This window comes from Barbus barbus, assembly GCF_936440315.1.
Source record: "Barbus barbus genome assembly, chromosome: 9".
In the NCBI taxonomy this organism is placed as follows: domain Eukaryota; kingdom Metazoa; phylum Chordata; class Actinopteri; order Cypriniformes; family Cyprinidae; genus Barbus; species Barbus barbus.
The window spans coordinates 14,511,961-14,572,040 of NC_136737.1; the positions used below are offsets into that span (position 1 = coordinate 14,511,961).

General features: G+C 37.2%; 2 protein-coding genes and 1 pseudogene across 3 annotated transcripts; 1 reads left to right on the forward strand and 2 right to left on the reverse strand.

Annotated features, from left to right (window-relative positions):
- Positions 1-228: 228 nt before the first annotated feature.
- Positions 229-12,287, forward strand: atp8b3 (ATPase phospholipid transporting 8B3; the record flags this gene model as incomplete). The annotated part of the gene is made up of 20 exons (XM_079425726.1): positions 229-336; positions 1,946-2,044; positions 2,197-2,258; positions 2,381-2,453; positions 2,694-2,764; positions 3,098-3,161; positions 4,238-4,431; positions 4,530-4,708; positions 4,817-4,839; positions 4,925-5,081; positions 5,917-6,105; positions 6,569-6,681; positions 7,029-7,193; positions 7,303-7,414; positions 7,506-7,581; positions 7,994-8,114; positions 8,579-8,765; positions 8,885-9,108; positions 9,410-9,634; positions 12,051-12,287. The coding sequence occupies 20 exons, from the start codon at positions 229-231 to the stop codon at positions 12,285-12,287; spliced, it is 2,679 nt and encodes an 892-aa protein (XP_079281852.1).
- Positions 12,288-18,497: 6,210 nt separating this feature from the next.
- Positions 18,498-30,116, reverse strand: LOC306874708 (hepatocyte nuclear factor 6-like; the record flags this gene model as incomplete). The annotated part of the gene is made up of 2 exons (XM_079424917.1): positions 18,498-18,802; positions 29,063-30,116. The coding sequence occupies 2 exons, from the start codon at positions 30,114-30,116 to the stop codon at positions 18,498-18,500; spliced, it is 1,359 nt and encodes a 452-aa protein (XP_079281043.1).
- A 20,784-nt stretch (positions 30,117-50,900) lies between these two features.
- On the reverse strand, positions 50,901-52,199 carry LOC306875242 (forkhead box protein C2-like; annotated as a pseudogene). The gene is made up of 2 exons: positions 51,816-52,199; positions 50,901-51,252 (listed from the first exon to the last, which is right to left on the reverse strand). The product of its transcript is annotated as a forkhead box protein C2-like (transcript).
- Positions 52,200-60,080: the final 7,881 nt, after the last annotated feature.

Here is a 60,080-nt window from a genome sequence, read left to right on the forward strand (position 1 = left end):
GTTTTCATCAATCCTGTCGCCGCAGATCTTTCTTTTGTTTCCGCTGGGGGCGTTATGCTGTATGTGAGATACATTTTTGATGCATATTGTCTGGAGAGAAGTAGTTAAGGAAGCATTAAACAACTTTTGATACATTTGGGCTGCCACACATATGTTGATGTTTCCAGTGGTGTGACAGTTTTATTCATTGCTTAACACTTTCCTAATGGGTTTTGTTTCCAGGACAATATGGTGCGGAGCTACAAATACACCCCTTTGACCTTTTTGCCCCTTAACCTGTATGAACAGTTCCAGCGAGCAGCGAATCTCTTCTTCCTACTTATTGTGGTCTTGCAGGTTTGTGGGTTTTATTTCCCATTTCTGTGACAGAAAGATTCACGATGCACATTGAAATGCCAAACCCAGTTATTTGACTAGCACATTTTTCCTATGAATACTGAACTCAAGTGGCCACCTTGAACTCATGATGAATGAAACATGCTCTTTTGCAAATAGTGAGTCAGAAACCCTGAGTCAGCAACAGTTTGCTGTTGAAAAAGACTTTTACATAGACATGGCTAAAAATGTTAGATATAACAATAAATACAATAAATTAGATAAATGAGAATTCATAAAAACATCAGTTAGATTGTATAGGGTAAATATGTGAGTTTCGATTCATAAGTCTTGGAGTACTTAACTTAATATTGGCAATGCAATGGTTTATTCTTAACCCAATTTGAGTCTATACTGGAACTGGCTTAATAAATTGGCTCTATAGTACACGTTATATCTTAAATTTTCCAGTATAATCAGCCCATATTGTGTAAATGTGCTCATATTTTTATGTTTACAAATATGCAAATGCCTGTAGGGTATAAAGTATATTTTATAAAGACCTTTGTAAGCTAAGTGATCATATATGAAAAGATCCACAGTTCTTCAATGAGTTGATTGGAAATGGTGCAGAATGTTAATTTTTTTTTTTTTTTTTTTTTTTATAATTTAGTTTCTTTGTTTTAAAGTTTTCAAACTATTTACCCAATATTTTGTTGGTGATTTCCAACTTGATATAAATAATAAATAGTAATTAATATTTATTATTTATAATAATCCAGTATACGTGTATTAAATTACATATAATTTATTAATAATAATATTTTGAAGTAAATGTGTGAATATTCCTTATATATACACACACACACACATAAATACATACATGCATACACGCGCACACATACATAAAATGAACATTCTCACATTTATTTCAGAATATATATATATATATATATATATATATATATATATATATATATATATATATATATATATATATTAGCACATTATACACACACACACACACAGTACATTTAATTCTATACATTTATTAAAAGTGTAGGTTTCATATTGTAGGTCAATATTTTGTATGTGTAGATTTTGTGTGTGCACATTTGTGTGTGTGTATATACTATATGGACAAAAGCATTGGGACACCCCCTTCTAATGAACAGGTTTGACTACGATGATATGATATTCTAGGGAATTGTGTGCTTCTAATTTTATAACAACAGTTTGGGCAGGATCATTTTCTATTCTAACATAAAAATGCCTGACAAGGTTCAAAAAGAAATGATTGCTTTAGTCAGTGTGGAAGAACTTGACTGGTCTGCAGAAAGCCAAGTCCTAATGCCAGTTGAACACCTCTGGTGTGACTTTATATGCAGATCTTGAGCCAAAAACTCATCACCAAACACCAATGACTTGTACATATGGGTACAGTCATTTTAGACACTTCTAAACCTGTTACAACAGAGATGGAAATACAAGGTCTGCATTTAAAGTCACACCAGAGGTGTTCACCTGGGATTAGGACTTGGCTTTATACAGACCATTTACTTTTTATTTATATATATTTTTAATCATATAGGTGGGAATTTATGCTGTTTTGTGTGTCTTTCATTTACAGTCTATTCCTGTAATTGCAACCATCCCTTGGTACAGCACTATGCTTCCTTTGCTGTTTGTTCTGCTTGTGCGTGGGTGTAAAGATCTAGCCACAGACTTGGTGAGTCTGTCATTCTTGTCAGTCTCTCAATTGATGCTTTTAAACTACTTTCACTTACATAGAAGTTTAAAGACCAGGCATATCTCAGTTTTCAGCCATTTTCCCCTCACTCCCACTGTCTATTATGCTCCCTCTACTCCCACGTCTCACAGGGCCGACGACGTAGTGATGCACAAATTAACCGGCGCCCATGTGACATTCTCGCTCCTGAGGGGTGAGTAATGCTGTCAGGGGCCTGGAAAGCTCAGAAACAAAACAAACACTTCATCAAACGAATTTAGATTTACAGAGAATCTCTCACTTAAAAAGTCTTCCTGTTAAATATCTCCCTTGCAGCTTCAAAACTGTTAAGTGGAAAGATGTACGTGTTGGTGACATTCTCCAGGTTCATAAGGACCAGATCATACCTGTGAGTGTGTGTGTATTTGTGTTTCTAACCCAGCAGCCAAAAATGTATTTGGACACACAAGTCACACTTTTAAATATGGATTTCATTGCATTAGATACCAATACCAAACTTCCTGATCTCATTTTTGGTCTCCAAGTGACTTTTAGTGGAGCTATGATGTTATTTTCCCATTTAAGATTAACTGCAAACAAGTTTAGCTAATGCTAACAACCCTAAAGTTTGTTCTGTTGTTTATCCCAGGCAGATTTGCTCCTCCTGTGCAGCACTGAGCCACACAGCCTTTGCTACGTAGAAACAGCAGACATCGATGGGTAAGAGCAAAGATGGAAACAATTTGAAACTTTAAATGTATAGACACTTTTAAGAAAGAAACTGACCTGTTAAGAGTGTGTTGATAGTCTGTGTAGTTAGATGAGGTGGCTTCGACAGTTACAGATTTGAAAAACACAAAGGTGGGAATAAAGAACCTTAAACTATTTCAACAATAACAAAAAAAGGATTCTTCAGGCTCATATGGTTCTAAATAGAACTGTTACTATGTCTAAAGAAATTTAAAGAACCATACCATGTTGTGGAAAATTAGCTCCAGTGCTAATGTAGCATGTTTGCATTGTTCTTACATTGTATTATTCTGCTGTTTGCAGAGAAACCAACTTGAAGTTTCGTCAGGCTCTGAGTGTAACTCATACTGAGCTGAATGGAGATTCAGTTAAGCAAAGCCTGGCAGCTTTTGATGGTTTGTATGGACTTGCAAACATTGGAGTCATTCATTTGTAGTGGCCAGAAGATAAGCTTTCTATTCATTTCTTTGACTCTCTCTCTCTCTCTCTCTCTCTCTCTCTCTCTCTCTCTCTCTCTCTCTCTCTACCTTAGGTATTGTGTTGTGCGAAGAACCAAACGGTAACTTGCATTCCTTCAAAGGTGAGTTACATTGGAAAGGAGAGCGCCACCTTCTGGACACAGACCATCTGCTCCTCCGAGGAACTGTGCTGCGAAACACGGACATAGCTTATGGATTAGCTATATACACGGGTAAATAAAATCTGTGCTATTTGTATCCTAAACTCTACCAGTCCTGTGCAGAACTATTGTTTCAAATGGCCTTAGTTGACAGATGAAAAATTAAATGTTTTTCTTGGACAATTACAGGCTCAGATAGTAAAATTCTGCAAAACTGTGGAAAACTAAAACTGAAGAAAACTCAAGTGGAAGTACTACTAAACAAAACTGTGTTGGTGGTAAGAGAGAGAAAGAAAGTGTATAACTTTGCATCAACTATTATCTTAAAATTCAAAATATTAACTTAAAATTGACATGAATAGCCTGAATAGTAACTTTTTTAAGTGCACTGAATGTGTAATCACTCGCTGACCTTCTTAGCTGTATATAACAATTAAAATCATATGCAAATATCATATTTAATTGGTTAGTGATCTTACTATTTGATTAATTGTAGTAAGAAATACTTTATTTTTACTAATTAAAAGCTTATTTTAACTATCAAAAATATAATTGTGAAGACAAGTAAATAACCTCCATTCCTTTTTTTTTATTTTGGCTAATTTTGTTGTGACTTATGTGTATGTATTATAAATATATTCTTTATTTAGAAGTGATTTTATTTAAAAACTGTATTTATACTATTTTAATTATATTTATATATTTTAATTTGTTTTATTTATTTAAGGTTTTCTTTATGTATTAACACACTTGTCTATATGAATGTTTCTTAAGAATCTGTCTGAAAATGTTACCCATCTAATTCAGTATTTATCATGTTTCAGATTCTGCTGTTCATGCTAACAACAGCCCTTCTCCTGGCTGTGGGTGCTGGGCTTTTTGAGCACAAGTTTTCCCCTCAGTACGACGTTGTCTCTGTCTTGCAGCGTGATTCGTCTCCTGCCTACCTGGGCTTCCTCACCTTCTGGGGCTACATCATTTTGCTTAGTCCTTCGATGCCCATGTCTCTCTATATAACGTAACACCAGCTCTCCATGTTCTCATTATGCCTTTTTTTAACATTTAGTTTATATTATCTTTTAATATTTCGCTCACCGTTTCATTGTCTTGCACCAGATTTGAAGTGATCCACATGGTGCATTGTCTCCTGATTGGTTGGGATGTTGAGATGTACTGGGAGGACAATAACAGCCCTGCTCAGGCCCGGACAACCACCCTGAATGAGGAATTAGGTCAGGTGGGCCACCTGCTCAGCGACAAGACCGGCACTCTAACGCAAAACCGCCTACTTTTTCGTCAGTGCTTCATCGCTGGACACATTTATGGTCTGTTAATTTCTTTGACGCTCTTTTCAGCCTTCTGCACTTTATAATGTCACTAATGACGAGTGTCTGTTTGTTCAGGTGACATGTCAAAGGAACTCAAGGTAAGAAGTAATACATTCATTTATTACTGTTCTAATGTACAGACCTAGTCAAAGTTGATACATTTAATTTCTTGATTTCAACAAGCCGCTAGACTTAAGCTGGAACCGGTTTTCCTGTGGTGGACTGAAGTTTTCTGACCAGCGGTTGGTGGACAATCTGCGTGAACTGAGCAGCCCTGAGTGCCAAGAGTTCTTCACGGCTCTGGCCCTTTGCCACACTGTCATGAGCGAGTGGAGGGATGGTTAGTAGAAATGATATTTATTCTGGCATTATTGTAATTGTTAGGAGATAAGGAAGGGGAATGATGAAAATATAGCTGCAAAATGCAATTACAGGGCCATAAATTATAGCATTTACAACTTTTGACTAGCAGCTTTGGGGCCCTCAGGACATTGGTCCCAATGTAAAAGCATCACACATTCACAGCTTCATTTACAAAACTGTTTAAAAGTTGTCAACAAAAACCTACACTACCATTCAAAGGTTTTGGGTCAGGACAAGTGTTTTTGAAAGATGTTTCTAATGCTCACCAAGGCTCGATTTATTAAAGGGAAAATACAATAAAAACAGTAATATTGTGAAATGTTATTACAGTTTCAAATAACTGTTTTCTATTTAAAAAAATTGTTAATGTAATTTATTCCTGTGATGCAAAGCTGAATTTCAGCATCATTACTCCAGTCTTCAGTGTCACATGATCCTTCATAACTCATTTTAATATGCTGATTTGCTGCTCAAGAAACTTCAACTTCAGACCTCAAACCTTTAACTGTAAATGCAACTTTTAAGCTCTTGGTAGTGCTAGAAGGCTTGAAAAGCTTTAAGAATTTTAATAAAATGGTCATAGTGAAGTTAGATCTTCCTTTTTAACACAAGCCAGAAGAAAAATAAGAAAAGTAAAAAAAAAAAGTCGTCCCTACAAATTTTTGATGGTTTACCCCTAAAGAACGGATGTCAGATGGAATACTGCTTCATAAAATGGAGAGCAGGCAAAGACCAGGCAAAATCATAGGAAAGTATAATATATATGTATATGTGTAATTTATTTTTTTTTTATTTTTTTTTTTTTAATACAGGTTTGCCTCATTACCAGGCTGCCTCTCCGGATGAGGAAGCTCTGGTGTGTGCAGCACGGGAGCTCGGTTGGGTGTTTCTCTCTCGTACACGAGAAACCCTCACCATCAGTGAGATGGGCCTCACGCGAAACTATCAGCTCCTGGCCCTCCTGGACTTCACCAGCAAGAGGAGATGCATGTCAGTACTGGGTGAGTTTCATCAACTGCTCCTAAAGAAATAGTTCACCCAAAAATGAAAATTCTGTCATTTACTCATGCCATTCCAAACTTCTTAGACTTCTTTTGAAACTTCTGTGAAACACAAAAGATGATATTTTGAAGAACGTTTTAGTCTATATAATGACTTGACCCAACTGACTTCCACTGTATTGGCAAATAACATCACTGTTACCTTTTGGGTTTGTTCTTTTCAAATTTCTAAAATGTTGTGATGTTGAAGCCCAAGGCATACTTCAATTCTGCTGTGAACACCTAAGATTTTGCGTATAGCCAAACACGTTTTAAAAGTTTATTAGCACAAAAAGGCACATATGTGAACTGAGTGAAATCAAGCCGTTCACATACAGCTTGTTGATGAAATTCATGCTGGGCAAGGTACATAGGATATGTGTAAACCATATTAACACATAGGTTACTGTATGGGTTTGTGTAGTGCGGGACTCTGGAGGAGAGTTGAAGCTGTACTGTAAAGGTGCAGATATTGTTGTTCTGGAAAGGCTTCAGAGGGACTGGCCACTTCAGGAGAGCACCGAGAGAGCTCTAGAGGTGAGGTGACTTTAAAGGCCCATAATCATTTAATCAGTTATAATCATTCTGAAATGCCAAAGTTCGTCATCAATATGATTCGGTTTAGAACGGTCTCACAAGATTAGTTTCCCAAACATCTTCTGCCTTCGAACGCAAGGTAACATGGCAGAGTTTGCTATTGCATTTTGTCGTTTTGTCTGAAACGTACAGGATGTTTTTTATAGTACAATGACCTCTTATATGTCTTATAATGTTATAAACAACATTATTGTTATCTTCATAGTTATCGTTCTTGGTGTGAAAGGAAAGTGGTTGTTTATGACATGGCATTTGTTGATGTCTTTGCATGTGTGTATGGTTGGCAGCTGTTCGCTCAGAGCTGTCTGAGGACTCTGTGTGTGGCGGTGCGCTCTGTTCCTGAAGCCCTGTGGACGGAGTGGAGCCGCACCCTCAGTCAGGCGGGCACATCGACGGGTAACCAGGAGACTGCGCTCGAAGAGATATATGATCAAATGGAAAAAGACTTAACGGTACTCAAAGGGAGTTATTATGAAACACTAATTGTCTCTGGAGTCAACTGTAGGACGGCAGATTATCGAAAGCATAGCATTCTGTTATAAAACAATCTTGTTTGTGTAGCTGTTGGGCGTGACTGCCATTGAGGATCGTCTCCAGGATGGTGTCCCCGAGACCATCGCCACCCTGCGAAGGGCGGGGGTGAAGGTGTGGGTGCTGACCGGAGACAAAACAGGTGCTGTTTCAGCATATGTATAAACTGGTTTTAAGAACCTAAAGCAATGAATTAAAACTCATTTATGCTGTTTTCTACTTCTTCCCAACAGAAACGGCTGTGAATGTGGGATATGCATGCAAACTGATGGATCCAGACACAACTCTGATTCAAGGGGAGGAGCTTAGGTCAGAAAATACAGGCATATCATTAACATTTCTATGAATTCAGACATGCTAGCCTTTTCTCACAGTTTTTTGCTGACTATGTAGTAGGGAAGCATGGGATTTTGGATGTAGCCTCAAACTGTATACCACCTCTCACCATTTGAAGCATATAGAAGTATGGTTGCTACTAGTTGGTCATTTTGCTTTGTTTCTATTATGTCACGCTAGATAGCCGCACCCACAATGACCTTTAATTGGTCCATGATCCTATCCATATAGCTGTCTGTTAAGCATCAAATGTGTTCTGATAGGTTGTGAATTTGTGAGAACAGAAAAATTACTTGACGCTGGAAATTTTTTTGCATCGCACAAATACTTATACAAATACACATTCACATGTAATATAACGCAAAATGACTGTCAACATCTCCAGGCAGCTTCTAGAGTCTCCTTCTCCAGATGTTCATGTCATGTCTAAAAAGCCAGAGGTTTGGATCACAGACAGGAGAGCAGTGAAGAGCAAAGCAGCACTAGTAATTTCGGGTCCTGAACTGGTGAGCATATAAAGCCAAAGGTTCATATTTTTAAATCTGAACATTTCAGAATATAATATATACAGTACAATAATAGAAAGTAACACTTTTATTCAGGAAGGATGCATTCAAGTGATCAAAAGTGACAGTCAAGACATTTATAATGTTACAGAAGATTTCTATTTCTAATAAATGTTATTCTTTTGAAAAAATGTTTACGTTTCCACAAAAATATTGAGCAGCACAACTGTTTTCAGCATTGATGATAATCAGAAATGTTTCTTGAGCAGCAAATCAGCATATTAGAATGATTTCTGAAGGGTTACGTGACACTGAAGACTGGAGTTATGCTGCTGAACATTGTTTTGCAACACAGGAATAAATTACATTTAAAAATATATTACAATAAAAAAACTTATTTTAAATTGCGATATTTTTTTCACAATAGTAATGATGTGCTACTGTTTATTTTCTGAACATAACAGGCAGAATTGACCAGAACGGCAGAATGGGGGGCAAAGTTTGTTGCTCTGTCTGATCAATGCCAGTCTGTATTGTGTTGTCGTGTGACACCAGCGCAAAAAGCGGAAGTGGTCGAGATGGTCAGGAAGCATTCGACTTCAATTACAATGGCGATAGGCGATGGAGCCAACGATGTCAACATGATCAAGAGTGAGATATTTACCGTTTGATCAAAACAGCAACTATTTAAATGCATTGTTTGTTATTTCTCTGGTAAACTAATCAAATTCTCACATCGCTAATCAACTAAACTCTCGTATTTTCACCAGCGGCACATATAGGCATTGGTCTTTGTGGTGTGGAGGGCAGTCAGGCGGTGCAGAATGCAGATTTTGCTCTGGCTCAGTTCAGCTTCCTTCGCAGGCTGCTGCTGGTACACGGGCACTGGTCATACTACCGCATCTGCATCCTTCTGCGCTATTTCCTCTACAAAACCACTGCTTTTGCGCTGGTGCACATTTGGTATAGTTTCTACAATGGCTTCAGCGCTCAGGTAGAGCAACTAGGTCATTTAATCCACTTTACACCCACCAACTCCAACCACACTGCAAAAATATGTCAATACAGTCAAAACAACATGCAGCGAGCAGCTTATTTTGGTGCATTTTGTCCCTCTTTTCCAGCCTATGTATGAGAGCTGGTTTATTAGTCTCTACACAACACTGTACACATCCCTGCCTATACAGTGCATGGGTTTTTTTGAACAGGTAAGCAAAATACCAACTGATCACAAGAAATCTAACATCTGATTGGTTCATCTGGAAGTCTAACTGGTTATATTAACTCCATGATAGGATGTGAGTGCCAAAAGTTGTCTGTGTTGGCCTGAGAGCTACTCGATTGGACAGAAGAAGCAGCTTTTCAATCCTTTAGTTCTGGCCATCACGCTCCTCTACTCGATCTACACCTCCATCATCCTGTTCTTTATCCCTATGGGAATATTGCAGTACTCTGCTCTCGATTATCAGACTTTAGCCGTAACAGTTCAAACATCTGTAGTGCTCACTATGACTGTTGAGGTAACTAGAAAACATCAACAAATATGATATTTAATGAAAGTATGATTAAATTAAAGTATCGTTTTGTTTCTGTCTGTCGGTTTTAGGTTATTCTACATACAAAATTCTGGACCAAGTACAGCGTTGCAGCTGTTGTTTTTAGTTTGGTGGCGTTCTTTCTGTCCATGCTGGCTCTCCATAGCACACGACTCTTCACTGCCTCACCTAAAGACTACTTTTTTCTGGGTATTCATGTCTGCAGATTAATCATTGTTCATGTAAATCACATATCCCTGAAAGAAGGGACAAATGCATTTAATCAAGTAGTAAACTTTCTATATCACCCTATCAGGGCTCCACTTTTATAGAAAATGCACTTGTAAAGAGTAATTTGAGGTGCTAGTTTTATTTATCTTTATTTTTGAAATATGTTTTTATGATTTGATTGGTTTCCTTGATTTATCTAATAATCGCAAATTACTTTTTATTTTTAAATAGTACACTGCAAAAAATGCCTAAAAATTCTTAAATCAAGGTTATTGTCTTGTTTTCAGAAAAAAACAAGTCAAACTTAAGTGAGTTTTTGCTTGAAACAAGCTAAATAATCTGCCAGAGGGGTAAGCAAAATAATCTTGTTTTCTGTTTGAAATAAGATTTTGTTTACCCCATTGGCAGTCAATAATTTTTTACTTGTCTAGAAAATCCTTCTTTCAGAATTTTTAGATCTTTTGGCTAGAAACAAGACAAAAAAAAAATCTATGATGCATCTTTTTTGCAGTGTATAGATTTTAGAAGTAATTTACTGATTTTTATAACTAAGAGTAAATGTTTAGAATTATATTTGTATTTAAATGTCAGACTTTTAAAAATAATATTAACTGATTAAATATTTGAACTAAAAATGAATGAATATTAGACAAATGATTAAAATTTAAAATAAATAATTAAGCTAAATTGGTAAATAGTTTTAAAATTTAGAATGAATATTAGAAAAATTAGTTTGGAGAAATTCATATAAATTTTTAGTTTTCTATATTTAACATTTTGTAGTATCTGCAAAATGTTAATTAATTTACCAAAATAAGAGGGATCATACAAAAGTGTTATTTTTTTATTTAGTACTGACCTGAATAAGCTAGACCTGAATAATCACATAAAAGATATTTCCATATAGTCCACAAGAGAAAATAATACTTGAATTTATAAAAATGATCCCGTTCAAAAGTTTACAATTGATTCTTAATACTGTGTTGTTACCTGAATGATCCACAGCTGTTTTTGTGTGTGTGTTTTGTTCATGAGTCCCTTGAGTCCTGAACAGTTAAACTGAGCACTGTTCTTCAGAAAAATCCTTCAGGTCCCACAGATTCTTTGGTTTTCCAGCATTTTTTTTTTTTTTTTTACGTATTTGAACCTTTTCCAACAGTGACTGTATGATTTTGAGATCCATCTTTTCACACAGCGCCAGAGGACAACTGAGGGACTCATATGCAACTATTACAGAAGGTTCAAACACTCACCGATGCTCCAGAAGGAAACATGATACATTAATAGCCTGGAGGTGAAAACGTTTTGAATTTGAAGATCAGGGTAAACTGAACTTATTTTGTCTTCTGGGAAACAACAACTATCTTCTGTAGCCTCTGAAGGGCAGTACTAAATATAATATTTAGGCAAAATAAGAAAAATGTACACATCTTCAACCTGTTCAAAAGTTTAAACCTCTGGCTCTTAATGCATCGTGTTTCCTTCTGGAGCATCAGTGAGCGTTTGAACCTTTTGTTATAGTTGCATATGAAAAGATGGATCTCAAAATCATACCGTCATTGTTGTAAAGTGTTTAAATACGCAAATGATGCTGAAACTAAATAACATGCATTTTGTATGAACCCACTTATTTTGGTTAAATAATATTTTGTAGATACTACAAAGTGTCAAATTTTATAATACTATTTTTAGATAGATAGATGGGAATAGAGGATTTTATAATTAGATATCTATGTGATATCTATTGCATGAGCATGTGAACCTTTCATGTTTTCACAATCTGAATTTGAGACTCTCTGTATTTATACACACCACCAGGAGGCAGTGTTAAAAGACTGTTTAGCTGTGAAATATAAGAATGTGGAAACTCTTTATATGGGATTTCAAGCAGATTCCCTTAATGTTGAAATGCTGTTGATTATCTGAAACTTGAATTTTCAGGAGCATCACCAAATGCTTACAGTACCCCTGAGGTTTGGCTGACCATATGTGTGACCACCTGTATTGCTGTCCTTCCCTCAATAACCATACGGGCCTTAGGTCTTGTGCTAACAAACTCCAACAAACATAAGGTTGATCTCTACTTTATCACAAATCCTTTTGTCACAATTAGCATATAAGACATGTTGTATTGTCTGTGCTCACCGTATTGTCCTTTTTATACATGCAGATCCACAGCTCGAATGAGCCTGTTGAGCTGAAGTCGTGGTTTCAGAGAGGAACCCTTCAGCGTCGTTCATCCTATGCGGTGTCCCAAGGGAAAGGTTTTGGAAAGTTAATCACCACAGGAGTTGGGCTTCCCTCTACGGCACACCCACAGGACAGGAGAGTTACAGCAGATAGTCTGAAGAAAGAATCTCCACAGGGTTCACGTATAGAAATGAATAGTGGTGATGTGGCATGCTAGCATCTTCAATGTGTTTTGTCATGCACTGAAAATGTGATACGAGTAGCAAATATTTTAACTAAAAACGTTTGTGGTCCATAATCCTAGGGTTTTGGTGCAATTCCAAAATGGAGGCCCGGAACACACCTAATTTAAATGATAGTGACCATTTTGCCAATACTTAATGTTATTTAAAATACAAAAAAGGTGCAAATCCCCGATTTGTCATAACATTATGAGCATCATAGGGCCAAATAGTTGATAAAATGTAAATCCCATCTCCTTTAGTTTGTAATATTAGATCTTTTAAATATACTTGTATTTTTGTATAAAATTTAACGAATAAATATTTAATTGGAAATATTTAATTTTTTCTTTATTGCTGTATAGTGAAATCCAGGCTAGATAAATGAACAGACAATAGCGTGAAAATGTTCAACAATGGTTTTATTTTATTTCAAAACACGCAATTTACCCATATCACCTTTTTTTTCTGTAACAGTTATTACTCCAATTTGTCTCCTCCTTGCACTGAATGAAAAGTGCTCCACAGGCTCTCTGGCTCCCCCTGTAGGACAGGAGGAGGAATGAAGCTCTCCATTATAACATGCCCTTTAACCTTTAACAGCTGCCTGAGAACAAGTTTGTGTGTGAATGTGAAGCTTCAATGAGATATTAAAACTGTCAAAATCTTGTGCAGAAGATTTTAAACAAGGACAGGTGTTTTCTTCTTATTTCCTGCACTAGGTCTTAACATTGAACTTAAATTCATGAAAGGGAAATCCTTACACCTGTCAAATATAGTCAGCCAGACATCTCAATAGCTTCAGAAACACACACTGATTGTTTTTTTGGATTGTCTTTACCCTTGGATCAATCTTTGGCTTGGGTAGATGTGCTCTAAGAAGAGTTTATGTGCATGAGTTTTTTACTTTGCAAACACTCCTCCATAGTGTTTCATAAAATAATCTGGGCTAATTTGCTACACTGAAATTCCCTGCTTAAATAAAACACTCAAGATGCACAAAACATTTATAAAAACCAACAGACCAGATTTGCTAACCACTGAAGTGAAGGCTAGTTGAATACAGTTTACTTGGCAGGTAACATTTCAGGTGTTTTAATCTATAATTGGTACAGGTATTCTTGAACAACATCCTAGTGACCAAAGTGGATTTTGAGGAACTGGAAAAAAGCCTGAACCAACCACATCAATTAAGATTGCGGTAAAGGCTTTTATTTTCTTTGTATTTTTGCATAGTTCTCTTTGTAAAGACAACCAGCCTCACCAGCTCTTTATTGGCTGGTTTGTGTTTATTAGAGAGCATTGTTACTGAAAATGTTAGCACTTGTCTGCTCTAGCTCTTTTCAATACACACTGCTGGACTTGAATCTTTTCAATTCAAGTCCAGCAGTGTGGGAATAGTTAAGCGAGACAAAATGTAGCTAGGTACTAAAGTGAACATTAGTTGTTAGCATCACGGATGGCATTAAAATGCTAAACTGTTACTTATTTTGTCTGTTTTTGGTGGGTAAAATTTTTGTGGGAGTTAAATCTTCTTGAAAAACTTAAGTTTTTGATGCATTACTATGCAATGCTACTTTAAGCTTATCAGGGAAGAGTGTTTGCAAAGTTAGCTAACGCTGCACACCTTAAGCACCACAGCAAGCTAAATAGGGCAGCGGTCACCTGCTTGCAACCGTGAGAGCCTCTTTCCTCTTTCCTTTCTGCCTTCTCCTCCTCCTCCTCTCAGCCTATCTTCTCTCTACCATTTTTTTCTCCTTGTTTTGAAACTGATTGTCTTCTACCATCACAAAGACACTTGGTTCTGATTGATTGACAGGTAACAGAAGAGGAAGAGCACAGTGTGATTGGGGGGTTGGATCTGCAGACAGACCCGGAGAGAAACATGATGTATGTGATGCTGTTTTACAGTCAATGACAGACCATTTCTGGTTGGAGGGGTCTGTTGCAAAAAAACTGGCCAGTAGCATTCCAGTTTTGTGTGAAATGGTGTGCTACCCAAATCGTGAAACACGCCACATGTAAAGAAATGCACACAAGATTACATTTCAGAAGAAGAGACGTGTACATAGGCGCCCATGACCAAGTTCAGTTGCCCAGAATACACGGTCATGCCCCATTATAAAGAGTTATATACATAAAAGAAATACAAGGAGGGCAGAGAGGGCTGCAACAATACATGCACACAACCAGTGAAAAACAACAGTGACAGAAAACTCTACAAAACAAAGACCCCTCCAACACTTTTACCACCCTTCCCACCCATGTCCAATTTCCCCCGGGGTCTATTAGTCCTAGTCGCTCCCACCAAAGTCAAGGTCGATCCAGCTTTACTCTATACAGTATACAATAGTCATGCAGAAAAAAGTGGCCCCACCTCTTCAAATGGGAGGAGTTTGTTTTTTCATTATTTTTTAAATTAATGCTAGGAGCACTTAACACAATTGAGCTTTAAATAAAGATAAAAGAAATGAACAGTTAAAGTCTGAATAATGCTGAAACAAATTATTAGAAACTTGATGCATATATTGGAAATTCAGCGTATTTGTGATTTCGCTCTTTTCTGTCGTCATATTTCAATTTTTTTTTTTTATATATATTTTTTGGCTTGCTTCCACTCTCAAATCCTTTTCCTTCATGGTGTGTCTAAACATTCAAATGTCTTTCTTTTATAAAGAATTATGTACTGTCATCGATCAAAATAATAACAACAATAATGATAATAATAAACAAGAAATTGGCAAATGAGTAAACCAAACAACAACACCAACAAAAACACAATTTAACAGTATAAAGCTTCAAGTCACAAGTTCAAAAACTAACTATTATTAGTCTTAGTAGTGTTAGTGTACTCATTGTAATTAGCATTAGTTTAATCTAAATTACGTAATCTTTACACAAAACATTTGAGGTATTTCAGAATCAATTGTCAACACCTTCCTGCCAAATCCGTGTGGTTTCCAATGGGAGAAATCAATGAGGGAACTGGTCCAGTGTGTCTCTTAAAATGGCCTCTTCTCCTGAATCACTTGCAGCTATTTAAATCTTTCATAATCAAATTGCCAAAAACAGGGTTTTATTCTAAACTTGTTCAGGACTAAAATGGTAGCTGTAGAGAATCAAATTGCTCAGATTAAAGTCCTGTCTGGTATTTTAGAGTTGATTTATGTTAGGCTATATCTTGATTTAAATTAGAAAGTGCTCCTGAAAATAGGCCATATGTGGGTACAGTACTGCTGCATACTGAATGAAATCAGGGTGCAAGTACACGATGCTAACATTGAAAGATATTTTGTGAATATCTGCCAGTTCACATAAAATAAACTGGCATCACTCCCAAGACAAGCTTAATGTGAAATAAACTAGGCCGTTTTAAAGAGCTCTTAGCCCAAATAATTGCAGTCAAGTGACACTGGAAAAATAAAGTTGGCATTATAAAGTGCTTAGACACCAGTTTATAACGTTAAAATCGCCTCCTGCTTCAATGTCTGTATGCCTGCATACTACTGTACAATTGCATGTTAGCGTGAGTGTGCAAGGTGCTGTTCACACAGAACGCGTTCTTTTGGTAAAAGACTCGAGACGCCGCGCTTAGCTCGGGGTCCCAGGCGCGTTTTTAAAATCAGATACGGCGCCTTTAAATCGCTGCGGTCCCGCGCGAAACGCTGAAAATGGCGCGGGACGCGGCTTAACGGTCGAAACACAAGTGTTGCGCATATTTACATTGAAATACGAAGAAAAACCAGCGCAATGGACCTCAAAAACGTGTTCCGTGTGTAAACCGTACAAGTGTGTGTGTGTGTGTGTGTGTGTGTGTGTGTGTGTGTGTGTTTCAGAGCAGTCCCACCCGTTGTTGAAGGAAAAAGGCACTCAACTCAATCTGCATAGCAGCCGCATCCCTCAGTGTGGTGCTATGCAGTCTGACTGCACTGTATGAGAATTTATATCACCTTTACATGAAAATTTATTTCTGTGTTTGTTTACATCTGTAACAGCTTTGGTTATGCTATTGGGCTTTAGGTATTTGGTGTGTATTCCTCCCTTTGGCAGCACAGGACTGGCAGGTCAAAGAATCTTTGGTATCAGTGGCTGTTTCACAAACCACCCAGCTCAGTGAGGTAGCCACACTGGTTCTCACTACAAACAAAATGTACATACAGATGCCTGCTCTCTTGATGCTCATAATCAGGCCCACACAGAATCTATGTATAAAATCCTGTGAAAGATTTCTGCAGATTTCCACAGTCTGTCACTTACAAAATTCTGCACATCTGCTGCTCCTTGAACGTCCATTTCTTAAATATTTTGGCTAATTTGATAATGCTTTCAGCTACACAGTGCACCATGTTTGAATTAATTCTGCTGATTTGTCTGCTGAAATTTTTGCAGATTCCATCTGGGCCTGCTTATAAATCAATGCTCAGAGCATCATTGCATTAACAGTGCCCACATTTATCTGTTCAGCAAGTCCTGCAACATTTACAGAAATGCTACTGTTGCATTCAAAGACACTAAAAAAAGACTCCTCTTCGATTTTGAACATCTCCCCACGGAGGTAAGGTTGTGCCCTTGTTTCACACCCATTTGGCAGGGTTTTTTGAGGATTTTGGGAGAATTTTCGGGTAGAATTCATGTGTTTTTTTTGTTTGTTTACTCTTCAACAGAGCCAAGAGAGAGCGATCTCTCTCTCTCTCTCTCTCTCTCTCTCTCTCTCTCTTTCACAGTCAGTGAAAGTTCCTTCCGTTATGACTTGTAGTAGTTCACATGCAATGCAGAGATGTCCAGCTGCAGTCCTCCCAAGTTTAGTTATTCTCATAAAGTCCTTTTTTTAATGATTTTCCAAATGATCAACAAGGTGCCTTACGTGTGCACAGATCACAAGTTTAATAAGAAATAGAAATATTTTGTACCAATTACCCGCTTTAATATTATGAAGAAAACACAATTGGGAGAGAGATCAAAAGAAAAATAGAGGTTTAGGGGTTAAAGAGAGAGAAAAACACTAAAAACTGTTTCTCTTCGTTTCTTTTGTGTTGCTGTAGAGATATTTCTACATTTTCAGATGGTTTTATTATAGACTAGCTGTACTGAATGATTTAAAGCACTGATTATTTTTATATTTTTGTTTTAAAAAAAGATTCTGATTCTTTTTAAAAGATGATTGTTGGTTGCTATGGCACATAATGCCAGTTTGGGAGTGGACTCTGGCTGAGAGTATGTGAACTTTTATATTATATTAAGGCAAACGTTATTGGCACTAGATTTAATGTAACATTTTGAATTGTGTTTACCCCTTGTCCACTTTACTGGATAAACAAAATATTTGATTTGTCAGTAAGATTTCAGTTGCATGTGGATGTAGCATTTTGTAACAAATATTTCCATATGTGTTTAAAATGTGCCTCGTTGTATTTGGCTGTACCTGTCTTGACATTTGGCCTATTGTCTACCTATACGGAATGAAAAATATTCTATTCATAGTTGAAATATCATAGGTCGCAGTCTGTCGAGATCAGCAAGGGTGCACCGTTTGCTAAAAATGGTCCAGTATTTTGTCCCCAGACTTGAAGACAGTTGTTGACTGGTTTGCTTGTTGCATTACGGACAGTTTGGATTATAAGAACGCATGTTAACCACAAGTGCCATGAAACATCTCAGTCTAGCCCTCCATTTCCATCTGTGCAAAATAAACCGTATGGAGAGCCATGCTGGGCGAACATGCGAGTCCTTGTTGTGGGAGCTCGTTCCATTTCACCTTCAGTAGAGGTCGACGTCCTTCGCTTTTCTGTCCGTATCGATTAGTCTCTCAATTCATTAGCTTAGCATATGATCTGAGAGCCTCAGTGAAACAACTGGCCATTAGGGAATTGTGCCGCCGTGGGCCCGAGAGTGATGATGCAGGTGGTGGCTTTCTTTGACAACCTTGCTTGAGTAACAAGCCTTCTGTGCTGTGAGCTGCGAAAGTGCTTGTTTGTCGCACAAACAGACCATTTCAGCTCACTTTGTTGTGGTTTATGTGAATATAATGTGGTGCTTTTCCACATGGAGATGTTTGGCTTGATTTCATAACAGTCCCAAAGTAAATGGTTGCATTTAACATGAAACATCGCCTTTTTTGGCAGCAGTGGGATTGATTGGCACGCAACGGATGACTGTGAGGTTGGACTGATCCAGTCTCAGCCGCCCAGGGGAAAAGGGATTTAGATTTAAGCCTTGGAGAAGGTGGTGGCCGAGGTACCTGGCTGGCTGGGACTGGCTACATGGCCGTGATGGTGTTCCTCATGCCAGCGGTCAACGCAGCGGCGACGTGCGTTCATGAAGAAGTTGCTGACAGTGCTGAGTTCCAGTCCCAGCTGCTGCGAGATGGTCAGCTGCATTTCCTTCGAGGGTCGCTTGTTCTCTTTGAAAATGGCGATGAGTGTGCGGCGCTGCAGGTCGGTGAAGACCAAGCGCTGCTTCTTGGGTGCCATATTGCGTTCTTTGTGCTGCTCCTGTTCCTTACGTTTGCAAGCTGTGGGGATCAGGAGGATGAACAAGAAAGATCAGGGGAAGGGAAGTGGACAAAGAAAACGGAGAAGAAAAAAATTAATTAGCCTCGTGTTTGCTCTACATACTGAAATGCCCTATTTCAGAGCAAATTCCACAGATGAACGGCTTCGCAGTGAGTCGAAATGTTCAGACTCTCCTGTCTGGCTGTGGATTAATAGTGATTTAAGACAAATCCATTCTATCTCCCCGGAGGTCAAAAATCATCCCTTTAAAGAGAGCAGACAGAGTAGGCCAGCGGTGAGCACCTCAGCCTGGTCGTTGGAGACACTGCTGTTTGATTCAATATTAATGCAGTTTGGGCTCACAGTAGGAGAGCGAGTGACTGGTATACAAAAGTAGGGGTCTTTGTGTGAGAGAGAAAGAAAGAAAAGTGAATGAGAGAGAGAAAAAAAAAAAGAAATAATAAAGGAAAGACGCAAGGGGGGTATTGACTCATCCTATTTTAGTGTGTATGTGTCTGTTTTTGGAGGTGGGTTCGTCCGCAGAGACTTCGGTCTGAACGCCCCTCCAGCAGGTCTGTAGTCTGCGACTTCAAACAGAGGCCACCGGAGGGCACCAGACCTAAGAGAGGCAGAGTATTTTCGAACTGCCTTTAACTCACACCACCACCTCCCTGTATACGTTTCTGTCCTGGCAATGCAGAGAGAGAGAGATTCTGGCTGCCTACTTGAGGGCAGTAAACACTGTGAGTGTTAAAGTGTTAGGAAACATGAGTATGCCAAGAAATGTTTTGGTTCGTTTACAGCTCACATAATTTTACTATGTGCAAAGGAAATCAAATGCATTTTACCAGATTATTTTAAACATTTTATATTTATTTCGACACTAGATGTTTTATTATTGGTTTGTTTTCCAATGCACTCACAGACCTTTTGCTTCTCTCAGCGTTTTTTGTGAATGGATCGTTCATTTCTTACCTCCGTCGCCTCGATAGCCTGTAAAAGCAGCAGCTCTTTGCGTCTTACTCGGTCTGGGTGCATTTATGCAGTGACTGGAGCCAAACTGTGGTGCCATGTATCTAATTACACTGAGCTGAGGCCCATTGATCACGTCACCTCTCGCAGTCAAATCTGTTTACTACAGGCGTCTAACTGCCTGGACCGCTCTATATCAGCCACTCTGCGTTTACACACGAGCGCATTGTATTAAATGCATTGTACACTTGAAGTGTACCGTTTAAATGTTGACGGTACTTTAACGTGCCTATAATTGTTTTTTATCTCCTGAATGATGAAGCTTTAAAGCTTTTTAAATTGTAATGAGTCGTCTGTGTTGCTCGACTGAAACAACTACGCCTAAAAACGCAAACCTCAGCGTATCTGACGCAGACGACCTTTCAGCAAGATTTACTGGAGGCTTTTGTTTTTGAATGTCATTTGATTTTTGTCAGTGGTTTTCAGTACTCCAACATTACAGATTTTTAATATTTATATCCAACAAACTTAGGCTGTGTTTGGTGTTAAAATCTACCAGCAGGAGTCGCTGGCGCTATTCCCTGGTGTACACGGTTTACAGGCGTAAGATTTTGTAATCAATATTGATCGATCGGTTGGGAAGGGGGCCCTGATTACTGAACCAAGCTCGGCGTAGAAAAGGAGAAAATCGATAGCTGCAGACTTTAGAGCTACAGTGAGCAGAGAGTGGGACAGAAGCAGAAATATATTGTACAGAAAGAAATAAGCCAATGAGTGACAGAGTGAATTGAAACATTCGGATGGGATTTTTGACAGACTCTCTTATTAGCACGTTTGATAAATTTAACATTTTAAATAAAACCAGACTGACTGTAGGGCTTCTCTCTCTCTCTCTCTCTCTCTCTCTCTCTCTCTCTCTCTCTCTCTCAGTAGCCTATGATATGATCTATAAAGATTCCATATGGTCTGTATGGAAGAGCTGACAGAGTCTTGTTCTGCTTTTTAGGACTATAGAACGTTATACAAACTTCATATTTACAGCTGTTATTTTTTGTCATTTTGTTATTTTAATTAATTAAGCAAAACTAAATATTGAAGGATTTTCACCTGGCACCTCTTCTGTTGCAGGTAGAGCATGTGTGCATTTTCGTTTTGAAAAGGTTTCTTTTTATATAAATTTATTTAAGATTTTCAATGCTGTCATACAAAGAAATGCCTTTAGGTTTTATTAAATTGCGTTGTGCCTTCTCAAGTTAAACGTAAAAATGTGTTGCAGTTTAGCATCTTTAAAAAAAAACATTTGACGGTAACAGGGTTTACAGTTCTAGTCTTGTACTCAAGGTCATGCCACTATAGAAAAATCATTTTAATATTATATTTCTTAATAACCATTTTTTTTTTAAATAATTATAGTTACCTGTACAATATAATGATAACAGAGTTACTGACAAGACAAAGTGATAAAACGAGAACTTGTGGATGTGTGGAATTGTGGAATTGAAAGAATGTGTGGAATTGTGGGCCCGACATTTAAAAAAGAAAAAAAGGTAATAGTAAGGAAGAATTCGCAAAATAATAATTTATTTATTTTTATTATTATTTATTTATTTTTGCGTATGATAACAGGCTAGCTAAAGTTAACATTACCTTTTGAACATGAAAGGGACCCCCTTTAAATAAAATGACTCTTAAGATGTTCATGTAGCCTATACGCAAATTTCTAAGTTGGTTAAACCCGACTCTGAATTTTTCTATGGCTGTTTCATGTTCTCTAGCAGGGCAGTTTCTGACTTGCCTTGCAACACACCAGTGATAGCGGGGTAGGCCTGTTGTGTTCAATACCGGTCGATAAATCCGTAAATAATTCGTTTTTGAAATTCATTTAATCTAATTAATTATAGTTCCATGAAAATTGTTCTGGTAATGAGCCAGAAACTTTGGTAGGCCTGCCTTGTACCAATGGGGCGCTTCGAAATAATACCAATTTAATAGCGCTGCGTGCTGTGCAGTGTGGGGAATGACAAATGAGGACACACTGCAGAGTCTGAATAATGACTAATAAACACAGCTACACGCGTCCAGAAAAGCTCATTTATGTATGGCCTATGATAATGTTAATTAGTCTCGACATTGGCCAACCGCAGGTATGTCTTTAAATTACTCCGTATTTACCGCAAATGTATGCCTAAATCTTATTTATTTTTAATAAATGAGGCTTAATCTATTCGGCTATGTAGAAGTGCGTTTTGTAATGAGAGCACTTAGATTTAAGTATAGGCTATTTCTTATCTTTCTTTTGTCATTTGATTTTTAAAATGCTTTTTTTTTATTATTGTATGGCCCAGGGGATTAGGCTATAATGTTCATTATGCTCATCAACTATGATTCGAACAAATGTATATACATTGTAGCCTACAAATTCAGTCTATAATAGGAAATAACTGACTCAAATAACGAGACTGTTTTAAATATGAAAACAAGACTTAGAAAATAACACATTATGCGTCCGTTTCTTTTCTTTTCTTCTTTTCTTTCTTTTTTTTGCCATATTTTTATCTCCTAGAATATTGTGTTAACTGGTATAAGCTGCTCTTGTAAACAACGTGCTCAAGGCTCTCTCTAAATACTCGACTAAATTTAGTGTAATGCAATAAGGAAAGATCAGTATGCTAATGTTGGTCATTTGAAATAACTCAACCTGTTAAGAAAGTCGGTTATTGAAGCCAACACATGATCGCAAATCATTAGCCATGAACTTACGTCAGAATCTTTGCGTTGACGAAGAGAATATTGAAGACATAAAAACAAGGAAAATATAAACAACATTGATAAAATGTTATAAACTAGGCTACAAAGTGAAGCGTATTGTGCAAGTATTTTCGGTGTGCGTGCGGATGATTTTTTGGAGGGATCAGGTTTTTTTTTTTTCTGTAGTTTAATATAAATCTTTCATGTCCGTAGGCCTGCTAATGATATACCGATTCGAATGAAAAGCGTTCGATCAGCGTTCTGTTGCTATGGTAAGTAACTTTTGTGGTGACTGGAAATTGAAAGGTATAGCCTATACATTTACATAAAAGAACAATAGACTTCTTGACCTTTGATACTTTAATGACCTTAACTCTTGCACCCTGAGTGCAGTGTATAATGACTAAATGAGCAAATTATGTTCTAGTTTCAGATTGTTATCAGTCTTGTATGTTCAAATCTTACTAATCCTTGTCATATGAATTATTGATATTGCTGGATACAGTGTGTGTCTTTGGAGGTACAGTGAAATGTAAGGGGTAAACTATAAATGTATACTAGCCATCAAAGGCAGTCATACATGTTTGAAGTATAGGAGTACATTTTGCTTTATAGGCCCATGACAGGTTCATGTCTTTTGAAGGTTAAAGTTGGGATCATCATCATGGCTAATTGGAACTATAATAACGGTTCAGTCCAAGGGTTCTCGACTTCACAAAGTCTAAATAAATAAATGGTGTCTCCTGTGAAAGCTGGAGGTGTATGTGCACTCTCTTGGATTTCAAGTGGGAGGACTGAGGGAGTGCAAGGATCGATGCCTGGCCGCGCCGCTCAGCCGACCAGTCTGCCTAGGATCAATGCATAGAGTGTGGCTGAGCTGAAGTTGGGAGCGGAGTGGCTCCCATAGAGGCCTATTCAGCATTGTTAAAAAGTCAGTGTGTCATGAAATTGCCCTTGTATGAATATGAATTGCTTTCATCAGCAACTGGGGTGCATTTTGCATGAGTATGCACGTGTACAGTCGAAATGTATTTAACATCAGTGCAATAATAGAGATAGAAATGTGGAAATCTGAATTCATAATGGATAATCTGTCTGGGTTTGGGTTGGGAAACACTACAGCTGATATGTGGGGTTAGTATGATGTGGGTGAGGCTTGTTGTCACTCTAGAACATTACTGAGGTTACACCTTTTTCTGCTTTTTTTCCAGTGGCCTGACTAAAAAAGCACGTGACATTAAAACGTCTCTCACCTTTAAAACAACCCACTGGTAGGCTACCATTTCTTTAGGATTTATGGATTGATTTTATCTTTCTCTCTGATTTGATTTATTGGATGTCCGCAGGTTTTATCGCGTGACTTGGTGCTAATCTCAAAGGTCGATGTTTTGACAGGCCAATTCTGCTGAGTTAGCCGTGAAGGCGGGTGGTGGGCGAGGTAAAGGGCCAAACCTGTAGGTTAACTACTGTACAAGTTAGTACTCAAAACATTTGTTTTAAGAACTAAGCATTTCTTACTCCTCTCATTAATGTTGACAGGATCAAAACACAGGACTGTTGTGGTGAGATCAATAATTGAACGGTCTAATAAAACTGTTGTTTAAGTTAAACATCCTCTCTATAGGCATATCGACACATTGGCATGTGTTTGGTTGTAAAGACTGCTTGACCTGCAATTACAGTGAAGTGAGTTTAAGAGGTCTGAAGGGTTGAGGGACCAAACACCCTCCACAAAGTCTTGAAAGAACATTTAAAACCTCTGAAAATACCACAGGATTGATCAATGGGTTTAATTTCTTGTGTGGACTCAAGCTGTCATTGAACATACTCAACTACAGAAAAAAATATTTTTATTAAACAATTTAAAAAAAAAAGATTCCAGTCAAAACCAAAACGTTTTTTTTTACACTACTTCAGTTGTACTGGTGATCTGATCTAGAGAACTCATGTTGTAACATCAAAAACAATATTTTTTTCATCTCTGAAGAACCATATACAGCAAAAATGGTTCTTGTATGGGCTTTCTAGGAAGGTTGTCCTTTCTGGAATCTGAAGAATCATTACGATCTTTATTTGTAAGACTGTAACTTCAAGGAATATTTCAAAATGTTGATCAACTAAAACTCTCAATGATGCTGTACCACTAAACAATGTTGGGCTCTGGGTATCACAGCTGTTACAAGTTGGTCTGATTGACTAATTTGGCATGTTGTGGGCTCAGTGCGTGTGTAAATGTTGTAATAGCACCAATAGAGTCACTACATTGTTAAATGGCCCTTGATGCCTCAAGATGACCAGTAACCAGCCAGTGTCTCAGCCTCTGGAGGGAACATGTGGTTTTGAATCTAACCACACTGGTCAGTTTTTTTATGCACTAGGGTTAGGTTTTGTTGTTGTTATTGTTTTTGCCAATTAAAGGTTGTGCATCCATATATTGCACACATATAAAAAAAAAAGGAATTTAAAAAAACTATTTTTGGAATTATGTTCTTATATATTTGCCATTATGAAAGACAGTTGACCTATTACATTGTCAAATTGTAAATGCAAATTAATTAAATAATTAAAATGATTTTGCACTAGAAAGATTTGCAGGTGTTCTTTAATATGATGCGACCAAATAGAATACCCTAACAGGCAATGTAAGAAAAATAACAATTTGTGTTTATAGCGGAACTAGATTTCAGGTCACTCTAGGATGCATCAGATAAAAGCATAAAGTAAAATATATTTACTACATGCCCAAGTGCTTTGTGCCGTGACTCAATCGAGTTGGAGGCGTTGTTCTGTAATATAGCTATGATAAAATTATTAAATCCCCCCCTGGTAAAATTTAGTAGTGACGCAATGCAATTTAACCCTTTGATGCTCTCCTCCTAGGCGGCACGGTCTCTTAGCAATTTGATTTAAAGGTCACTCTCTCCTATCGATCCATTTTGGCGGGCGAGCACAGAGATTGATCATGAAAATCTAAGCTCGCGGAGACAGTACTGCACGCATTATAGAGCAACAGTGTTAGATCTTATGGTGGCGTGTACATCTGTTCTTTAAAATAATTGAGGACTGAGTAACATGAGTAAGAAGCTAGTTTAAGATATTACATGAGATACTGCATGTTGTCTGTCATAACGGCATTTAGGCTACTGTTGCAAATAAGGTTAAAACATCACGATGTAAAGTAGAATAAACACATGCCATGTGGACATAAATCTAAATATGCAATGGCACCTACGTCTCAAACAAACTACATGCTCATATCCTCGTTGTTTGCGAATGATAAATTCTTATATTCGTATGTAGGCTATGTATTGTTTTATATAGGCTACAAGTAGCTACGCCTAGATTAGAATGATTTTTGAACAACCTTTAAGTAACAACAAGAATTGTGATAAATCGCTATTCACTAAACTGACGCCTACGAAGTGAAGTAGCGTTCGCTTACGAGGTTACCATAGCAACAGTTCTCTGATCGATTTTTTAGATTCCCACATAGACATCACCGTGTTAAGATTTAAAAGAAAAATTAAAAAAGGAGGGGCTCACGCAAAATGAACCTCGACAGAACATTGGATATGAAAAAATACATTTAAAAGTCGACTCCCTGTAAGTCATTAAATAATGAGCATAATGGAGAAACCCTATCTTTAAAATCAGAATAAGGCAGTAGGTCAAAGGGGGAGGGGACGAAAGTGAAGTTTCTCCCATTTGGTTCAACTCAAGCTATTGAAATAGCAAACCGAGCAATGGAAATCAATACAAATTCACTGCTTGTTATATAGACCCAAACTATGATGCGAGACTGTTTTAGTCGTTAGGGCATACACACTGGGGGTCTAAAGATGCAGGCGTAGTCATGGAATTTGCTTGAGAGTAGAAGATTCTCTTCGAACATTCTGAAATAATCATATTTTAAAAAAAAGGCTTCCATGCATTTGTTTACCAAGCAGGTGACCGCATCTTCGTTTTTCACTTCTGGCTCTATCAATTATTAAGGTCAACATCGATCATTTTCTTGGCCTGCCAAACCCCGTCTCCCCTGAAAATGCCTTGATTCGCTAATCCTAAATCAATTGCGTACATCCTAGTGGGCTGGGAACTGGAGGCGAGACTGGAAGTCATTTTGATGAGGAGGAGGATGATGATGATGTTGAGTGAAAAGAAAACACTCCAATACAAAGTGTGAATATATAACATGTAGTACCAATCCTAAATGGATTGATTGCGCTCAATTTCATGCGAGAGATTAATTCTTATCTGTGTAATTTAACAGAAACTGTCATGTGGTTTAAGAAAACAGAAGGGCAAGGTGGTGGGTAGAATTCCCATAAGGATGCTATGCAAGCAATTTAGAGAACAGGCCTTAAATTACATTTAGTTAAAATTTATATAAGAATATAAAAATTACCATCTCGTCGTGGTTTATTGCGTATATAAACACATTGTTTTATTGTGTAGCTTTTCTTTTCTCGCGCTAATGACTACAGAGGAGACTCGTATGATACACAGTAAAATCTGCATCCTTCCAGCTAAACGAAACAGTAGGTAAATCCAGAGTCCAATGGGAGAGAGTGCTGAGCCGGTATAATTGATAGATGTACTGGCTATCTTTATTGATCGCTTTATTGATCGGGCCAAATACATTGAGATGGAGTGTGGAATACAGCACAGATGCGGAGGCGAATTGTTTTTCATCGTTAATGCAATCTTTAAACATTGCACATTGCGCAGTATTTGAGGATTGCACTTTTTCTGTCATATTTACGCGTGACACCTCTGACATGCCATATATACGCTCCTCAATTTGTGGTTTTTTTATATTCTGAAATACTATTTGTGTTTGTTTTAACTAGCATTAGGCTACTGTATAAAAATAATAATAATAATAATAATAATAAAGGACGCTTAAAAAGGACCCTTCAGCGGCCCAGAAGAACACTAAATGATCGCACAGACACGGGCATTTTCACACTAGCCAAGCAGTGCCACGGCATTGATTTTTGTGACTGTGATGAATTTGGAATAGTAATTTGAATTTATTGATTGATGTAGTGAACGAGTATCCCCAGACTCTCAATGAAACACAACCCCCCAACTTCTACATGCGCGCAGTGCATAATGGCTCATTTAAATGCACTTGCTTTTGTTATTTGCATACCATAGTAATTCCTCACTGAGCTAAATTTACTATAGATCCGTACAAGGGCTTTTATTTATAAAAGGTATTATTTCATTCAAAGAATGCCGCGGTTTGTCACATTACAGTTTTAACAGTACTTAATGTACCTATAACAATAGCACGTCTACTAAAAGCTACTATGTAAGGCGTTTTAAAATAATTTATACATGTGAAGTTTATATATATATATCAGTATTTAAAGGGTCACATCATGCATCGTTAATATGGACTCATTGTAAAGTGTAAAAGCTAAGTTGGCCGAAAGACACAGAGTTACTATACATCTAAGTTACTACCTGTAGCAGTATAGAGTTTGTCTTCTGTTTAGGGCAACTTCCTTTTAATAAGGTGTGGAAGGAAAAAAATCTCGGTGCCCAATTAGCTTTAACAGCAACGGCACTTAAGAGGACAATTGAATAGCGTTTAAATCTTTATTTACCAGAACAACTTTAAATGCGCAAAGGAACAATTTACATTCCATTAAGTGCTTTTCTACGGGGCATTGACTGGAACTAAAATATGCCACTATATCCTGGTTAATTGAACCCACAACTGAAATACGACGTGAGGTGATAGGCTTGGACGGGTCAGCGGCCCCTCTGATAAGGAAATGCCCACACACCTTTTTATCCAGTTTTATACATTTCCTTTTGAGTGAATACAAGGTCAAGATTGCAAATTCATCTGTACTGTTTTAGTTTGAAGGAAAATGAAAAGAAATTAAGCTGAGTAGCTATAGGTAACAGGTTGGTGCAAAACTAATTTTTGCTGATGTCTTTTGAAGTCAATGGAATCAAATTATTTAGAAAGAAATGTTTTGAAAAATAAATATCAGTTTTTAATTTTACAGTATTGACCTGCAAGTCACTAAATGATACATTAGGCCTTTCAACAAACCTAAACACCTGCAATAGGCCACGGATGGTGTGTGTTTATCTATTTATTTATTTTTTTTACACAGGCTAACTGATTTCTCTTGCCTTCAGTCTTAAACACATTTTCATAATTTGACAGTGGCTATAATTATATATATTTGCTCAGCAAATATATTATCAGTAAATATAGTCAGTGGAACAATTTTAGATGTCCCTAAAATACTTTTTATTTAATTTAAGGATACACGACTTCTTTGTCTGCTTTCTAAACGTTTTGATCATTATCAACTGTAATTTGATTGTCTTTCTGAATAGGAACAGACACCTTTATGTGAACTGTGAGAAGTCAAGCACAACTATTAAACACAAATAATGTTTGTGGGTCAATGCACAGTGTATTGATTACATTATTGAAGAGTATGGAAGGAGATAAGTGTAAAACATAGATTGTGTGTGATTTGTTTTGATTTCCTCTTTTGTACGAGGAAACTTCAGTGACCCTCACTCACCTGCAAGTCTAAGGGCCGACATGCGCTGGAACTCGGGTTCCTGAAGCCACTTCCACATCCGTTTGAACGTCTCCCGACCTGACTTGAGTTTACTCCAGGGTTTGGGATTCCGCAGGAGGTCCGAGAGAGTTCCTTGAGAGCGACACAAGATCCTCTGGGCAAAGATGGCCTGTGGGATGCTGTACCTCTTTAACTCCGCCGTTATCCGCTGAGCCACCTCTTTAGTGTTGATCTCCTCCACCTGCCCTGACCCACCGCCCTGTCCGCCGCATCCTGCTGCCTGCCTGTCCCGCTCCGACAGCACCGACCCGTTCGCCTGAGAGTGTGAGTGACCGTGGTGGTGGTTAATGCCGTTAAGAGAAGACATGATGCCCGCCCCGTGGCCCCCTAAACCCCGCGCCAGATGCTCCTCGCCGCGGCCGAGCATCGCAGCGTGAGTCTCGAAGCCTCCCGTGGAAATCATCTTGTCGTTCCCCAGGTGAGCAGTCGGGCCGTAGGCGCTCAGAGTCTGTTGAGAATTGTGCAAAGACCCAAGACCGTTAGAAAGAGGCGATAAAGGTGGCCCCATCCCGGACAAGTCTTTGGAGTAGTGGCCGTATAGGTTGCTCATGGACGCGAGGCCCCGGTCATCCCGCATCAGCGTGAAGCTGCCGCTGACGTTCCCGGCGGCGAGACGCTGGTGCGCGGGATGGTGATGAGCGTGAGGGTGCGGGTGGTGGTGGTGGTGAAATTTCTCTGAGACGTTGGATATGGGAGGCAGATGGTGCTGCAGCGGCGTTAGGGTAGTGTAAGTGCTGCTTAGACTCATGCTCGAGTCGCACGACATGGTCATCGCTGGATGCAGAGGACCGGACAGCGAATGGTCCGTGCGATACTCCCCAGCCCCGTCCAGTATCGAGGCCATACTGGACACCATCGCTGACCTCCCGTGCGATGACACAAAGTTCCTATGTGTCGCCGACTGTCGCGCGTGTGGAGAGTTCATCAAGTCCCCCGTTTGATGGGAGTGTGACACGCCGTGCAGATTCCCAATGTTTTCCATTGTAAGTTCCATTGTTGAAAGACACTGTTTCCCTCTCTCTCCCTTCCCTTTCTCTCTCACACTCTCCCTTCCAATAAATTTTAAACGATCTTAAAGCCGCGCGCCATTGATCCCCGAGATCTTCAGTGTTAGTCAATCCAGCATTTCAACACGCACATGTACGTACGCCTGGTGTCCAAACGCTTGTATCTATCGCCCTGGCGCGCGTCTTACTACTGACAGTCGAAGCTGACCGAGTGAGAGTGTCTGCCTCGTGACCGCGCAATATATTGAGATGCGCTGTGCCTGTGTGCACGGGTGCGCGCACCGCACAAAATAAGGGTTCTTCGGTGATTTTTAGGTTCAGCAAAGAGCCTTTTTTCTATTCAGAAAAAAAAGGTTATGTGCGGATCTTGAGGTAGTTTTGTAGCTCAAAAAAGTCTTGATGTTTCATTATACAAGTTTTTGAGACTGTTGGTTTCTGATTTGTTTAAAGCGCCAGTAGACGTTGCCTAAAGAATAAAAATATCCTTGTGAAACTTCATCAAGGTGTAAAAGCCTTTTTAAAGGGTGACTAGGGCTGACGTCACCAATACTGTGTGTTGTACAGACAAGAGACGCCTAATATGGGTGATTCACTTAGGCTATGCTCTCACAATTCGTCCCTCTGCTGTCGTTAAATTAGAGAGCGAAGTCGAGTTTTTTACTTATATGGCGTGACATCTGCACACTTTGACACTAGTGGTGGTGTTTTGAATTATTGGGGATTCCTTTATGGACCCGATTCATCGGTTTCTCCTGATAAAGCTGCTTAACTTGGCGCCAGCGCGCGACATCTTAATGGTTAAATATTAATGGATTTCCCAAACCCAAAGTAGATAAGATAGTCAAATCCCCTTTGAACGACATGAGATCACTTGATTAATCATATCATATTTGTGTTAAACGTTTGAAAGTTTAATGAAATTTCATTATCAACCAAATGGGCTGTTTGCAGTTTTTTAAGGATTCAAGTTGTGGCAGAAACTCATGTGATGTAATTATTGGGAAGCTGAATAGCCGGAAAAAATAAAAAATAATAAACAAACGTATTAAAACAGAGAAAGAAAGTGAAGCAAAACATGGAGGGGGGAGGGGGTCAAACTTCATATTCACTCAAGTTTTAGGCTGCATACAATTTCATTAGACAAGTTTCAACGAGATATCTCGGTTTTGTTTTTCCATGATGCTGCATGGATAAGGATAGCTTGCAAATGTATTACATTGATTTCTTTACTTAGTTGTTACATTTACATACAGGCCTAGCTTTGTGATTCACTAGTCTTCCGTTTTCAGCTAGGCTACTTATTAGTTGGCCTTATAAAAATCACTGTATATGGTTACTCCAAAAGTAGTGAGATTTTGCAAATATGTACAACCTATGTATTTAAAATGTAATAAGATAATAGATATAGGATACTAGTTTTATAAGATAATAGTTAACACTGCTAAAATTAATTTGATTAAACTAATAGGCTCTATGATGCTCAGCTGTTATTGTTTTTTCCCAGATCACTTCCGGTTGATGCCTATTATTAATGGACTCAGTCATCAATCAATACATTGATCATTTAGAATGGGATGGGCAATAAATGTAATATATTTGTTTTCTATAAGAATGGAAGGGTGAATCCCAATTGACACTTGACTATCATAGGCCCACTCATTTATTTGACTATATTTATTGCCGTCAATAAATAAAACGGAAGAAAAACATCGATATATTTATAGGCTATAGAGAAAAAGACCACTTTCTTTTCGGTCGAATTTCATTGAATCTTAATCGCTGGATGAGGAACAGCAAAACAGTTATCTTTGTGTGCGTAATAAACCCAAAGCAGTACAACTAAATAGACTATACTTTTATCAGCACTTCACCATTTAGCCTCACTGCAAATAGCCTATCCAGATAGGAAATTTTTATTTTATTAAAGTGATGAATAGGACCATGACATTAGAAAAACCAGCCTTGTCTTTTGGGATTGTTTTTTTCTTATTGATCCTTGCAATCAGTGTTACTGAAAATAAAATCTACATAAAATCACATTTTAAGTGCGGCCTAAGTAGTTGTGAAGTAACTAGTTGGTATTTGACCATATGCAACATAATCCTTAAGCCTACACGACAAGGGTTCAGATATTTCTGGCTCATATATCTGGACACAACCACAATTGATTATCGCATTGATTTGTTCCTTGCTATTTACAAAATCATGCTCTGCTATGACAGGATAATTGAATGCGGTTTAATGTTGAGATGAACGGTAACAGCTGATGCGTTTGTTGAACATCGAACAGTCAGTTTTAGGATATGTTTTTCTGCATATCATTACATTTATGATATTGACACAAAGTATATTGCAGCCTATAGTGCCTTTACCTACCTGTCGATATATTTACAAGTTATTATATTTGCTACAAGTAAACATAAGATAAAAAAGCGATAAATAATAAAGTTAAGGATGTCTATGGTTTATCGGATTAAATGATATAAACGTGCAAAACACATGGTGAATGAGATTGTACATACTTTTGATTATTTGTTTCAAACTTTTTTTCGATATATAAATATAAGGGGAAAAAAGTATTTTAGTGAGATTTCAGGAAATGGCCTGTTTAAATTGTAAAAATGTTTAACCAAATGCTGCACCAAAATGACACATTTTATACAGATTTTTTGATTGTAATTATTTGTGTGGGCCTGCGTGGGTTGAGAGGTTGCTCATAGCCTACTGCGTATTTAAAATCTACCCAACAGAAATTGAATTCTTTAGGGGGTTAAGTTTTGTACTGTTCTATAATAACAGTGTTTTGATTCTCTGAATAATGTCTAGGAGCCTGTAATGTAACATTGTACTTGCTGCATAAATTATTAGAGAGCAGACCCAGGTTTAATTTTCGCTCGAATATTCAAATGAGCTAGACGTACCCTGTGGCTCACAGTATGAAATATTAAAGCTGTCGATATCCAAATAGAGACTAGGAAAGCCATAGAGACTCAATATTTTGTTTTTGCGTTTTTGTGTGAGTAGACAAACACAATTGCTTAATAAGTGTGTGCACCGGTTGCATAATGATGTATCTGTATATTTTATATCATAAAATAGCAATTTACACGTTAGATTAATAGAAATTATTGTCAGAAATAATCTCTTGAAAATATATCTCGGCCATAATGAAAAATCATTATTTGAAATTGCATTAGGCCTTCCAATAATTAATAATCAATATTTTTGGGAACAAATTACCCTGAAATATTCAAAGAGCACAATAACAAGTAAAGTATAGGCTACAACAAAAATGTTAACTTGCCGAACTTCAAACGAGCCTAAGTTTTTTTTTTCCCCTGAATTTTTTTTTTTTTCTAATATTTTTCTTTAAATGTATTTCTTATATGTAATAATTTAATCCATTTATTTCCATAGATATTGCATCTTAATCCTGTCATTCGGATATGGGAAGCTGTTCATTTAAAAGTGTGTAATGCTGATAAAAAGGTTTATAGTGTGCTTTAAAGGTCCAGGCATTCTTTCTAAGGGTTTGATCAGTTTCTATCACAAAGTGTGACAAAGATAGACTCAAATTTGCTTGACTGCATTAGTATCACTTGGCTGATCGATCACACCCTAAAGTAAATTTACTTGAATCGGTTTATTGGCAGAAGTCAAGCAGTCCTGTTGAAACTGACCATTGCAGCATGGATTTAGGTGAGACTTGAAATGTATTTTCTTTTCGGACAATAACGTCTTCAAGATTTGGATCTGTAACACCTCATTCCACCTTAAAACTTTATTTAAAACAATCACCGACGTTAGTCTATTATAGTATAATTGTTTATGCAATAACTTGTATCTTGTACCTTAATACTTGATTTAAAACGTGGAGCAAAAAGTAAAACTCTCTGACAAAATATTTTGTTGCAGTGTCGTTTTAACTTAAATTATAAACAAGTGCTTTGGAACGTCATATTTTCTTGTAGTAACTAAAAAAGTTTTATTTATTCCTAAAACAATAATTTCAGAGATTACTGAACAACATGCAGGTATTTATACGATATAGGTATTAGTATTATTAAGAAGTTCAATATATCGAATACATTATTTCAAATAAAAAATGTATGTTCTATACAGCAAAAAGGTTGAAAAAATATATTAATAATTACTTTTGTATTTTCGTGCTGCTTTGGTTGTTTGGATATAGGAAAGTTCTTGTTGTTCGGCTAATTCATAGGTTTCCTGGTCTTTAAAGCCCCAAAACATAGGTGCTTTTGTTAAGAATTATAAACGAACCTTTGAACGTTAAATACATTAGTCTGTGAACCCCTTTCAGTTATTGGTTAGTAAACTATATGTTTTAAGTCTCTCTTGCGATGCTAATAATCTTGAGCCCTGCTCTGCAGGTAGAAGCGGATTTTCAGTGTGTTCCTTGTATTTAGAGACCTGTGTATTTGAAAGTGCTCTGCCAAAGAGAGCATGTGATCTATGGATCTGGTCTCTGATCGATATATCCGCATTCTGATCGATTGGTATGGCAGAAATCTCAGGGAGCCGTGTAAAGCTTCCCATCAGAAAATGCCCCACTTTAGCCAAACGCGGCATTTAAAACTATTTGTTTAGAAAAAAATAAAATAAAAATCAGGATGTATTTTAGTCCGCATTTTATATCATGTTAGAAATATTTTTTTTAAATAATTTAAATAATAGGCTATTAAATATATTTTAAATAATTTTGAGTATTTTTAAAACTCCATTATTCATATTACGTTTGTCTACTTTGTTGCTGTTTCATGAATGTCAGTAGGCTGTATAAAAAATACAGTTGAAGGCCTAACGCTGATCATGAGATAACGATTCATACATTATTAGACTTTTGCTATTTTTCTTTTTCTCACATAAATACAAAATAAATTTACCCTCAATTTGCGATTAGGCTACTTGATATTTTCCGAATCAACAGACATATCATTATTATGTTTTAGAGTTTTTATATCGCAGGTTCTTTTCCCACTGTATGTAGCTATAGGCTCAATTTTCATATCTAATTTCTCCTTTTTTATTAATGTAGCCTACAGCTGCACACCGAATAATACGTATTTTTAAACACCCAGAAATGTCTCTGCCTTCTCAGTCCTACGGATAGCCAGCATCATCATTTAAATATGATCGATTATTGTAGCCTGTTTCACAGATGTCATATACTTTTCCTTTTTTATCTGACCTCTTATTTTTCCGAATGAAAATTATGTTTATGTTGCTGTAAGGAAGTAGGCTATGTGAAACGCAGTAACAAAAATAGGAGATCATCATGCAACATGTTTCTTTGTCAGGCTGTCCTGCAGCCCAATATTTTATTTCCAGTAATTATTTAAATTACTATTTTTTTCTTTAAGTTTTGCCACAATAAGGTGTGTTGACATGTAGGCTAACGTTTTGTGTTAGACTTTTGCGACTAAAGCCATGAAGGGAAAAATCTCTTTATATGCAATTTGTCTAATTTCACTAAAAGGTTGTAGCTCATACTGCGTAAATGTCGACATGTCACCACACCACACGATTGTGTCAAACACTACTTTTTCCCTTATTTTAGTATCATTTACACTGTAATAATAACAATAATCAACAGAATTAATAATGATGCAATAAGCTATTATCAGTGATCGATCATAATATTTTATTGTATAGCCTAATTTATTGAAACCGCACTGATAGCCTGATTGGTAGTGTTTATTAATTTTTTGTTCTTCTAGCTATTATTAGTTCACATATTATTAAGTGTTTTTGAAATGCAGCCTATTCTATTTTGCAATCTTCACACATCTCTGTTAGAAATGTAGGTTAGGCTAACTTGCTTGAACTATTTCATAATTTAAAAATAAAAAATAATCAGCCAAACTGAATTTTGGATTGTCAAAAGCCTTACATGTGAGCAAAAAGAACATGTAGCTATATAGTTTTGTGGTCTTAAAAATATTCATATTCAGCATTATACTATTATGCAAAGTCAACACACTGTATATGTTGCAAATTGTTTTCATTTATAGTATGTAATAACTCCTGGTAGAGCAGTGAATTTAGAGTCATCAATATCTGTGTACGTGTGTGTGTGCGCGCACCTTCAGCTTTCAATGCGAGGCTTTAGACTGGGAGAGAAATAGAGAGGAAAAACATTCCCAGCCTCCACAGCAGAGAAAGCACCGGTTGCTAGGCGACAGGTGAAGGAGAGATGGATTGAAAAGGCATACTCAATCAATTCCGGTGAGAGTGAGGGGGAAAAGGAGAGAGTGACCCACAGAAAGAAAGAGGGAGAAAGCGATTGAGGCCAAACTCATACTGCAATCTTTAAGCTCAGTTAAAAACCCTCGTTCTGTAGACCAACATCCGTTACTCCGTTACCTGAGTGACCTCAAAACTGTCTGTCCACCTGCCTCGAAGACATCCCAACTGACGGGGGATTTTTGAAAACGTGCAATTCACAATTCACAGCCTGGTTGAACAGATCCGAGCAGATGCCCTTCCACCCCCCTCTGCAAGCCACACACACGCACGCGCACTCACACCCCGCAATGTGTGTCTGCACAGAGTAGTGTTGAGTGTATCGACTGTGTATTGATCCTTCCACTCACCTCCCTGCAGTCAGCTCTTGTCCTACATAGCAAGGCCTGTCTGATTCCTCCATTAATGGCCCTTATCCAGCGCCAATCTTTATCTAAACTGAAAAGTAGGAATCAGCACCCCAAGCCCCCCACCCGCTCTTTCTTTCTTTCTTTCTTTCTTTCTTTCTTTCTTTCTTTCTTATTATTTGCAGCTGTTTTTGATAGCTCTACATGTTGTTCTTGTGGTAGCATCGAAATAGCTACGGGTTTCAATCAGATCTGAGTTGAGTTTGAGTTGGAAAGTGATGGGGGATCCTTATCTCCGCCATGCAGAAACAAGCCATAAGCAATAAGACACTGGTTTCTATCTGTGCTGGCACACACAATGGGGATTAATTGATTTCCTAATACCACAGATAAATCAATGTCTTCACCCCCTCCATTTATTTGTCCAATCGGAGCAGGTGTCATTGGATCAACGGACCTCCTCAGCCAATAGGAGGTGCATTCAGTGCTCTGCGTTGGCTGGAGTCAATCAAATTGGCATTGGCAAAGGAGTTGTATGGACTTAATGCTCAATACAATACTCTTCCACAAGCTACATCTACAAGTCAGAAGAAAAGATGTACAACATATAGCTGTCACAGAATGGCCCGTCTCCACCTTCACTGATCACGTTCACCTGCACTTCATCACTAATCATGCGCACCTGATCCTTCTCACTATCATTCAGAATTGGATATAAGCACTCACCTCAGTCACCACGATCGTCCGTTCTTGAAGTAACACTGCTGCAACGACGTCGATCCAACAAGGACCCACGCTTCACAGAAGCTGCTAGCTGAGTATACTTACCTGAATTCCTTACCAGATTATACTTGCCTTCTGTTTTGCTCCTCTTCATCTTCCTCGCCTCCAGATTGCCATCATAGCGTTGAACTCTTGGATTACACTGGCCTTCCGGGATTCCTGTTCGTCACGATCCTGCAAGGAACAGAAGCTCCGTTAGAATCCCAGCTCACTCCCTTCATTCCTACCAAGAATAGCCACTTACCTCACTCGAAGACTTTCACCTTTGTTGTTCTTGAGAATACCTGTAATAAACTCACTCGCTTCAACACTTACCTGTGTCTGACAGTTCCGTTACAATAGCCTTAAGACATGAAATGTTAGTATAAATGGAAATTTGTTATTATTAAGGGCTATTATTTGCCTCCAATCTTTTTTCCTCTTTAAAAGGATAGTTTACACAGAATGAAAATTCTGTCATCATACACCCTCATGTAGTTCCATCCAAGGTTTTTGTTCGTGTTCAGAACATAAAAGGAGATATATGAAGTTTCTGTGGTTTTGTCTATACGTTGTAAGTCAATGGGGTCCAAAAGTTTCATGGAAATAGCAAAGGCATATGTTTTTCTATCTTTGTATCTTATACTTACAGGGATAGTTCACCCAAAAATGAAAATGATGTCATTAATTACTCACCATCATGTCATTCAAAACCCGTAAGACCTTTTGTTTATCTTCGGAACACAAATTAAGATGTTTTTGATGAAATCCGAGAGCTTTCTGACCCTGCATAGACAGCAAGGGAACTGACATGTTCAAGGCAGAAAGGTAGTAAGGACATTGTTAAAACAGTCCATGTGATGTCAGCCTGACGAAAAAAAAAAAAAAAGAACTACTGTGTCAAACTTGGATGCAGCCGGGTTCTCCGTCAGAATGTGACTCCTGTATCGTGGTACAGCCATGAACGTGTGGTGAAGACTGATATTGAAGAGAAGAATTTATTGAATAAAGTCATTATTTTTCTTTTGCACACAGAAAGTATTATTGTAGTTTCATATAATCACGGTTGACCCACTTATGTCACATGGACTATTTTAATCATGTCCTTACTACATTTCTGGACCTTGAACATGGTAGTTGTGTTGCTGTCTATGCAGGGTCAGAAATCTTTCGTATTTCATCAAAAATATCAAAAAGGTCTTACGGGTTTGGAATGACATGAGGGTGAGTAATTAATGATCAGTGAACTCTCTTTAAGCTTAATAAATTCATAGCTAAATTCTTAAACTCCTATACACCTATAATTTCTGTTCCTGGCCTATTTAATAGTTTTTTTTGTTGTTGTTGTTGTTTTTGGTTTTTTACCATTTTATCACTTTTTTTTGCCACTTGAATTCTCTTGAAAATAAATATTTTCAACATATTGTTTTGCCTTGTTCTCATTGGCATCAATCAACAGGCCGTCTACCCCGACTAAGGTCTGTGCATCTACATATTGTGCATAATAGAGCTGCGTTCTGCATAATGTCCCACTGACCCTCAATGCTGACCCGCTGAAATCTCCAGTTTCTAGATGCTCTCCACCTCTTTGTTTTGCATCCTTTATTTTTTCCACTTCAGATTCCCTTCATTTACCACAGTCATGATTTATCCAAACATTTTGTATCAAACACGGCTAAAAATATTCCTGTTCTTTCTCGAAATATTGATTTTGCCTGTAGCATTGTCTATGGTGTGTGTGTGTGAGTGAGTGAGTCTTTGGATGTGTTTTATGGGGGTAAGGAAGGGGGTGAGGGGTGTCAACATTAAAGCAGAAAACGGGTTCAAATACTGTGTTTTTCCATTTTTTATAAAATCCTTGAATCGACAGACACCACACAATCATCTTCATCAACTTTTATCCTCAACGCATCCTCAATTCCTTGAAGTGATGTGACGTGCTTAACTTTTACCAGACAATCCCATTCAAGTACACTTTGAATTTTGCAAGTTAGTCATTTGCAAAATGGATGAAAAGCATATAATTTTGCCGCAACAATCGCAGGCTCTTTTGTCGTCGGGGCATAATGGAAATCGAGGGAACTGATCGATACGTTATTGATTTTCATTGGATGGAGTTGGGGAATTGAGAGAAAGCGAACGAGGAAGAAAGAGAGAGGCGGTGGGGGCTGACTGTGAAATGCAGGTTTTTGAAATCTTCTGTTTAGAAGATGAATGCTCTTACTGGAAGCAGGTGATCTTGTTTGTCTCCTCACACTTGCCTGTTTTGAAACCGTTCTGGTGCATTGTGGGATTGGCTGACTCACGGGGCATAGTTCGCCTCCTTAAACCGTGTTGCCAAAACACATTATGTGAACTTCAATCACTGTCTGTTCAGTCACTATGTCAAAGTCTACCAATAAGAAATCATTTTTGCACAGAAATCCAAAACTCGAATATCTGTTTTTCTTTATTCTTCTTTTTAAAGGGCCAATTCACTCAAAAATTCATTCACTAACTCTCATGTCTTTTCCAACCTGTATGACTTTTCTTCTTCTGTGGAACACAAAAGAAGATATTGTCTCAGTGTTTTTTTTTAATGCAATAGGGTCAATGGGGTCCAATGTTTTCTTGGACCTCACAAACTATCTTTTTATGGACAAAAACAGTTCTTCAACATGTTGTCCACCTCACCAATTAGCTCTGCAAAAACTCACATGAAATACAAAATTCCAACTTTTATCACACCTTTATCTCACCATTTGATAGGGAGTTCCAATTGATCCATCTTTGAGGCCGATTGGCCTGCACTTTGCAGTGTTTGGGGTGCAGGCTATGTTATCTGGGCCGTTATCGCAGGCGGATGTGTGATGATACATGTGTATGGCGTGTTAATGCGTGAAGCTGGACTTGCATTGATCTCTATGCAGGATGTCAAACATTTTAGTGGCGATCTCGTCCTTGTTATTGCTCTCCACCGCCAGGCTGTTAATGTATACAAAATCGTTTGTCCCTATGCTTTCCTCCCCATCTCAATTGGATGCCCAGAGCGTTGTTTTACTCCACGAGCACTCCTCCCCCTCCCTTCTTTCTGTTCTCCTAGTCCCTCATCCTTCCATTTTTGTGTCCATCTATCTTTACGACACCTGGTTTCATCTCCTTAATGTTTCCGGACTTGACAGTCTCCCTGGTCAAAAATTCTTAATTAAGCCTGCTGTGTATTTGCAGTTAGGCAAATTGCAACCTGACAGGGCTAATAAAAACATTTTCGAGAGAGGGAAAGCGAAGGAACCGAGCGACGGTGTGGAGAACCATCATCCACACCCCAACAACCATATCTGTTCCGTCCTCTCTTTATCACTGTCAGCCATTCCCTGCATCCTCGCATTTTTTACATCACAGCCCAGAGGAAGAAGGATTGATAAATATTGCGGGTCTACTTTTGCAGGTCTTTAATCTCTCTCCCTTTTTGTTTTGACCTGCGGGACTCATCGATTAGAACATTAAATCAAAAATCCTGGAGATACAGATATGAAAGTTTTGTTTGCACGCTTTTCTCTCCTCCGTGGTTGGTACTTACCCAGTCATTAGTCTCAGATTGAGGAAGCTTCTAGGATGTAGCCAGTACAGTGTTTGCTGAACATCTACCAAAAGACGAAGGTACCAATATCTCAAAACATTATAATGTCTTGGGCTCCTGCTTCGGACCTGGAAAAGCCATAGATGTTGACCTTATGGAATAATTGGCTACATGGATCCGTAAAGGCCACATAATCTCTGATGATATTTGACACAATGATTCCTCGTATTGTTTTAAGGGTTTTCATAGCTTTTATGTTGATGTTTTTGATGTTGGGGGAAGTTGTGGCCTAATGGTTAGAGAGTCAGACTTGTAATCCAAAGGTTGCGGGTTCGAGTCTCCGGCCGGCAGGAATTGTAGGTGGGGGGAGTGAATGTCCAGCGCTCTCTCCACCCTCAATACCACGACTGAGGTGCCCTTGAGCAAGGCACCGAACCCCCAACTGCTCCCCGGGCGCTGCAGCATAAAATGGCTGCCCACTGCTCCGGGTGTGTGTTCACGGTGTGTGTGTGTGTGTTCACTGCTGTGTGTGTGTGTGCACGTTGGATGGGTTAAATGCAGAGCACGAATTCCGAGTATGGGTCACCATACTTGGCTGAATGTCACTTCACTTACCTTGAAAGATAACATTATTTGAAGAAATTACGCTGTAACAATTTTTACTATCCATTTAACCTAACAATAATTTCTGTCAGTTCTACTGAATTCAATCTTGATTTACTTCATCAGTAACTATATTCAAATTGTCCAAGTTTACTGACATTTCATTTTACAAAAAAAAAAGTAAAAAAAATAAATAAATAATAAAAAAAATATATATATATACATACGTCTGAATACTTTCCGTACACACTGTGTGTATGTATATATATATATATATATATATATATATATATATATGTATGTATATATATGTATGTATATATATGTATATGTGTATATATATATATATATGTATATGTGTATATATATATATATATGTATATGTATATATATATGTATGTATATGTATATATATGTATATGTATATACATATATATATACATATATACACACATACATATATATATATATATATATATATATATATACATACATATATATATACATATACATATATATATATATATACACATATATATATATATATATATATACACATATATATATATATATATATATATATATATATATACATACACACAGTGGGTACGGAAAGTATTCAGACCCCCTTAAAATTTTCACTCTTTGTTATATTGCAGCCATTTGCTAAAATCATTTGTTTTTTCCTCGTTAATGTACACACAGCACTCCATATTGACAGAAAAACACAGAATTGTTGACATTTTTGCAGATTTATTAAAAAAGAAAAACTGAAATATCACATGGTCCTAAGTATTCAGACCCTTTGCTGTGACACTCATATATTTAACTCAGGTGCTGTCCATTTCTTCGGATCATCCTTGAGATGGTTCTTCATTTGAGTCCAGCTGTGTTTGATTATACTGACTGGACTTGATTAGGAAAGCCACACACCTGTCTATATAGGACCTTACAGCTCACAGTGCATGTCAGAGCAAATGAGAATCATGAGGTCAAAGGAACTGCCTGAAGAGCTCAGAGACAGAACTGTGGCAAGGCACAGATCTGGCCATGGTTACAAAAAAAAATTCTGCTGTACTTAAGGTTCCTAAGAGCACAGTGGCCTCCATAATCCTTAAATGGATGACGTTTGGGACGACCAGAACCCTTCTTAGAGCTGGCCGTTCGGCCAAACTGAGCTATCGGGGGAGAAGAGCCTTGGTGAGAGAGGTAAAGAAGAACCCAAAGATCACTGTGGCTGAGCTCCAGAGATGCAGTCGGGAGATGGGAGAAAGTTGTAGAAAGTCAACCATCACTGCAGCCCTCCACCAGTCGGGGCTTTATGGCAGAGTGGCCCGACGGAAGCCTCTCCTCAGTGCAAGACACAAAAAACACCTGAAGGACCACAAGATGGTGAGAAATAAGATTCTCTGGTCTGATGAGACCAAGATAGAACTTTTTGGCCTTAATTCTAAGAGGTATGTGTGGAGAAAACCAGGCACTGCTCATCACCTGTCCAATACAGTCCCAACAGTGAAGCATGGTGGTGGCAGCATCATGCTGTGGGGGTGTTTTTCAGCTGCAGGGACAGGACGACTGGTTGCAATCGAGGGAAAGATGAATGCGGCCAAGAAAACCTTCTCCAGAGAGCTCAGGACCTCAGACTGGGCCGAAGGTTTACCTTCCAACAAGACAATGACCCTAAGCACACAGCTAAAATAACGAAGGAGTGGCTTCACAACAACTCCGTGACTGTTCTTGAATGGCCCAGCCAGAGCTCTGACTTAAACCCAATTGAGCATCTCCGGAGAGACCTAAAAATGGCTGTCCACCAACGTTTACCATCCAACCTGACAGAACTGGAGAGGATCTGCAAGGAGGAATGGCAGAGGATCCCCAAATCCAGGTGTGAAAAACTTGTTGCATCTTTCCCAAAAAGACTCATGGCTGTATTAGATCAAAAGGGTGCTTCTACTAAATACTGAGCAAAGGGTCTGAATACTTAGGACCATGTGATATTTCAGTTTTTCTTTTTTAATAAATCTGCAAAAATGTCAACAATTCTGTGTTTTCCTGTCAATATGGGGTGCTGTGTGTACATTAATGAGGAAAAAATGAACTTAAATGATTTTAGCAAATGGCTGCAATATAACAGAGTGAAAAATTTAGGGGGTCTGAATACTTTCTGTACCCACTGTATGTATGTATATGTGTATATATATATATATATATATATATATATATATATATAAAATTAGTTAACAATTTATATAAAGGCAGCACTAAAGGGTTATTAGTTTTAGACTGTGACTTATGTGTGTGTAATGTTTTGTAATTTTAGAAAACTGCTAGATGAAAGCATCTTGTGTCACTTGTACATTGTAAGACACAGCTGTACATGAGCTGACACCTTGTTGTCCATATGCCCATCACTTATCTGAAGTGTGAGGAAATCCATTTTTGTAGCGCCAGGCCTTCCTATGAGAGACCACTGGGCTCCTAACACCTCTGGTAATAGTGTATGAGATCCATATCTTCAGCTGAACACCCTGTGGTATTGCGTGCTCATGTGAGAGGGCAGACATTGGCTGTAATGGTCACAGCTTTCTCGACAGAATGAGGAAGAACAAGAAGCAGAGGTGTCATGGTGTCGTATCGCAACGTCTCGAGAAAAGGACTCTTGTGTGCCACGACATGTCGTATTGTCATTGTGTTAAATGTGTGTGTGATTGCATGAGCCTCTTTAGTTGAGGACACTGCAGCTAATCAGCCAAGAGGTCCTGTAGGGTGTTAGTCCTAGTGTTGGAGAGTCCTCCTTTCCTCTACAAGAGTCTTGACATCTCTTAACCTCTGTCAATTGTAATGGTATCACTAACTGTGTTTTTGCCTACTGCACAAAGCCAAACAGCTCCTCAAAGACTTGGTCTCCACGGAGTTGTGCAGGTAGAAGTACATTTTTTAAAAACATAGAAAAAGTGTTAGAACATCAACTTTTTACAATTAAATGAATAAATGTAGGTAAAAGGCCTACACGTTAGTACAAAAAAAAAAAAAACAGCAAGCAAAGAAAAGCATTGTGTAAACTTTTAATGCTATATTTAGTCCAATGTGTGTTCTATATTAATTTATGCAAGTTGATGTGTTGAATCTAATGAGCATGCGCAAATGGGTCTGGTATTTACGAAAAACTCTATTGGCGAGTTATGACATATCAATGTGATATGGCAACAAATATGCTTTAATAAGAATACATAAATACATTTTCTTTTAAAAAAAGAATACATAAAAACAATCAAATATTAACCAACAGAAACTGGGATAACAGACAACCACCTAATAAGCAGTAAACATGGCTGTTTTAATGAGATGGAGAGAACGATGAACAGGAGGAAGAAACTAAAATGATGGTAGTGTCACTGGTGTCTGTAAGTGGGGTCAGGAGCTTAGTGTCAGTGCTGGAAGGTGAAAGGTCACAGCTCCTATTAAAATACCTTTTAAGAGTCCTTCAGAGATCTTATGTAATAGCATGGGTTCAGAGGAGGTTGTTAACCTGCTTATGAGGGATGCTTCCTTTGAATATATTTTGACCTGTGGTAGGTTAATGAGAATGTGGAAATGTTGGTCAAGTTAAAGCTCTTTCAAGGTCTTTTGCATTCAAGTCAAACATTTTTCATAAAACATGATATAAAGTTATTATATATATTATATATATATGTACTATATATGTATTATATATATATGTGTATATATATATATATACAGTGATGTGGAAGTATTGGCCCCCTTCCTGATTTTTTTTTTTTTTTTGCAAGTTTGTCACTTTAATGTATCAGATCATCAAACAAATTTAAATATTAATCAAAGATAACACAAGTAAACACAACATGCAGTTTTTGAATTAAGTTTTTTTTATTATGAAGGGAAAACAAAATCCAAACCCACATGGTCCTGTGTGAAAAAGTGCTTCCCCCCTAAACCTAATAACTGGTTGGGCCACCCTTAGCAGCAACAACTGCAATCAAGCGTTTGCGATAACTTGCAATGAGTCGGTTACAGCGCTGTGGAGGAATTTTGTAATTGAGCCACATTGGAGGGTTTTCGAGCATGAACAGCCTTTTTAAGGTCATGCCACAGCATCTCAATAGGATTCAGGTCAGGACTTTGACTAGGCCACTCCAAAGTCTTCATTTTGTTTTTCTTCAGCCATTCAGAGGTGGATTTGCTGGTGTGTTTTGGATCATTGTCCTGCTGCAGAACCCAAGTTCGCTTCAGCTTGAGGTCACGAACAGATGGCCGGACATTGTCCTTCAGGATTTTTTGGTAGACCGCTGAATTCATGGTTCCATTTATCACAGCAAAACAGCCCCAGACCATCACACTACCACCAAACACTTTTTCATACAGGGCCATGTGGGTTTGGATTTTGTTTTCCATTCATAAAAAAAAAAAAAAAAACACACCACTGTATATATATATATATATATAACTAAATGAGCCTGAATAAATTAGATTCAACTGCTGTTTATCTTTCAACTTAAATGTGTAGATTTAAACAATGTTATAAAATGCTATATCATTATTTAGTGTAGCTCAAAAGGTGTTTTAGATCATATTTAACAGTATTCGGTCTGAAAAAGAGCACTATAATACTAAGCAATACTAACGGACAACATGTAAATTGCCTTCCACTATCACTGCTTTTGTATAATTAATTACACCTGTAATAGGTGCAAGGACACTGTAATGCAAAATATTACTGAATAATTTTTAATAACTGTAGTAACAGCAGGTACCTGCATCAAATACTAACCATCTCCCAGGCACCTGGTGTCATTGTTAGGGATGCGCCATACTTTTCCTCCTCCTCCAGCTCTACGAGCACTCTGCATCCACCTTCACCTCTGCACCCCCTTTATCCTCCTCTATCTCTTTCTCTCCATCTTAACTCATCTTCCCCCATCCTACCCTTCTATCAGTCCATGACCATTACGCTCATAAATCAATATTGACGACCCATCATCTGAAGGATGAATTACGGGACTGTGGATGGCTATTGTCATGTGACCGGCAGGTTTTACATTATGTTTCGGCCATTTAGTTGACGCCATTATGCACAGCGACTTGGAAGGAAGTCCTTTCAATGCGAGGCTGAGGAAGAAGGCACATTACCATCTTTAAAAGCACTTCATTGCTGTTTCTCTCCAACTGATAAAGAACGAGGTGTGAAAGAAATGAATAGGCCGCTTGGTGATGCAAAGCAGATACCGTAGCTCTTAACAAGAAGTTTCATACAAACACACACCCACACATTCACGCAGAGGGAATATGATCGATGCTACGTTTTCTGTTTTCACAAGAGTGTTCCGATGCATTCATCCGCCACACATTGTCAGCAATCAAATGCTCACAATGTTGGATTGAGATTATGGCAGTGTGTCTGTGTATTTGTTGGAAATAGAGAAACTACAGTCTTTTAGTTGGTTTACTGAGGGACGAGGCCTGTGCTTAAGCCTCAAAATAAAAAAATGTAGGCTGGTAAGAGAGCCAATCACAGAAGTGCTTTCATCGCCCTCTGGCCACTCCTGACCTCTTGACCCTGGCCATGACCCCTTAGGCCAAAGGTTACCATCAGGGGTCAAAAAGGATCACTGGCAGGCAGGACCAAGAGTTGTCGCCATGGAAACCACTGGAGATAGATGAAGATAGGGAGGTAGAGGGGAGATCATGGTGCTTGCCAAGGTCCTCTTTGTTTCATTGTCCAGTGGTTTTGTTGGTTTAGGATCCCCCTGCTGGACAAAAACAGTTGGTTTAAGGTTGAAAACTGAATCAGAAGGTCATTCGTTGCTTTTTTCTGCTATACACATTATGACTATTATCCGTTTTCATTCATTTCATTATTTGTTTCATTGTTTACAGTTTATTTTTCAGGTTAAGAAAGTACATTGAGGGATAGATTGTTCTCTTAAGTAATACGGTGAGAAGAATTGGTTTTGAGATGAAATGCTCAACAAGCACATATAAGTGTACTATTTAGCATGTAGTGTAGTTTTCAGTTTATTTTTAAACAAGGACGTACGCTATTTCCTGTGAATGCGCGAGACTTCCGCTATAGCTAATAACAACGTGCAATAAACTAAAACTATTTTGCGCTACAAACCAGTGTGTTTATAATTATGGCTATAATGCATTTAATTAACACGTTAACAAACATATTTTTTAAACATCAAGCAGCATAACGAACTTTTGTATAGCTAAATGGAAATGGTTGATGATACTGACCCCTCTTTAGTTAAAAATACGGTGAATAAATCAATCCTGTGAGTACAAGGTAAGTGAGATTATTCTGTCACCTAGTGGTTAGATTGTGTATAGATACAATATAATAGCTACAATAGTTTTCTCTTTCCTCACATCTTTCTTCACTAAAACGAAGCTGAAATGTGCCAACAAGAGCATCCAAAACAATGATACTTTCACTATAACTGTCATCTTGACTGGAACTTTTCAAGCTAAAGTTTTAAAGACGCGTCCCCAACACTGCATGCTGGTGAACATTCTGTTGCAACAAGTTTGGTATCCAAAAAACAAAAAAGTCCTCAGAATCCAGATCTGTACATTAGGAAGCCTTCAATGTCTGATGATCTGGGGTAAGTCTATCTTAACCAAACTATGATGACCCTGAGCCGCTGCACAGTTAATCACCAGGTAGCAGAATGCTTTGGCACCATAAAGGCGTTTGATCAAATCAGCTGGAATGCTGAATTAGACTAAAACCGAGGCCAGAATGTTTTGATCGGCCTTTGCCCCACGACTCATCTCTTCTTACCCCACTGTCCGTTAATCAGGCCCACGTCTCCGGCGTTAATCTCCGCCCCCTCCCATGTACCTAATTAGATTAAGGGGATCAACACACCAAGCACTGCTCCACAGCTTAATGGGGTTGAGGGAACAGGCTTTTTATTCGAATGAGAAAATGAACACAAGTCAGTAACACATGCATGTGGCCCTTTACCAGAGATACAGTGAGTCAAACTGTGTGAGCATTTGCACTGTAAGCTTCATTGCTGTTGTGGTGATACTGCATCATTATAGCAATAATGTTTTATCTTAATCATTTGGCAAAATTATTTGAAAAAGAGCAATGAAAATAGACTGACATTCACTCAAAACTGCATGAGTGTGTATAAATGAGATGAAGAGAGAGAGAGAGAGAGAGAGAGAGAGTGCAAACTGCAACCTGTTCAACAGCTTGTATCATATAAGCATAAGGTACACATATGCAAGAGTATTAACATCCTAAAGCTGTCAAAGGCAAGAGGATTTAATGCCGAGGACCATTCATGGGAATTAAGCAAATTAATGCAAGAAAAGAAAGATTTGGTTAAGAAAATTTAATTAGATGGCTTTGTAAGAGTGATAATTGCTTAAAAACCTTGTTTCTTGGCTAGGTTCCCACTCCTTTCTTCTATAATTATGCCTCAAAACAATTTAAATCCAACCTACTTATGATTATCAGTAAAATTGGGTGATATCTTAGTAAATACATTCATATTAGAAACATACGCGCGCACGCGCACACACACACACACACATGCATGTATTGACCGATTTTATGATAATGATAACTAGGTTGGATTTAAATATCATTATTATTTATTATTTAAAACAGTACTGTATATATGACATTATCATTAAGACCTCTCTGAATACAAATGTCAAAAATAATTTTGACGAGTACCCTAGATTTGTATTAACTTTACATAATTCATATTAGAAAGCGCACTGTTTTGTTTTATTTTATAGGAAATGTGACATCTTTACAGCAAGTGTGACATAAATGTGCATGAATAGGGTGTATGAATAGGGTCACTAATTTGACTTCTTTTCTCCAAGTGGGTCAAGGATATACGAATGACTGCAGACACTTTTCGAAAGTGAAGTGGGACGAGTGCTGTCTTCCTGAAGCTGGCAGGAATTAGAGACCGATTTTCAGAGGCATCAGAAAGAATGTAAGATGAAATCATATTTTAGCCAGTAATTATTCTGTCCAGATGACTCACATTAGCTCACGACCCTCTTGTTCTGCTCGAGGTAATGCAGTTTTGAGGCTTCATCTTGCCCCACACTCGACTACCTCATCCCTCCCTCCATATTCTCCAGCAGCAGTGTAGGTCCTCACCCGAGGAACGCTTACCAGATTATGCTGTGTGATAAGCTTCCTATTTTTCGAAACTGCATGGAGATTTATGGGATTATCTGGGTACTTATCCCGGAGTCGGCTTTGGGCAGCCTGCCGAAATCTCTTAGGACTCAAGATTTGGCTTCTGAGCTCTTCTGTCTAATTATTATCTGGAGTGGCCGCAGCCGTGAAGAATGTGTTCATTTTTTTACACCATGAGCAATGTGCTCCCAAAGAGATGCTCGCACACTAACACGCTTGGTGAGGAATTAAATGGTATTATTGTATTACCGGTTTTAAGAATTTGTTCTGTTGCAGTCTAAGGTTTCACATAGCTTTCCTATATCTGTTTAAGCACACAGGATTTTTTTTATGTTCCTTATGGACCTCATTAGTTAAAACTCTAAAAGCGTTTTTTAAATTTATTTTATTTGGCTTATTATTTGGTTTATGTATTCCTGGGTTGAGTACATAATGTTGATTTACACAAAAAAGTATTGAGGCATTTACAATGGAAGTAAGTGGCAGCCAAGCTGTAAACATTAAAAAAACAGTATGGTTTCAGTAGTATAGATACATGATGTAAATAAATGTGTTTCAATGTGATTTTATTGTTAAAAAAAAGCCTAACTTTTTTTGTGTAATGTTATATGCAATTTTGCCATAAACACTAAAACCCTTAAGCGCCTGTTATAAAACGATGATTTAAACAGCTTGATAGCTCAAGTAATACACACGTTTTAACAGAAGATTTAATGTAAGTGCTTTTATAAAGGATATGCCCCTTCCACTGTAAGTGCCTCATCGTAACCTCAATTTTTTAATCTTTATTTTTTAATGAAAATGAGTGACGAGTGGAAATGATTTTCTGTAGTAATAAACTTTATATCACAATATTCTAGGTATTTAACCTGGAATATTCCTTTAAAAAATGCAATGGACAAAAAAAATACATGCTATAAATCCAAATTTATTCATTTTCCTTTTATGAACAGTTTTGCACTTGGCTTACAAAATATGTACAATTACATTTTCAACAGTTGAACAGCATGAAGAAATAATTTGAGTGTAGATCTGGTTATATCAGTCCATGAAGGGATGGCCTACTACGGTGTGTCTGAAGTGCAGCCCAGTTCCCGTACACTCTGGGCGAGAATCAATGGATGCGTCAGTGGACAACACCAACATGGTGTCCGTTTCAGGTGGCTGAGACTTTGGTAATGCGTGGGTAGCGCGAAGGGCAGCTGCCCTGTTACTCTGCGAATCCTTCTCCGGGCACGTCGCCGGTGGTAGTCCCCGTTAGAGAAGTCTTGAAAGTTGGCTGGATGAATAGCCCAAAAATGGCCCTTGCCATTGTCACTGCGACCGGCTTTGATGAAGCACTCGTTCAAAGAGAGATTGTGTCTGACGCTGTTTCTCCAGTTCTTGTCCTGTTTAAAGAGTATGTGAATTATGACTCATCTGAAAGTCAGAGATGATACTTTGACTTAATGAATATGAGTTCTCAGAGTTGTATCTTGCAAATCAGACCAAAATTTTGATGTTGTGACTCACAAATTCACTTTAAATCAAAACTTTTGGTTTCACAGATAAAAACCCATATGTAAGTCTTCATCAGATTGTGGGATTAAAAATCTTAATGTAAAATCCTGTGCTTTGAGGCTTTTTCAGATTGCTAATTCAAATTCAAGTTCATAATATTCTAGTTTGTTTTATTTTCTTTCTTTGTGCAGTAGGTCTTCTGAAGAAGTGCTTTGCCACTTCTGAAAGGTTTCGTAGACTTTTGAGCACTTCAAGTAATGTTTAAACATTGAATTCAGTTAGAGCTACTGTTTGGTTATGAATACAAATGGTAATGGGAAGAAGTCACAAGGATGTAGATCACTATGTTGATGAGATGTAAGTTGTTGACCATCTTTTACAAAATTGCTTAACCTAACTTCCAGACAGAACTCTTTGAGGAAGCTTAGTTGCTTTCATGAAGATACAATACCTTGCTTTTGAAGTAAGCATAGTGATCCATGATCCATTGGTAAATATCACATAGCAGGAGCTTCTTTTCATCTGAATCCAGGATGGCCATGGAAATGAGGGCAATATAGGATTGCGCTGGCTTCTCATCTGTTCCTTCACTCTTCAGATTTGTCTTCTCGTGCTCCTCTTCACATCTGTTTTCTTCATACTCCTGGTCCTCTGATTTTTCGCTATTCTGTTCTGAGAGAGTTTCATTGACTGTGCATTGAAGACCTTCAGATGGAGGGCCATTGTCCTCTGGTTCTGCCTTCTCATCGTTGCGTCCTTTATTGTACAACAGATAGTCAATAGTGAACTGTAGTCCCAGTTGTTCTCGATTGCTGCGGCATGAATTGTCCTCCATTTCTGTATTGTTAGATCTTGGAATCTGTGGCTTAATGGTCAAAAATCCAGTTTTTGAATCCCACTTTACAACATGTTGTCCTGGTTCGATTTTCGTAGTCTTTCCTTGTGTGTTCCGTCTTTTCAAGAAGTGCTGGTAAAGATTAGTCCAACAAACGATTAATTTGGTAGCAGATGTGACGTCAGTCTCTGAGGCATGCGTGAATCGAGTAAACAGGTAAATGTGTTCGTTAAGTTGTGTGTTTGTTCGTTTAGCCACCTGTTTGGAAAAACAACACCACCACCAGTTGCAAATCTTCCAAGAAAGCCTCCTTCTAGAAAGACTTCTCTCGCAATAACCAGAGCGTTAATGCAACTTAATTTAAATGCTCCGCATATTTAACCACGCAATTAGTAGCAAAGTGGGGTACAAGAGCGTTAGAGGCAGGGGGTCTAATTGAGGGGGATTATTTTTATTAAACCAAGTAAATCTTGGTAATTACAAGAGATTACACAGATTAATGTATTTGATTAATGTAAATTGTCTTGGGTGGTGTCTGCAGTGATACAGCATGACCTCTGGGTGTGCTTATCCTGTTTGGGTCAAGTCTTTGGGACTAAAACAAACGTATTGTGCATTTTAGTTTACTGTAACTTCAAAATGTAAAAATATTTTTAACAATCAGATTTCATGCACTAATGTCAAGATGAAAATTAAAAAATTATAATGTGGTATCTATATTTATGATAAAAAAAACTTTTATTGTGCTTAATCTTTTAGGTTAAGGTTTAGATACTGTGTGTTACAGATATTAACATTTTATACTACCTTTTTATACTACTTTATTTAATTCCTAACAATAAAGTTACGATTTTACAGAGCATTTCCAAAAAAACATCAATAGGACATATATGTCTCTTTTTTTCTATTTATTCTTTTTTTTCTAGGCTATGTATTACTGTCTTTTTCTTTAGTGAGTGAGTGAAGTGAAGTGACATACTGCCAAGTATGGTGACCCATACTCGGAATTCGTGCTCTGCATTTAACCCATCCACGCGCGCGCGCGCGCACACACACACACACACACACACACACACACACACACACACACACACACACACACACACACACACGAACGAAGCAGTGGGCAGCCATTTATGCTGCAGCGCCCGGGGAGCAGTTGGGGTTTCGGTGCCTTGCTCAAGGGCACCTCAGTCGTGGTATTGAGGGTGGAGAGAGCGCTGGACATTCACTCCCCCCACCTACAATTCCTGCCGGCCGGAGACTCGAACCCGCAACCTTTGGATTACAAGTCTGACTCTCTAACCATTAGGCCACGACTTCCCCTTTAGGTCTATTGTAAAAACTAATGTAATAATTTTTCAAATAATTGCAAAATTTAAAACAATAATTTCTGTTAATATGAAATTTGTTTTCACCATAAAATAAATTATGAAATATTATATAATATATTGATACATAAGTCTACTAAATCAATATGAATTTTTAACATATATCAATAATAATAAGTAATGATGAATAATAATTAACTGATTAATAATAATATTTTTTAATAAACTCACAAATTAAAAGTATACATTTTAAATGGTTAAAAAAATTATTTAATATGAAATCTAGTTTCAAAATCAATTATAAAATATAATATATTAAAATATAAAAGTGTCTACTAAATAAATATAACATAAATAAACATGTTTATGTTTATTAATATAAACATTTACATTTATATTAATAAATGTAAATTCTTTGTTTAAAACAAAATTCTTTTTTCAGCTTTTATTATCATTCAAACATGTTGCTCTTGCAGGCCCCGGTGCTAATTTTACAAAATATTTTGATATTTAAGACTCACACAAGTACTCCCAGGACATAATAGTACATCACATAACAGAGGTGAAATGGGATTATAAGGTATCTCATTATTGGCTTCAGTTGATATATAAGTAAAATACTATCAGTATTTTCCCTTTTGCTTCAGTATTTAGTTTATTTGCTTTATTTTATTTATTGTTAAGTGTTGTACAGGTAAACATTTGAACCAAGATTTTATTTTGTATAATAAAACTTGGCAAATAAAATCTTCAATTGTAAAATATAATTTAGATACCACATTTGAACAAGCATGCTGTATTGGTTTCAGATTATCCAAATGAGTGTCCTTAATGACTTTGTCAGTTAGTTCATTATCGGTCTTATGAAGGTAGTGATTGGATTACACGTGAAACTGTGTTCCTGTCAAAGCCGCTGTTAGTGTGCTTGTTTGTCTGTTGTTGCCCTAACACTTAAGCTGACAATAATGTTACTGGGAAACAATGTAATGTCCTCACTCAAAAGGCAGGAGAATTTGGACACGTGGGCTACAGCAAATCACTATGACTGACATGCATATTTGACTTAAAATAACTTCAAGAACACTCACACAAACACACACACACACTCCTCCCTATTAGTGCTATTTGCAGTCCTGTAATCTGAATCAAGGTTTAATCCAAAGTTTTTTGTATAGCGCTTTTTATAATACAAATAAAGAAAAGAAATAAAAAAGAAAAGATTATCGAGCTACACACAGTGTCTAGTCTTTTCTCCAGAAACATGTATATGCTTTTAATGTGTGATTTGTATGTGCCATTAACACAGTTCCAACCCATAAAGACAATGCTGCTGAATGTTAATGCAAGGTTATTCTAGAGAAATTCAATGTTTAAATAGAAATATAAATATTATATATTCATCATACTTCTGTTTTTTTGTTGTTTATTTTCAGATGACAATATTTGCTTTGGTAAATTGATGTATCATTTATTTTACTTTAAATATATTTACATTAGTAAAATGTCAAATGATTAATCGCAATTAATCGCATACAAAATAAAAGTTTTTGTTTGCATAATATGTGTGTTCTGTGTATATTTATTATGTATATATAAATACACACACATACAGTATATATTTTGAAAATATTTACATGCCTATATTTATATTAATATAATTTATATTATAAATAAATATTTAATGTATAAACATATTTTTCTGAAATATATACGTGTGTATTTATATATACATAATAAATATACACAGCACACTGAATTTCACAGATTTTATTCTGAATGCGATTAATCGTTTGACAGCACTAATTTAGATATTTTCCATTTTGAACAATTGTTGCTTCTCTTCATTGCTTTTTATGCCTGATTAGACAGTAAACACAATGCTCTCTTTTCAATTGTTGTTTTTTCATTTTAAGTGCATGTACAATTCATTAATGTTGTCTGAAATTTAGTAGAGCTATATGAAAATAATTTGAAAATGTCTATTCACATGCACTCCTAAGTAATCTCTGCGCAACTTTGAAGGTATGACAGCACATAAAACTCATGTACTCATTACCAAGAAAAGGCTTACGACTAGCACATATTAATATAAACAGTCTCAGGATGAAAAATCAATGAAGTTGCTGAACTGCTAAATGAGTATAAAATACACATTCTTGCTATCTCTGAGACTCACCTGGACTCTTCCTTTGATGACACAGAACTATTTACATTTACATTTATTCATTTAGCTGACGCTTTTATCCAAAGCGACTTACAATTGTTATATATGTCAGAGGTCGCACGCCTCTGGAGCAACTAGGGGTTAAGTGTCTTGCTCAGGGACACATTGGTGTCTCACAGTGGATTCGAACCCGGGTCTCTCACACCAAAGGCATGTGTCTTATCCACTGCGCCATCACCACCACCATCAATTATTTATTGAAGGTTACAACATATACAGAAATGACAGAAAAGGTTTTGGTGGTGGAGTAGCTTTTTATATTCAAAATCACTTGCCAGTAAAAATAAGAACTGATTTAATGAGTTTTAACATCGAAATATTATGGTTGCAAGTGCATCTACCTCATCGAAAGTCGATACTTTTGTGCTGCTGTTACCGGTCACCAAGTGCCAACTGTGAATATCTTGACACTATCTGTAAAATGCTGGATATAAATACTAATGTAAGTCAGGACATATATTTTATGGGTGACTTAAACATCGACTGGTTCTCTAAAGACTGCCACTTGAAAAATAAATTGTTAACTACTGCAAATGCATGTGGACTTACTCAACTTATAAATAAGCCTACAAGAACATGTTTTAAGAGCGACGGCTCCAGAACATCTACCTGTATAGATCATATTTTCACAAACCGCCCTGAACTGTGTAAAAAGGTACTGTCTATTCCTACTGGTAGCAGTGATCATAATCTGATCATTTCTGTGTTAATAACCAAGCTGAGTGGATCTGGAACCGTAGTCTTATTTAAAAGATCTTATAAATTGTTTAAAAATGATAAGTTTATTGAAGATGTTCAAGCTATATGTTGGTCTGATGTGTTGGCAGCTAGTAATCCAGAAATTGCTCTCTTTAAATTTAACAATTTATTCTTGCCATTGATTGAGAAACATGCGCCTTTAAAGAAGTTTACTGTCAGGAACAACATCACACCTTGGTTGGATGATGAACTGAAAAATTCTATGAAAATAAGAGATCAAATGAAAAGAATAGCAGTTACTACAGGAAATAAATGTGATTGGGACCTATATCGTAAAATGAGAAACTCTGTTATTAAATTTAACAAAAAGAAGAAGAAAATCTATTTTGACAATCATGTTAAAAACATAGGTAATGATAGTAGGAAGTTATGGAATGTTTTAAATTAACTGACTGGTAAGAAAAATAAAATAATTCCATCTTTTCTGGAAACAGGGGATAAATTTATAACTAAGTCAATAGATATTGCAAATTATTTTAATGATTATTTTATAAGTAAATTAGATAAACTAAGAGAAAATATGTCTAATCTAAGTAATGATATATCTCATCTATTAATAAGAAATGAACTGATGAAAAATAAAAATTCAAGGTTTAAATTAGAAAGTGTAAATATAGATCAAGTAAAGAATCTTTTAAAATCCTGTAAAAACAAACCACCTGGTGTTGACGGTCTTGACAGCAGGCTTCTTAAACTAGCTGCTGACTCTATTGCCCCTGTTCTAACCCACATTATCAACCTCAGTTTTATCTGCTGTACCTGCCCATATGCATGGAAGCAGGCTAAAATAGTTCTTCTACCCAAAGATAAAAAACTGCCTTTCTCTGGTCCCAACAGTCGCCCGATAAGTATATTACCTGTATTATCTAAAATAATGGAATCTATAGTATATGATCAAATTAACAATTATTTTTATACAAATGATTTATTAACAGATTTTCAGCATGCATACAGAAAAAGTCACTCCACTGCCACTGCACTGACTCACATGTCTGATGATTGGCTTAGAGGGATTGAAAATAGAAATATTGTAGGTGCTGTATTTTTAGATTTTACTGCTGCCTTTGACATCATAGATCACGAACTGTTATTAACAAAATTATCTTGTTCTGGTTTTGAGCAGTCAGCAATCACATGGATGTATAGTTATCTGTCAAATAGAACACAGACAGTGTTTTTTAATGGCAGTTTCTCAGGTATCAGAAATATCACATGTGGAGTACCCCAAGGCAGTTGTCTGGGTCCATTATTATTTAATATTCTTACTAATGATTTACCGTACATTTTACATAAGGCTAATATTGTCATGTATGCTGACGATTCAACTATATATATATATCAGCAAGTACACAAATGGAACTAGAAACTGTTTTAAATATAGAATTACAAGATGTAGTAGATTGGATCAAATTAAATAAATTGGCACTAAACGCAGGAAAAACTAACTGTATGATTTTAGGTTCTAATTATAACATTAATCAAAATCCTGTAATTAATATTAAAATTAATAACGCAACCATTAAACAAGTGCACGAGACCAAACTGCTGGGTGTAATAGTAGACTCTAGATTATCATGGAAAAAATATATTAATAATATTATTGCAAAAATGGGAAGAGGTATATCTATTATGAGAAGACATGCACATTTTTTAACTTCAAATATTATGAATTATGCGATGAAAGTACTAATATTGACATACCTAGACTATTGCCCAGCAGTTTGGTCAAACGCCACTGGTGAATATATGAATAAATTACAACTTATACAGAATAGAGCTGCTCGTGTAGCACTTAGGTGCAGCTATAGGAGAAATATTATACTAATGCATAAAGATCTTAACTGGTTGTTGGTCAAAGATAGACTGTTGTATTCACTATTAATTTTCATAAGAAACATTTCCATTTCAAAACTGCCTTTTGTTTTGTTCAAGCATCTTTTTTTCAGTGTAGACAATCATCAGTACAGTACCAGACATGCAACTAATGGCAACTTTACCTTACCCATAGCAAGAACAAATGCCGTAAAGAACACTGTTATGTTTAGAGGTATGAAGGAATGGAATAAACTGCCAAAGCATATCATACTTACTAATAATGTCAATAAATTTAAATTATATGTAAAACAGCATTTATCAAAATAATACATCTGACTGTTTATATTTATATATGTGTGTGAATATGTGTGTACATGCACATGTGTGGGTATATTTATATGCGTGTGTATGAATACGTTTTCGTATGTGTGTATTTTCATGCCCGTATGAGGGTACATATGTACGTTGATATGTGTACATATATGTCTGTACGTAGGTGTATGCATATGTGTGTATGTATTGTAAAATACTTTTTACTTTATTTGCTTTACTTATTATTGTATTTTTATCTTTTTCATTTATTTTTTTCTGTATTTGTAATGATTTTTTTTGTTTATGTATATATTTTTCTAGGACCCCAGGAAGAATAGCTGCAGCACGGCTGTAGCTAATGGGGATCCTTTCAATAAAACTAAAACTAAAACTAAAACATGCAACCATCCAACGGAAGAGTTATTATAAACTATTAAAATTGCAATCAATAGTTTTAAAAAATATTTTCATGAAAAATAGCTATAGGCTAAAATTACGTATTGCCACCTGCTGAATACAAAAAGCAACAGTAGTGCTGTGTAGCTTTAACAAATCTTTCCCTAAAAACACTCTGAAATTCTTCCCTCAAGAAGTGAGTTAACATGGATTTTAGTGGAATAGCATTACTGTCAGCTTTACGGATCAATGTCTTAAATAACCCTGGGGTGACTTTTGCTTAAGCCAAACCTAATTTTGTTACTTCATCTGTATTGCTAGCTTGTGATTGAGCAAATTCATCCTATATTAGTAAATCTGTAAATTTCCTTTGTTGTTGTTTTTTTATTTGACTTGACTTGACTTGAAACTTTAAAACCACATTTAAAGACAACTTTTGTGAAGACGTTCAGAGGCAAACCATTGTTAGATAGCAGCGCCATCTTCTGCCAAAACTGAACACGTGGTTTCCTCATAGAAAGAGTTCCACCAATAATTAAAATTCGGTCATCTTTTAATGAGCTTATCTTGTTTAAAACCCCAACATTCTTTCTTCAGCGAAACACAAAAAACAAACTTAAACATACTCAGTCACCATTCACTTTCATAGTATGTTTTTCTATAAAATGAAAGTGGAAGGAATGAGGCTGTAATTCTGCTTAACATCTCCATTTGTGTTCCACGGAAGAAAGGAAGCCACACGGGTTTGAAGCAACATGAGGGTGAACAAGAACTTGCTTTCCCTAAAAAAAAAAAAAATAGTATGACTTGTGGATACAGGTTCATCATGATAACAATGCTATTATTTTGTTGTAATATATGTATACTATATTTAGCTTTGGTTTATTAACGTGTGTAAGGAACAATGTACCTGTTTATTTCCTCGTTCTGCCTTATTTTTGATCTCAGTTATTGACCTCAAACATTCTCTGCGTCCCCTCCCCCACCACACACAATGAAGAAAAACACGAGATGGAGTTTCCTGGGGATTGTGGATTCAGTCTC